We start from the raw sequence: 60,948 nt of genomic DNA on the forward strand, positions 1-60,948 counted from the left end.
ACCGTTATCAAGTGAAGGGATATTGACCAGAGAGGGTCTTTTCCATGTTCACCATTCTTTCAGGAGCTATTACAGCAGGACACAGGATAGAATCGGGGTCAGTGAGGAAGACGGGAAAACTCTCAGTCCACTCAACTGCCTTTGACTTACTAGTCTTACGTCTGTCCCCAAGCTTCCACACTTCCTCGTGCTGTCGCAAAGTTCCGGAAAGAAGGTGACTAGCCCTGGAAGAGTCAGACAGAAGCCAGGCTGCATGGTGCGAGGGCGACCGACCTGGAGTCCAGACACAGACGGAGGCCTCCACTGCCTCCCTCTGCAGGAGGCTCTGAAGAGCAAGAGTGCAAATGGGGACGGGGCGGGGGGTGGCGGGGAGGAGGGACAGTGAGCGCTCGGGCAGCAAGGGCCGCCCTCTGGAGTCTGGTGTGGCTGTCACGTTGCATCTTCATCACGAAGGGGCCAAATCTACAGTAAAACATGGAAAAGACTCAGAGAAAATAACTCATGCCGACTCCGGGACGACCTAATTAAAAAGCTACTCCGTCTGCTGCCATGTTCTATTTATAGCTGACACGTGAGCGTTACTGACAGGAAATCTAAACGACAGCAAACCGAGGGTTTTAAGGCCTTTAAGGCCGTCAGTGGGTTTGCCTAATAAATCATCTCTGTGCTCACGGGGTTGGGCATTTTTATTCATATGAAAATTCTTCTATTCTAACGAAATTGTTAGTTCAGTTCTCTTTTCTGCGTGAGATGGAATTCATGGGATGTATTGTCACCCAGGAATTGGGGGTAAAGTAGTAAAAGGATCCCTTTATAGAAAATCTTTTGCTAAATACACATGGACTTCATAACGCACCATCACCCTCCATGCGTCCTTCTGCTTGTTCATATCTTGTCTTTTTCAGGTCATGTCATAGCTGGTATTTTCAGCGATCATCGGAAATAACTTTATTATGTTTCACTGAAATCACAGAAACCAAACCGATAAGGAAAAAAAAACCTTTTAAGAAGAAAGATGTAGAGTCTTTTACCAGATGTTAAGAGAAAAAAGCAGATTATATATAGTGTAAGATTCAGACCCGCAGTTCTGAAACGCTGACGTCCACCTGGACGCAGCTGTCAGCAAGTTCCGTCACTGCGTTAGGGGCAGAGGTAGAATCCATCTTTCCAGGAAGCTTGCTTTTCAGTTTTGGGGGAAAAAGTCTTTAACAAGCCTTTCAGTTCTGGAAACGGCATTCTTTAGACTGAAGACAGTTCAGATACTTTTAAAAGAAAAAAGTATAGACATCCCCCGGTACTAAGTTAGTGTTTTTATCATAATACTTCAAAGATACGTATTTAAGACAAGATTCGAAGTCCCGATCCTTGTGGCTCTTGTACCAAAGCAAACTGCCATGTTGAATTTTCTGTGTCAGCTTGGCTGAGCCACGGTACCCAGCTGTTTGTTCAGACGCCAGTGTAGCTATCTCTGCGAGGGTGTTTCAGACGCGGTTAACACTCAGATCACTAGACTTTGAGTAAGGCAGATCGGCTTCCATAACGGGGGCGGGCCTCACCCAATCTGTAAAAGTCCTTAAGAGAAAAAAGACTGATCTCCCCCAAGCAAGAAGCAATTCTGCCTGCAGACGGCCTTCAGGCTGGAGCTGCACATCCGCTCTGCCGTCCTGCGCTGCAGCTTTGGGACTTGCCAACCTCCATAATCGTGTGAGCCAGTTTCTTAAAATCAATCAATCTCCCCTCTCTTACCTTTTTTCTCTCTTTCTCTTTCCACACATCCTATTGCTTCTATTTCTTTGGAATCCCTGACTAATACACAAATCTGCAAGTTAAATACCCTCAAACTACAAAACCAATAAAATTGCAATGCACAACTCTAATGTAACGTGACAGATACTGTTAGCTTTGTGGAGTCACTGATGTTAGGTTTCACAGTGGAAAGATGGCCTCTTAGAACTGTTTTCGACATTTCATCTGTTTCTACATTTGATTTTAAAGACTCCAATGCCAAGAAAGGTTGTTTATATAAATGCATTGTACAAAGCAATATAAATATAACTTTAAGCTTTTTCTTTGCCAGTCCTAGAAAATTAGAACTCACACTTAATTAAAATTTTACCAATATGCAATCTTCAAATAATAATTCTATTTTAGCTGTTTTACTCATTGGAGGATAAAATTAACATTGTAGCCTTACTTAAACTTACATTAAATATTATCTAACTCAATTATTGCTGGAATTGGGAAGAAAAACATTCTTCACTGCTAATAGACTGTTTTATTTGGTGCATACAAATACAGAACACTCAATACAACCAATTTTACATATGAATATGGTACTGACTGCCAGAGAACAGGATCTTTAGAATTCTGCATGCTCATAGTATCATATGTGACGTCTCATTCAATTCTTCTACCACTTTTTCAAGTAGTTACAAACCCTTTGTTTATACAGCGTGCCATGATACCATTTGGGCTTTAGTTCACAAACTTCACAAATGCAAATGCAGGCACTAAAACTTCTTGCCAGTAATCATTTATAAGCTGGTCCACCAGATAATCCAGAATGTGTTTTTAAACAAACATTTCATTTTGAAATGAAAACACAATATATTTAAAACAATCTTACATGTAAAGAGCTCTTAAATATTAGTAAAGAAAGATGAATAATCTTATCCATGGAGAAAGAACATGCATAGGTAAGTCACCAAAAAATGGAACATAAAATGGCATATAAACATCGAAAAAGACTTCTGCTTAAGTATGGCAAATGGAACACTCATATTTGCATTGCTGCCATCACTACCCGACTAAAACTGCAAAAAGGAGTAAAAAAATATAACACCACCGTATGAAAGGACGGCGGCCAATGGGGAATACGGACAGCGTTTTGGAAGCTGGAGAACGGGCAGACCAATGGCACTTGACTTAGAAGGCAGAGCGGAACCTAAGACCATAAGAGCAAGGAGTAGAAATGGTCACAGAAGCCAAGAAGCAAACCAAACCAATTCCCATGGCAACCCCAAAAAGGCACCGGGATTGGATGTTCCAATGGGTTATGAGGTCAGGGCAATAATGGGAGAATTCGTTGATGTGGTTACGAGGGGTAGCTACACTTCAGGATGGCCTCCGCTCCGCTGCACAGCTAGGCGGCTGCCTCTGCCCTGCTCCAGCAGAAAACCGAGGTCGCCTCTCCCTCCGAATGCAGGACACCAGGTGCAACTGAACATGAGGGTGCGAGTAACGTCCTCAGGCTGAATGGTGACACCCTCACCCCAGCTTCCTCCACATCTTGTGAGCGCAATGGTACTAGGCAGGCAGGGGGTTGGAGGATTTTTCTCTGGGGAAATTAAGGAGCCCAAGAGAAAAGAACCAGAGTTAATCACCTTTGGGAGTTTCCAAAGCATTTCCCACCTGTTCACCCTACAAGGAAGCCACAAAGTCAAAAATTCTTATTCATGTCCATAAAATTTCCAAGCAAAGATTTTGGAGTCTCACTTTTAAATGTGAATAAACAATTAGGGAGTATCAGACATCTCAGAAATGCCCATGACGTGGGAGACAGGAGGCACCGGACCGCTCAACAGCAAACCCAGAGGCTCAAAGACAACGGACTGATGCCGTCAGAGTGCGGGGAAGCTGTCCCCAAAACCAGAATTCCATGCGCTATGACCCAAAATGTAGATAGGACAAAGGCATTTTCAAATATCGTAAGGTCTCACAAATTTGAGTTTCATGTACCCTTTCACAAAAAACTACAGGATGCTGTTCTTTACCAAAACAAGTTAATAAACAAAGAAAGAGGAAGAGGGGTGTTCAGCAAATAGGGAATCCGGCAGGAGCGAGTGGAAGGAATTCCCGGGATCCCTGAGGGTCCTGGGGGGGCAGCAGCGCAGCAGACCCGGAGAGAACCCACCAAACCGGCGCGAGAGGACAGGGGATTCCAGAAAAGATGATTTTGGAGGTGGGGTGGGCCACCATACTACTATATTTGAACATGTTGGAGAAGATATTTTTAAATTCTGTCAGATATCTTGAAGATGCAACGTACGTAAAACACTAAGTAAATAAAAGTTAAGGCAATGAATAACTCCAGGAAAAATAAACGATACACGGAAATGTGTCATAGCATGCAACATAGCTTCCTTGTAACTAATATTTACACGGACACAATTTTTTTTTTTTTTTTGGGGACAGAGTCTCACTCTGTTGCCCAGGCTAGAGTGAGTGCCGTGGCGTCAGCCTAGCTCACAGCAACCTCAAACTCCTGGGCTCAAGCTATCCTCCTGCCTCAGCCTCCCAAGTAGCTGGGACTACAGGCATGTGCCACCATGCCCAGCTAATGTTTTCTATGTATATTTTTAGCTGTCCATATAATTTCTTTCTATTTTTAGTAGAGACGGGGTCTCACTCTTGCTCAGGCTGGTCTCGAACTCCTGACCTTGAGCGATCCACCCGCCTCGGCCTCCCAGAGTGCTAGGATTACAGGCGTGAGCCATCGCGCCCGGCCATACACGGACACAATTTTTAAAAACACTCTATATTGATTTAGCCCAAAAAGAGTTATCTAACTATATTGCAAAGAGGGAGGAAGTGTATGGTGAAGGGTGTAGCCAGAAGAACAACATAGGGGGTTTAACTCCGTATCTGCTGCAATAAAAAGTCAACTGATAATAAATAACACTGAAAAGCCAGGAATTAGGATAACAAACAGGTTATTTGGACATGTAGGTAAATGAAAGAATAGAATGCAGAAGTTAACAGCACGTGCAGGCAATCCTCGTCTTCCATTGTATGCTTGGCCACGACTTTGGGATTGTTAAGCCACGTTAGCTATCATTGATTCTTGCGTCTCAGCTTTCACGCCCCCGTGCAGTCTCCTCTCACGGGGAACAGGCTGTAAACCAGTAGCGTATGTGGCAACAGCGGAGTGTGGCTTCGGAGGCTGGGTCACAAAAGATATAGCAGGAGCAGGCTCCCTTGGGTCTCCGGCTCTGGAAGAAGCTGGCTCCGTGCTGTAGGGACACTGGGGCAGCCCGATGGAGAGCGGACGTGGCAGGGACGGAGCCAAGTCAGCCTTTCTGGCCCTACTGGTGAGCATTTGGGAAGCGGCTCCTCCAGCCACAGTCGAGCCCTCGGCAGACTGCAGCCCTGCCAACATCCCGACATCCCGACATCCTGGCATACCGGCTGCAGCCACACCAGAAACCCGGAGCCACAAACCCTCATCCAAGCTGCTCTTCAATTCCTGAGCCACAGGAACGGTGAGATAACAAAGGGTTATTTTTTTTAACTTTTTAGAAAACACTGTCAATGTTTGTGGTTTTAAGTTCTGAGGTAATTTGTTACATGGAAAAGGTAACGGCTGTAAGTGACGGTAGGCTGGAGAAGCTGGTTATGAAGGCGCAAGAGGTGACCGGACAGGGAACCTTACGGAACAGCGACAGTCCAGTGTGAGGGTGACTGGCCACCAGGACAGGTGACCCCAGGATGGATTTCAGAGACTTGTGAACTCCTCTTGGAGACTCCTGGAAATTCTATGGTATACAGAAACCAGAAGGTGGTGACGGGAAGGCTGGGTTCCCACCAACAGGAAATGTGAGGTTTGAGTTGTTCCACGGTGTGATGGTACTTACTGCACGGTGACTCCCAGGGTACTTACTGCAGGGTGACTCCCAGGGTACTTACTGTACTGTGACTCCCAGGGCACTTGCTGCACGGTGACTCCCAGGGCACTTGCTGCAGGGTGACTCCCATGGTACTTGCTGCAGGGTGACTCCCAGGGTACTTGCTGCAGGGTGACTCCCAGGGTACTTACTGCAGGGTGACTCCCAGGGTACTTATTGCAGGGTGACTCCCAGGGTACTTGCTGCACGGTGACTCCCAGGGTACTTGCTGCACCGTGACTCCCAGGGTACTTACTGCACCGTGACTCCCAGGGTACTTACTGCACCGTGACTCCCAGGGTACTTACTGCACCGTGACTCCCAGGGTACTTACGGCACGGTGACTCCCAGGGTACTTACTGCAGGGTGACTCCCAGGGTACTTACTGCAGGGTGACTCCCAGGGTACTTACTGCAGGGTGACTCCCAGGGTACTTGCTGCACCGTGACTCCCAGGGTACTTACTGCACCGTGACTCTGCTAGCAGGAAACTTCAGTAGAAGGTATCTGGGTGGTGGGATTATAAGTAAACATTCACCTGCCTTGCTATACTCTGCTAAATTTTCCATTTTCTGCAGTAAGCATGTGTTGGCTTTATAATCAAAGTAAATTCACAAAATTAAATTTAAATGTAGAAGCAGCTCAAATTAAGGTGAAAAATCATCCTGAAAAATTTATCTTTTAAAGTCGATCACCTAAACACATTTGAGCCACCAGTGGGGAGTTTGCCCCTGACGCCTCCTAGTGGCTTGGGTGGCTGGAGAGTGGGTGCGCGAGCCCTGGCTGCCGGGGGCGGGGGGGGGGGGGGGGGGGGGGGCAGGGGGAAACCGGAGGCTGATCCAGGCGGCTCTAATGCAGGGAAGCGCAACCCAAAAGGGGGACTTCCTGGGAGCAGGGTGGCTCATAGATTTGAGGGATGAATTGTTAAATAAGCCTCAGGAGGTAGAGACCAAGACCACCTGGAGTCTCGGGGACCGGAAACGGGGCCTCAGTCACCCGTGGGCCACCCCTCCCTCACTCTGCTTGGACTCATCCTCTCCTCTCACCTGCTATGACAGAACCCAGAATCTTCGTCTTCCAAATCCAGGGTCCGAGAGTACAGACTCTCCCCATCAGCTCTACCAGGAAAAAAAAAAAATGAATCCTAACTGGCTTGTTCCTGCCCATCACTGAGGCTGTGGCCAGGGGTAAGGACTACCGTGACAGAGCCACACGTCCGTCCCTGTGCTCAAGGGCTGGACCTGTCACCAGAATGCAGGGAAGAATGCAAGCAAAGACAAGAGACACGGTGACTTCAGTGAAATATAAAGTGCTATATAAACGTGACTTACTGTGAATATTAATGTTTAGCTCCTTTGATACTCAATTTCCTTATCTTTAATATAGGGGAATATTTCCTACCGATACTACAATATTATTGGGGAATTTAAGTGAGATAATGGATGTGGAGGTACTTTGTGGATCATGTAGTGTGTACAAACCTAGGAGATTATTATTGATAAGACTGTATTTTCTTCCCCTTTGGGGTGGAAACTAAGCACAAAGCAAGACTCGTCAGACCCCGAGTTTGCAGGTGGAGGTGAGAGCCTCTTCACTGGATGGCGACTTTCCAGGCTTTGCAGTCACTAGGTGGCTTTAATGTCCCCCTTGACTTTGTGTGAGCAGTGCTATTGGTCTCTCCCGCTGCCCTCGGCAGTACGCTGGGTGCCCGTCTCTCCCCGGAGGCGTTTCTGGCTGAAGAATAAGAGTGTTCTTCCGGCATCGGGACACGCTCCTCCTGGGTGGGACGCAGAAAACACACATCCGAACACTCTGCCTCCCTGTCCTTCTGGCCTCTGTATGCAAATCACCCCCACCCTCGCGTTAGTATCACACGTCTTGTATTCAGACATGCGGTTGCCAAAATTGGTTCAGGCGCATGTTTTAAGTTACACTCCAGTATTATGGTATGAGCTGTTCATCCCATTGGGTTCGGCATCCTCCAGGTCTCCTAGGTAACATAGAGAAACCCTCTCCTGGGGTGCGAGTAGCTCCTACTGTCATCAATATGCTAGTTTTTCACTTACTTATCTCTCAAATGGCGCCCCTTCCTCCAAATCCCAAGGGTTGGACTGTGTAGTCCCCATAAATGTCTTTTGAAATCTTGCACTGAGCAGTAGAGAGGAATGTCCTCAACTGAGAAAAATGCACTGAGCAAGCGAGGCCCCAAAATATAAAACAATGAAATGGATTTCTTAACTCAGGGGTTACTGGTGCCACGAACTAGAAAGACATGAGGAATTTTGTATCCTCGCATCTTTCTTACTCCAAAAGAAATGCCAAAGCTTGGTGTGAAACGAAATGATGACACCACTGAGAAGCCCCTGAAGTAATCCGCCTGATGTCCCGTGGCTGTGTGTCCAACGGCCGATCTGATCACTAACTGGATTGTACAGGTGCGAGCTCCATCGAGAGTCTTGTCACCTTGACTGTGGTTTAGACTGTGCAATCCGGAATCACCGGGTCTTATTTTCATGCATGGTTGGGGACAACTGCAGGGCTGGATTTTTTTGTCTAATGTCCTCTGGGGCAGAGCTACACTTTCTGTACTTCCCTGGAAGTGCAGGGCACAGCAGTGAACTCGTGGGATTGGAAACACCCTGGGGGCATCATGGAGGCTTGCTACACCTGCGCATTTTGAAGAGGTATTTCATCCAAGGTAAAAATATGAGTACCTTTACTGTGTTTTAGAAAAGGCCTGGCTCTCTCTTCTGTCAAGGGTCCGTGGATGGGATATTTATTTCGCTCCTTACCTTTAGAGACTCTTGAATTAAATTCAGTAGGAACAAATTGTGTAAAGATCATTCAGAATGGACAGGGTACACGCACATGAGCACGCGTGTGAGCGCGCGCGCGCGCGCACACACACACACACACACACAAGCAAACATATTCATGCAGCCAGAGTGATTTTCCGAGCTGCCTTTCCAAAAGAAACCAGGCTTTAAAAGGTCGCATCCGGACTCGGCATCAATCAAAATGCCACAGAGCAGCTGCAGCAATTCAGCCCAGCACAATACCTGCCAAGGGAGTCCTGTCTTCTGTGTGGAGCGCCTAATGGGAATTTCTGCCTGAATGCGAGCCCAGGGCAGAGGGCAGGACGGTCACCAGGCCCACGAAGGGAGCAGCCTGGGGAATACGCGCAGCAGCTCCATCTGCAGGGAGCCAGCGGAGCCTGGAAAATGAGAAAGGCAGGAGAGAAGAGTGGGGATTTGTGCAGCCAGCAGGCCCTAGTGAGTTGCTTGTGGGTTTTTTTTTTTTTTTTCAAGAATGAATTGCATCCTTTGTGTCCACATTCAAGGTGCCCTTAGGCAGGCTGATGAGGATGTTTGGTGCTCCAGTGTAAAATGTCCACCAATATTACCGTCCTGAATTGTCTTTTTTCCTAGATCTGGGACGTAAATCACCATTTAGAAGGCCGTAAGGCCAGAGAAGTAAAGGAAATAATATGATGCTTCTAGCAATTTCCTTCACGCAGCACTGCCCTTTGAGGATGAGGGAGGTGGTGAGCAGAGCAGAGTCCTTAGTATCTAGAAATTCTTCCACAAGGGAATGCATGTATCTGCTTTTATTTTATTTTATTTATTTGAATTTTATGTATGTGTGTGTGTGTGTGTATTTATTTTAGGCAGGGTCTTGCTCTGTTGCCCCGGCTAGAGTGCAGTGGTGTCATCATAGCTCACTGAAGCCTCAAACCCCTGGGCTCAAGCGATCCTCCTGCCTCAGCTGCCCTAGTAGCTGGGACTACAGGCGTGCATCCTCACACCCAGCTAATTTTAAAAAATTATTTTGTAAAGACAGAGTCTCACTATGTTGCCCAGGCTGGTCTTGAACTCCTGACCTCAGTGATCCTCCCACCTGGCCTCCCAAAGTGCCGGGATTCTGGGCATGAGCCGTGTGGCCTGTCCTTCTGCTTTTATTTTAAAGGTGCCCAGATAACTGGGCATTTAATTTCCAACCCTTTAGAAACACTCAGCTGCTAATCCACACATTGTCATCTAAATTAGTCTCTTTAAAAAAAAAAAAAAGAAAGAAAGAAAGAAACATGCTCAACAGATAAAATAATTTCCCTCAGACATTTACTTTCCTTTATTTTGGCAGCTACACTTGGAACTGTCAAACAATAGATAGCGCTGTTTCTGCCTCTCAATCATACTTGGATTTCACAAACGGTGCAATAGTGATGCCCGTCGCTAACAGCGACCGAGCAACCTTGGCTGCATCTGCTCAGGCAAATCTTCAGAACTGCGAATTAAGCACGACTAGTCCCATTTTACAGTTGGGGAAAACAAGGCAGTTAATTAATGGGGCAAGACAAGGCGCAGTTGTGATCAATAACTCACCAGGCCGCAGCGCTGGTGCACCAGGAAGCCGGGGTTTGACCCGGGCTCACCCTCCTCGCGTCTCCCGTCTCCCTTTCTGCCTGCGGCCTCCGCTGAGTTTGCAAGGTCCCTTGGCCGCATCTGGCTTCATTCTTACCCGACTCCCTCTCACATCAAATCCCTTCCTGATCCCAAATAGAGAGGGGGAGACGTGTGACTCGCAGGCCCAGCTCCCCAGCAGTCCCGGAGCAGAGTGGTCGTCGTCGTTCTTGGACTGTGGGCACAGTGACCGCGCGGAGCTGGCTGGGGGGGGGGCCACCCCGACACGCCCGCCTTGTTTAGCACCTGGCGGCCGGCAGGGGGCGCCGACGGGCACCGTCCCCGCGCTCCGGGAGGGCGGGCCTCGACACCCAGGGCGCAAACTGCAGCCGGGGCTGCCGCAGGGAAGCAGGGATTTCCTCCCTCCGTCCGATGAACCGCAACCAGGCCCCCAGCCGGGGCCCACGCGGGGCTCTGCGGAAACCCGTGGGCAGCGCAGAGACCACGTGCAGGGGCCTCTCCCGCAGGCGACTAGGACAGTTGCTCAGGGTGTGCACTAACAGATTCTGGCTCCGTCTCCTCCTGGGTATGTGAAATTTCTGCACATTATCCTGGTATTTCCCAGCCCAGCCTCCCGCGTCTGCACGGCCTCCCTCGCGCGCTGTCGTGAGGAATGACAGGGACGAAACAATGGCATGGTGGGCGCAGTGCCTGGGAGTCAGTAAGCGCTCTAACCAGTGAGTGTTATTCTCTAAAACGGGTTTTAAACGGCCCCAGAGGGCAAAAGAAGCGGATAATACCACAGCCTCGCAGTATCTACGGCAGCACTGAGCAGCCCGTGGCTCAGAAAACAGTTCTTGTCACCCTCGCCACTTCCTAAGCTCCACGTCACTGTCACAGTGACCAGTGACCAACCTCAGGGAGTTATGTCCACCTGGAAATGGTCTGAGAACAGACCCTTCTGTCCTTCTAAAGCCATGGAAGTCACTGTGCAAGATGTAAACAACATGCAGGTGAATTGTAGTCTCCCCGTAATTGTAGCCGTGGTCCCTTGGAAAAATCTTCCCCTAATGTAGTAAGTGTTTCAAATTAAGATAATACAGTTTCCTGGGACTAATCTTCACACCATAATAGAGGGCATTTTAAGAGCTCACGTTTTGGAAACTGACTGTCTGGACCTGAACCCTAGTCTACCTACCTATTCACTCACCTGTGTGACCTTGGGTAAGTTACTTAACCTCTCTGTTCCTCAGTTTGTAATTTAGTAAGTGGAAAATAAAAAAGTATGTACGTCATAGTTCTAAAGGTTAGATGAGACGACGTTCATAAACACCAACACAGTGCCTGGTACGTAATAATGTCTGATATTATTCAACAGTTGTTGAGGATCCACTATGAATATATTCTAGGCATTGAAAGAGATCAGTATCTCAAAAAATAATTATAATACTATGTGATAAGTGCTGCTTCTCACCTGGTATTGAAATGAGACAATAAAGATGGATTATATACAAAGCACTAGAAGGAACCAAATAAATCGCAAGTAAATGTGTCCGGGGCATTTGGGGAACATGTCACGGAAGCTGAAGTTTGAGCTTTGTCTTGAAGACAAGCGAGAATTCCTTGGCAAAGAAGGTGGTTATCTTAGGCAAATATTATCAGAACAGAAATTGATTTGAACAGGCTCAAATAAAAGAGCAAACTAAAACGGGAAGCAGGAAGGACGCGTAGGCAAACCTGCTTGGGGATTGAAGCCGGGGCCTGGGAAGCTGGGAGACAGTATCTCTGCCTCTTCACTCCTGGGTCTCTATCTCTTGACAGGTTAGCTGTCAAAGTTCCTCACCTCCCATTCGTCTTCAGCCCACTGTGGTCCCATTTCTGCTCCACCTCCCCGTGTGGCATTAAAACTGTTCTTGCTAGTCTCCTTGGTGTTTTCCAAGGAAAACTTCTCAGCTGGTGCAATGTAGGAACGGGGGTGGGAGGCATGTTCCCAGCTTGTCTGAAAGCAATGCCAGAGAATTCTTGCAGATGTAAGGAACTGGCTTATCAATGTAGCAAATTACATTAACCAGGTTCTCATTTTAAAACAATCTTGTATTCCTGGAAAAATAAATATATATACATATTTTTAACTCATTGCTAGGTTTTATTTGCTAATATTTATTTGTGCAACTAATTTCATGAGTAAGAACCATGTCTTTTCCTGTACAATTTTTGTCTAACTTCGGTATCAGAGTTTTACCAGTTTCATAAAATGATTTGTGGAATGTTCCATCCTTTTCTGCATAAGTTTGAAACGATCTGTTCTTTAAATGTCTCGTAGATTTTACCTGTAAAACATCTGGGTCTATAATTGATGTTTAACTATAGATTTTATTTCTTTACTGATTACAGAATGACTAAGATTTTCAGTTCTTGTTTGAGTCACTTTTGATAAACTGTATTTTTTTGGCGTCTGTCCATTTCAGTCTAAGTTTTCAAATGTATTGGCATGAAATTATTCATATTATATTTTAAATCTCTGCTGCATTTACAGTCATAGCCCCTTTTCATTACTAATGTTATTTATTTGTGCTTTCTTCCTTATCTCCTTGATTAATCTTGCCAGAGTTTGGTCTATTTTAATAATATTTTAAAGAACAAATATTGAGGTTTATTGATCCTGTCTATTGTATAATTGTTACATATTTTGTAAATTTCTGCCACCTTTACTATTTCTTTTTCAGTTTTACTGTACTATTATTTTTGTAACTTCTTAATTTGGATGTTTAGCTCATTAAACTTGAACTTTTCTTCTTTCCTTAGGTAAGCATTTAAGACTGTAAAATTCCTTCAAAGTCTGGTTTTTGATATTCTACAGTTTTTATATGTGTTATACTTCTTATTATTCAGTTCAAAGTTCTAAAATTTCAATTCTAATAGCTTTTTTGACCTTTGAGTTGTGTAGAAATATTTTTTTTATATCTTTTATGTACCAGAAATTTTTCTTGGTATCTTTTTTGTCACGTGTTTAATTGTACTGTTGCCAGATGTGATCTGTGTGATTCTGGTCATTTGAAATTTGTTGAAATTTGCTCTATGGCCTAGCCTGTGGCTAGTTTTTAAAATATTATATGTGCTTTAAAATAACATATATTATCTAATTGTTGGGGGTAATGTTCTTTATATATTCATCAATCAGGTATATTAATGTGCTTTGCAAATCATCTATTTCTATTGATATAAAGGTTTTTTTGTCTGCTTGTTTTATCAATTACTAAGAGAGATAATAGTATAATTTCTACTTTTTATGGTAGAGTTGAAATTTTCTCCTCATTCCTCTGTCAATTATTGATTAACATGTTGTAACGCTGTTTTATTAGTTTCATATAAGCATAGAATTGTCATATGATCCTGATGAGTTCACTCTTTCATCATTGTGTAGTATCCCGTTATACGACTATTTTGTCTTCACGTCTTTAAGTCAGTTTGACTAGAATTTTCCTGGTATGTACTTTTCTGTCTTTTTATTTTCAGGTTTTTCTTCAAAATCTTAAATGAGTTTCTTGAAAACAGCACACAGTAAATAGTTGGCTTTTTAAAATTTAATCAATCTTTGCCTTTTAATTTTACATTTTCATCCATTTACAATTATTGTGATTGTTGATGTATTTGAATTTATTTGTGCATTCTATTTTTCCTTATTTTTTTATTATTTTTGTCCTTTCTTGTCTCCTTTTATATTGATTGGTCTTTTCTTCCTTTTCTTTTCCTTATTGTCTACAAGACAGTATCTGAAAATATTTAAATTAAGTTACACTAGGACAAAAGGATTTTTTACACAAGACACAAAAAATACAAATTATAAAGGAAAGATTGATACATTCAACTACATTAAAAATAAGAACTTCTGTTCATCAGGAGGCATCGTAAAGAGAGTGAAAAGACAATTCATAAGCTGGTAGAAGAAGGAATTTGCAATACATATAATTGACAAAAGGTTAGTGATCAGAATATATCAAGAACTCCTGTATATCAATATGAAAAAGACTACCCAAAAGAAAAATGAACAAAATCTATCAATAGGTGCTTCACAATGAAGGACATCCAAGTGGTCAATAAACATGAAAAGATGCTCAACCTCAATAAGTAGGAAAATATAAATTAAAACCACAATGAGACACTTTGTCACATCCACAAAATTTTTTCAAATTATATTTTATCAAGTGTTGGCAGGTACTGAGGGCAAAATATCCTCTTGTGTTTTTCTGCAACTAATATGTATTGACTTTTATAACCAGAAAATTGTTAACTTTTCTTTAAAGCCAGTGAAACCTTGCAAGCATGCAAATTGTCCTTAGTAGATCTTTCCACAGGGCATCAAGTCCAAAGATAAGTTGCAACTAAAATCTGGTGGTTTCTTTGGTAAGATCCTGGAATAAGTGATCCAGACCTGCATTTTGTTTACTGGAAAGTGGGCAGCCAGTTTTGAGAAACTGCTCAGCAGACCAGTGGGCCTGAGTTATTCATCCAGCAAAAGTGCTGTAAGGCCCTGATGCTGACACCCCAGAGACAAGACCCTGCCTGAATGGAGTGCACGCTCCAGCGGGCTTTCGATGGAGACAGATTGTGCGATTTTAAAATGGGATCCACTATATCTGTTTCATCTAGAGACGGTTATAAGAAAGGAGGCCATTAAAATGAATGAAAGGTTTAAGATTTTGGTCTACCAGTAAGAAAAGATTTTGAACAGTTTGACAACCAAAAAAAAAAAAAAAAAAAGTTTTCCCATTGCCATCTTCTCTTTAGATAACTGATCCATTGAGTTGTGGGGAGAGAAATCACTGGATCTGAGCTAAAGAAACATAGACAGGTTATAGATTTTGAGGGAACTGTCGCAGGTTGTAGAGTTTGGGGAAGTCCGTGTCCCAGATGTCAGTGTGGACCTTGTGCCTCCTCACACAGACGTCGGTCATCCGAAGTCAACGGTCCCCATTTCCCATTGTCCTCCTGCTTGCTGTGATGCATACAAAAGAGTTCGCCCACCCTGCTGTGGGGAGAGTTAATGTGAACGGTTCCAGTTAATCTTCCTACGGTCACGTGCTGTTCATTTCCTACATGTGTAAGTGGTGGAATCCCAGATTCAATCCTACAGGGAGGACACGTGGTCCTTACCACTTCGTTTTCTTGTGGCATCTCCCTCGCAAAGGCCCACGCCACTCTCCCACCCAGGCTGAAGTCCTGAAGGGCAGAAGCACTTCGTGTTTCGTGTCCCCATCGCCCAGCAGAGCGGCTGGTCCAGGAGCGCCGCGCGGGGCTGTGCCTGCTTGGGAAGGAGGTGCGGGTCGCCGGCAGCGCCCGCTGGAGCCCCCGGGCGGTCCCCAGCCTGGGCAGCGTGGTGAGACAGCGAGACGCTTTCTCTTCTCTAGCTTTAGTTGATAGAGGCTTTAGAGACAGACATTAGAAAAAGGCAAACATCCTGAGGGCTTCTGAGTTTTTAAAAGCTTATTTATTAAGAAGGATTTGTGCAAAATAGTCGTTTTTAAAGGGACAGCCATTTTCTCTTCTTCAAAATGTTTATTGGGACCTAATGAATCACAGAAATGCTCTCTGAGTGCATCACCCCCAAAGGATGACGTGTGGACATCTGACGGGAATAAGATTGCCTGTCATTGACTGGGGGTGGGATAAAGTCCCAAGCCGATCGTGACCACTCAGCCGCTTTCCTACCCCTTGGGAATCGTAAACCATTCCAAGCTCCCAGGGGGCCGGAAGGCCCTGCAGTGGGAACAGAGTTCCCAGATTATACCCCATTTCTGACTCTTGTTTGGCTTCTCATCTCAGATCACTGAGAGTTAAAACTATAGAAACCCCAATTCCTCATGATGAGGAGTTAGGGGGTTCCAGGGAGGGGGACTGGTTGCAAACAGAACTCTAATCTGGGTTCCTAACTGTCAGTCTAGGATCATTTCCAGAACCTTCTATATCCCCCACCACCCAGTTCCCAGTCATTGCTTTAAAACCTTTCTGGAACAAGGTGGAATTTGGGTAAGTAAAAATTCAAGTATCCAATAGATAGAAAAATAGCTAAAATATTCCCAGTCGGTTGAGCGTTAGTCCTCTGGGTAGGCCAACCTGAGCTACGTGAGCAAGTGAAGCGTCCTTTGGACAATGACAAACTGCTGGCAGCACTGAGCCGCGTTAGTTAATGGGACAGTAGCGAGCATCTGTGTCCTCGCCTCATCTGATAACATCTTTGTCCTTAAATCTTTTTTATTAGCAGCTGCAGTTAATCTACCTAGTGTGGACATAAAGTGCACCTAAGTGTTTTGGCCCACGTCCAGGTTCAGAAAAGCTTTTAAGGAAGACTGCATCCGACCTCACCTGGAAAAATACAGTGAAACCCCCTTCGCCACACTCTATCCAGCCGGTTTACAAGGCGGATGAACTTGAACGACCCTGAGCAGCACTTTTTCTGGTATCTCAGGCCTGCATCGAGATAATCGTGTGTGGAAAACACAACGTTGTGATTCCCCTCAAATGTTCCACCAGCAGCTCCCCGGGTGCCCCCTGGAGAGCGGCAGGTACAGGGGCTGCTTTCCCAACCTTGGGGTCTGGTGCAGAAGTGGAAGTGGACCCCACCTCACCCCGTACAGTCTGCGCAGGGCTAGACTGACCTCAGCCACATTTGCCCAGCACAGCCCAAAATAACCAGGAGCCAAAGCATCTGCTTGTGAGAGATGTTATTCTCCTACTGAAAATGACTTAGGGTCATTAACAGAATCCCGTAGACCGGGTGGCTGATAAACAACCGAGACTTACTGCTTACGGGCCTGGAGGCTGGGAGGTCCACAATCAAGGTGCCAGCAGAGTCGGTGTCTGGTGAGGGCCTGTTCCTCACAGATGTCACCTTCTCACCATGCCCTCACGTGGCGGAAGGGATGAGGGAGCTCCCTGAGGTCTCTTTCATAAGGGCAGTAATCCTATTCATGGGGGCCCCACCCTCATGACCTAGTCACCTCCCAAAGGCCCCATCTCCTCATGCCATCCCTGGGGGTTAGAATCCAACATATGAATTTTAGGGGGTGTAAACATTCAAACCAGAGCAGACGTGGCCTGTAGTTTCTCTGGCCTGATCTGGATTGACTGTTTATGTCCCCAAATGTGTTCAGAACACTTTATTTCTGTGGGATGTGTCTCCGTTTGTCTGCCATGGAGTGAGGTTTCTCAATATGTTCTCCCATGGGTCACGAGGTTTGGTGATCGCTACCATCAGGGTTTCTAAACAAACCTGGATGGACCAGCAGGAGTGCCCAAGTGAGTCTACAAATCAGGGGGCACCTGGAGTGGAATCACAGGGCAATTCCTCGTGTTCTCGGAGGGATCCAGAAACACCATCCTTCTGTTTCCTGCCCAGCAACTGAGCTTCTGTACCAAAGTTCAACGACTCTTGTAAGTCCACAGGAAGGAGGTAAGAGTGCCAACAAAGGAAAATGAGGCGGATTCTGCTGAGCCCTACATGCGTGGAGACCCCGTCTCTTGCTGGTCCTGGGCAGGATGTGACTGGGGCACAGTCCCTCCCGTCACAGGCCTACGGTGCTCGCACTTCAAACGCACCTGGTCGTCCCAGGCGTTCTTGCTACAGCTGCCTCAGTCTCAACAGGGTTCTGGATCCTTCTTGCCCTCTGTGGGGTGTTGGGACACCTTCGGGGCGCCAGGGGCTCACTTCTGCCTTTCGTGGTGACACTCTGTGCCTCGGGCGGCGACTTGACGTATTTCCTTTCTCCACCATGTCTTCCTTGCCCTCTCACCAGCTTTGTGCTCCCAGCCCGTTTCTCTTGCTCGGTCCTGCGACGGGAGGGACTCACGAGTGCCGACGTGTGGCGCAGGCGCGGGGTCAGCAGGGTGTGCGTAGCAGAGTAGGAAGGGCAGGAGTAACCGGCGGTGCCCCCAGGCAAGGCCTGGAAGAGCCGAGAGGGACCGACTTGCCTGTCCGAGGTGCCACCGTCCTAACGCATCAGGGAAGAGCACGTTGGGCGTGTCAGTTCAGCGCACGGGGCCAGCCGTCTTACCGCATCTTGAGGGGGCGGGAGGCGTGAACACCTGTTGGCTCCTGATGGCGGATATGTGACCATTGTTTCCTAGTCAAGGTAATTTCCAAAATGTTTGTAATAGGCACTTGTCATTTTTGCCACCCGGCTTCTCTTCCCTTGGCGGCGTGTGCAGGATTGGTGTGTTCTGGTGGCCTCTGTCTGGCACACGTCAGAGAGACGGATACCTCGGTGAGATACAGCCAGGTGGCCCTCTGCCCCCACGGAGGCTGAGGGCCCCTGCAGGGGACCTGGCACGGCCTGCCTCTCGCCCCCGCAGCCTCAGGCCCCCGAGAAGGGCTACGTGCCGGTGGAGACAGCCTGAGGTCCTCTCTCCAGCGGCAGAGCCAGGACGGGCCGGCCTTCCCGCGAACACCTGCTTCCTCAGCCTCCCTGGGATCCCGTGAGACCCACCGTGGTATAGTAAGAAATATATCTGGTCTTTGCTCAGAGTGCCTGGCACAGAGCTCCTAAAGCCCTTGGAAGTCCCTGAGCAATAGGGGTGTCTTTTGTCATTCACAAGGAGTCCCCCCCTTTTAACTGATTCCCAATAATTGTAACCTATCTGTGGGGTACGTGTGATATTGTGAGACATGCATACAGTGTGTCATGATCAAAGCAGGCAATTAGCACATCCATCACCCCAAATATTTATCATGCCTTTGTGTTCGGAACACCCAAGCCTTCTCCACTAGCTATTTTGACATATATAATAAATTATTGTTAATTTTAGTCACGCTAAAGTGCTATCAAAGACTGGCATTTATTCCTTCTAACTGTGTTTTTGTACCCATTAACCAACCTACCTTTCCCAGCCTCTGGTAAACATCGTTCCACTCTCTGCCCTCATGAGATCATCTTTCTTTTTAGCTCCCACATGTGAGTGAGGACATGTGATATTTGTCTCCCTGTGTCTGGCTTATTTCACTTCATGACCTCCATTCCAGCCACGTTGCTGCAAATGACAGTTTCGTTCTTTTTCACTGCTGAGTAATATTCCATTGTGTGTATGAGCCGCATTTTGTTTATCCTTTCACCCACTGATGGACACTCAGGCTATCGTGGACGGTGCTACAATACCCACAGGAGGGCAGATGCCTCTTTGATAGCCTGAATTCGTCTTTCGGATGCACACCCAGCAGGGGGCTTGCCGGATCGCATGGTGGTTCTATTTGTAGTTTTCCACTGTGGCTGTACTAATTTACGATAAGGAGCCCCCTTTGATGATACCTGAGTTTATATAATGAAGGGACTTAGGGTGGGGCCCCTCGCTAGCCTCAGAGTGGACTGGTCACCAGGAAGATCAAGTGAGTAGAAGGCTGGAACTTTTAGCTCCATTCACTGACCTCTTGGAAGGGGTGGTGGGTAGAGATGAATCACTATTTAAAAACTCTTGAACGAGGCTCCCTGAGCTGCTGTGTTGGTGAACACCTCAAAGTGCTGGGAGGGCGGCACCCCTGGAGAGGGCGTGGGAGCTCTGTACGCGCACACACACACACACACACACGCACACACACACACACACACACACACTCTTTGCCCTGTGCACCTCTTCCATTTGGCTGTTCCTGCGTTGTGTCCTTCAAAATAAACGGGTAATAATAAGAGCCTTTCTGAGTTATGCGAGGTGTTCTAGGAAATGACTGAATCCAAGCAGGGGGCCGTGGGAGCCCCCGAGGTGTGGCTGGTGCATCAGAAATACAGGAGGGCGGGGGTTGCAGCTGGCCTCGTCTGAGACGGGCTGTAGCGTCGGGCACTGAGCCCTTAGGCTGCGAGGTCCCAGCCGATTCGGAGTTGAGTTGAATTGCAGGACACCCAGCTAGTGCCCAGAGAATCAGAAAATCGTTGCTGGTGTTGGAAAACACCCCAGACCTGCACACTTCCAGCAAATCCTCTCTTTGCTTATTCGTCAGAGTTGATTTCTACAGCTTTCAATTGAAGAACCTTAAATAATGAGCCTTTACTGAAATAAATCTTACCCAGAAGCCCCATAAACACAGAAATTAGATAATCGTGGCTGCTCCGTGGAAGCAGCAGAAAGCGTGTGAGCCCCGAGCTTGGCTCGCGCCAGCTCTGTGCTTCCTCTGCTCGGCGCCCTTGAGGGGCTCTTTGGAACCACTGGGGCTGCAAACACAGTTTAAAAACCACTGCAGTAGAAATCACACTTTCATAATGAGGATGTTGGGTCCCAGAGAGCCACTGTGCCCCCTCCTCTCAGGACGTTAATCTGCAGGGAGCAGACACAAGGGTACAAGTGAGGGTTATGACATCAGCTTTGCTAAGGGGTTCGCAAAGCAAAGGTCTTTCTGGGGCCTTCAAATCTTGTCACGAGCCTACCAGCCCACCCCAGTAATGAAGGATCACAGCGGTCAACCCACAAGCCCTGAACTCCCCTGGTCGGGTTCAACAGCAAGCCAGATGAAACACACACGCGAAGTTGGTGTTCTCGCTCTGTTCGTGTAACCTCCCCGTGGGTCGGGTCTGCCATCAAGGGTCCCAGCTTTGCACCAGGTAGAGGAATCACATTTGGCTGCAGCTCCCTCCTGAATTACCCGAGTAAGTCCTTACTGGACATTCTGGCATTCTCCCCCGCAAGCCCTCCTGCCGCTGCTCCCCAGCTCTAGCTGGATGTTGAGTGCACACATAGCTGTACACGCCAGCTGTGCACATGTGACACGGACTTGCAAAGCCCCGGGCTCTACAGTGATAAGGAAGGTGTGGGAGTCTCCCTGGGCCCCGCCCTGAGAGTGGTTGTGCCCTTTGACCCAGCTCTTTGGGGTCAGGCCCAGAATCCTGTGGAGATTGGGAGGGTGGGTGTAAAGGGTTAACTTACCTCTATGCGGTACCGTGGCTTTCACTTTGGGATGCAATGTCTATACTCCGGCAGGTAAGGATTCAAACCCAGGTGAGTCTGATTGCAAACGGCTGCTTTTCAAGCCTGTGCCTACACCCACCCCCCTCCAGCGTGCAGCCCCAGCTTCTCCCAGAAAAAAACAGCTCCTCTAGAAGAGCTAATAACAACCACCCTCCCCTCCCAGCTGTTTCCTTTGTTCTTAGGCACAATGGTTGACCAACACCCTTTCCTCCTGGGTTCCCTCCCCATCTCTTGGGGGGTTCTCGGTTCCCGACCAGCTTCACCTGGCATGCCTATTCCTCCAGGAGCTCAGAGTGGGGCCATGGCTGGGGGCTTCTCCACATCCGGCCCTTTGCCGGTTATGGGGCGGATTGTCAGAGGAACAGAAACTCCCCAATAATCCCTGAGGGGGGTTCAGGGGAGACCCAGAAAGGCCGACATAACTGGGCCCCCAGCAGGAGAACAGTTTGGCCTCAGAACTCAGTCGAGGGCGGTCCTAGCACAGACGGGCGGTCCTAGCACAGACGGGAACACAGCTCTGCCCCAGTGTGGGCTGGTGCAGGGTGTGGAGAGGGGATGGGCCGAGCAGGAGAACTGGGGTGCGTGGCAGACATTCTTGGCAGCCTCCAACTCCCCTGCTGAGTGATTGCTGTGACTTCGGGCGGGCCAAGGGCGATGTGCCAGGAGTCCTCCATGTCACAGCTCAGCCCTGCTGCAGGGGACCCCTCACCTCTGCACAGAGTCTATGGGCAAGGTTGGGGTTAACAGGTAACAGGCAGATGCCCAGCAAAGCAGTGGGTCTTGTATCTCTGGATAGGGATGTTAAAGATCGTCCCTTTTCCAAAAGAAATGAGAGAAGGGAGGGAGGAAGGAAGGAAGGAGAAAGGAAGGAAGGAAGGAAGGAGAAAAAGAATAAAAAGAAAGCAGTCCAAAATTAGAGACCACATAGAGGAGAAAACATGTTGCAATCCAGAGAAGCGCATCCTATGGGTCCTTTTTCAAAATCAACTCACCAGATTTCCCTGCAGGAAACAAATTCAAAGGGAAGAGAGAGCGAGCAAATTAAATTTCCTTCCTGCTTACTGCTCAAAGGGCCTATAATCTCACCACTCAGAGAATGAGCAGACTTGTCTTCCTGCAAACACTGATTGGAGAAATTGCATTTTTTTCCAAACAGGCCTGTGGACAGGGCCGGTGGTGAGCGCCCTGGACGCCTCCCCGCCGTCCCGCCTCCCCGTTCCCCTCACCTGCCTCGGATGTCTGCCTTTCCCCGTCGCCAGCGATTGCTTGTTAACGGCACGCTGCGATTGAGGTGCCAGGTCGCCCAGTTTTGCAGGCAGAAGGCAAGGCACACAGCAAACACATCTGCTTTGGTCCGGCTTCCGCAGACGGAGTTTCGGGTTACTGTTTCCTGCCCCCCGCTTGAAAGCGGCTTTGTCTTTCTCCCGGACTGAGGCATTGCGTTTATTGTCATCGCCAAGGATTTGCCCTTTCTAAGGTGGCCTCGCTTTTGTGGCCCACAGCATGGAAGCGCTGCGGGCAGTCCTGCGCCGGGCCGGCCACGCATTGGTTTACAGTCCCGCAGACGTGAAACGCTGGTACCCAGCGCACTAGTCCGCTCAGGCTGCCACGACTGAGTACCCTGACCCGGTGGCTTAAACCACAGAAATTTATCGTCTCACGGAGGCTGGAACGACCCAGATGGAGGTGTCGGCAGGGTTGGTTCCTCCCGGGGCCCCTCTCCCTGGCTTGCGGAGGAACGTCTTCTCCCTGTGTCCTCACCTGGCCTTCCCTCTGTCGCTGCGTCCAAATTTCCTCTTCTTGCAAGGACATCCGTCGTGGTTGATTAGAGCCTACCCTAACGACCTCATTTTAACTTCATCACCTCTTTAAAGACACTATCTCCAAATAAGGTCACATGCGGAGGTACTGGGGGGTTAGGACTTCAACATATTAATTTGGGGGGGATAGAGTTCAGCATATACATTTGGGAAAAAAAAAATCTTACTATTTTGACTTTAGCCCTTTCTGGTATAAAGAACAGTCTAGAATGCTAAAAAAAAAAAAACAAAAAAAAAAACCCTTTTTGACCACCTCTGCATACGCCAGTTGAGGATTCTTTGGCCTATTCAATGGGAACTGGCTACCCTCAGTACTAGATTACGGGAAACTGTCTACGATAAACCAGGAGGTGCATTTTCTCATCTGATGCTTATTTAATGGCCTCATGGGACTTCCTATATTAATGCACAGAGGCGGTGGAGAAAGGACAGATGATCTCCTGAGCACGTAAGACTTCTGCTAACAGAAACAGAGGAAGAAGATCATTTAATGGGTTCTGGGCTCAGAAGTTGCCACTTTTGGGTCTGAATTGAATGTCTTTCTTTAAGCAGCACGTTCTCCCATGTCAGGGCTGTTTGTTCTTTTTTTTTTTTTTTTTTTCTTTCTTCTTGATAAGACTGTTCATTTAGGTTTATTAGACCTCACACACAAAGGCTTTAAGTTAGGGTCTTACAAGGAAGTGTTCTGACTGCTCATTATGATATAGAAATTTCCTGTTTGACCCACTCTGTGAAGTAAGAAATCCCTAAGCTTAGTGAAGACGACACTCCCGATTCACCCCGCACGTGCTAGTGGAGGATCAGCTCCTCGGTCCGTTGTCCAGGGAATCAATAACCCAAAACAGCTCTGCCTCAGTGACCAGCCACGTCCCCTGGTGAATCAGTACTGGCCTTCTCTTGTCAACCCACACGTTCCACCTGTCTTTACTTCCCACAGCTGAGCTCGTGTCTTCCGCATCTGGCTCTCAAGATGCTCTCTCTCTTCTGAGCTTAGATCCTAGAAATTTCTGAATATAACATTTTCTACTTAATTTTCTCACAGGTAACCAGAGCTCAACACGACCCAAATATTTAACAGAGACCATTATCTTGCTCCACAACTTGCTCCTCCTCTGTGTGTTTGGTCAAATTGTACCATCCTCCATCATCCCTCCCATTCAAGTGACCAATTTCCACAGATGTTACTTCATTGGGGCCTCCTGAATACACACTAGTCTCTCTGCCCTGGACTCCGGCCTCAACAGTTCTCCCTTGGAGTATGAGAAACGGACCAGTGTGAGGGAAATACCAGGGTGTCTTAGCCCATTTTCTGTTGTTCATAACAGAACACCTGACTGGGTAATTTATAAAGAAAATGAATCTATTTCTTACAGTTCTGGAGGCCGAGAAGTCCAAGGTTGAGCAGATGCACCTGGTGAGAGATATTTTGCGGCCGGGGACTCTCTACTGAGTGCTAAGGCGGCACAAGGATCACGAGGCGGGGGCTGAGTGTGCTCGCTTGGGTCTTCCTTCCTCTCTTAGAAAGCCCCCAGTTGCCCTCCCATGGTAATCCGTTAGTCCATTAACCCCTTAATGATCCAGGCACCTCTCAATACTGCCGCACTGGGAATTAAGTCTGGACACGACTTTTGGAGAGGACATTCAAACCATAGCACAGGGTTGAGAGCTTTGGAAGGTCTGAATTCAACTTCCAGTTCTGCCACTCAATAACTGTATGACTTTGGTGAAAGTATTTAACCTTCATAAACTTTCACTTCCTCATCTATAAACAGAAAAAACAATGTCTACTTCATGGAGGTATTAAGAAATTGAAATAAGATAAATATGTAAAGTACTTAGTACAGTGCCAGAACGTAGTATGCACAGATCTGATGATCTAATTGCTTTGTTATATTTCAGCGACCCTCAAATTCCTTGGCATGGCACACAGGGCCAGCCCCAATCCCTCTCTGTTCCCATCCCTTGACCCTATTCCCCCAACCTTCTTCATGTCCACCATGCTGATTCTGAAGTCCCCAAAGTGAGCCATCTTCCTCCCCTTGCTGAACCTTTACGTGAGCAAGATGCTCCCGCTACCTAACTGCCTGCTTCCTCCTCCCCGCTTTCTCCTTCTTCAAGATCCAGCTAAGGAGTCACTCTTCTAATAAACCTTTTCTGGTCCCTACAGATTGGGTCTCCTACCTCTCCTCCTCATTCTAGTACCTTCCTTCTATCATAGCACTGATGGCATTGGGTTGTATTTATTTGTGGATGTATCTGTCTCCCCGCCTTACTAAATCAAGTTTCACGCTTTGTGTCACTAATTCCTAGCATTATAAATTGCAGGCATTTAATACATGTTGAATGAATGACTATTATAATAGCCAACATTGATTTAGCACTTACTATGTGTCAGATAATATTGACTCTGATTTCTTTTTGTTGAACTCCACAAATGCAGAGTTTATTTTGTTTTCTGAGAGTAAAACACTCCTTTTAAGAGTCTTTTGGCCATCTGATCAGATATGACGAAAACTTTAACATTGGTGGAAATCTGCTTCTCACTAATCATGCTGCCATTTGACCCTGCCTTTCACGCCTGTTTCATGTCTAAGAAGAAAGTTTATAGGGAGGGGGACAGGTGAGGCTCCAACTAGTCTATTCCTCAAGCTGGCCCTGAGGACTGAGAAGTTCTAAAGGTTTCTTCTTAGACTAGTGTCCTTTGGACAACTTTGTCCTCAGTCACTCATCAAAACTTTATGAGATGAATTTTGAAAACATAATGCTAAGCGAAAGAAGTCAGACGCAAAAGATTATACGCTGTAGGATTCAATGTGTACGAAATGCGCGGAACAGGCAAATGCACTAAGTAACTTAGCGGTTGCCTGGGGCTGGAAATGGGAGCAGGAATTGACTGCAAAGGGACAAAAGGGACCTTTCTGGGGTGAATGAGATGTTCTAAAATTGGATTGTAATGATGGTTGCGTAACTCTGCAAATTTACTAAAAACTATGGAATTGTACACTGAAAATGGTATGTCATTTATACTTCAGTGTCTTTGTTCGGGCCACTATAACAGATTACCATAGACTGGTGGCTTACACACAATTCTAGAGGCCGGTGCCGGCGTGGTCAGGTTCTGGTGAGAGCCCTCTTCCAGCTGCAGACATGCAGCTTCTCACTGTGTCCTCACAAGGACACTGTGTCACTCTCTTGTAAGGGCACCGATCCTATTCGAGAGAGATCTGCCTTCATGACCTAATGACCTCCCAAAGACGACTCCTCCAAATGCCATCCCACTGGGGATTAGATTTCAACATATGAATTTTGGGGTGGGGGGGATACAAGCATTCAGCCCATAATATTCAAAAAAACTTTTTTTTTAATGTTTATGAGAACTCTCTTCAGTCTTACCTTGTCGTCTCCATGAGCGTCTGGTTCTGGGCAAGATCTCCCCAAATCCTCCACCCTCCGGAGCGACACACAGGTGGAGTCTGTGGCTGGACAGCTCGGCCAGTGGGTTGGGAAACCTGAGACGCAGACGCATAAGCAACACTTAGGACCGACCGGCCGAGTGAGTGAAAGAGTGAAAGCTTTTCCTCTAAGATCGGGGACAAGGTGAGGATGCTGCTGTCACCACGCCTGTGCAACACAGTCATGGAAATTCCAGCAAGAGAAATTAAGCAAGAAAAACAAAAAGCATCCAAACTGGAAAGGAAGTAGTAAAATTATCTCAGTTCACAGGTGATATGATCTTATAATATAGGAACTCCTAAATGTTCCACAAAATAAACTGTTAAAACTAATAAGCAAATTCATCAAAGTAGCAGGATACAAAGTCAACACTTTCTTCTCACTTTTCGTAAATGACCCTAATTCAGAAATAGGGGACTTAATATACAAGGAAACACTAGGGAAAGAAGCTCATTGCCAGACCTCTGGTTCCTCACTCACCGAACACTTTAAAGGACTAAATAAGGCTCAAAATAAATTGATGATCTTACAAAGGGTTTTGGCAAACTTTTGGCCCATGGTACAAAAAAAAAAAACCCTTTGCCTGATTTGCAAATAAAATTTTGTTGGAATACAGGCCCCCCCAGCCGCTGTTCAAGTACATATTATCCATGGCTGCTCTTACAACTGCAGGTAGTTTTGACAGAGACGTTATGGCCTTCAAAGTCTAAAATGTTTAGTATTAGCCCCTTTGCAAAAAACGTTGGCCAACCCTTAGTATTATGTATACAATAGCGAGATGGTGTCCCAGTCATTAATTCTCAAAGGAAGGAATCTTGGCAAAGACACTTCTAGAAAGAACATTAAAGAAGCGATTAAGGACCAGTGTGATGACTCACACCTGTCATCCCAGCACTTTGAGAGGCTGAGGCAGGAGGGTTGTTTGAGGTCAGGAGTTCAGGGGAAGACTGGGCAACATAGTGAGACCCCCGTCTCTACAAAAAAAATTAAAAATTAGCTGGGCCTCGTGGCATGTGCCTGTAGTCCTAGCTACTCAGGAGGCTGAGACAGGAGGGTTGCTTGTGCCCAGGATTTCCAGCCTGGGCAACAGAGCAAAACCCTGTCTCTAAAAAAAGAAAAAACAAAAAGTAAAAAACAATTGTTCTGCATTAGCTAAGAAACTAAAGGGGAAAAAAAAATGAAGTGAGTGAGATCAACTAAAATGTTCCAAAAGGGAAGTAAGCACCTTATTGGCTGTTTCACTCTTAAATTCGTAAGGAGAAAGTTCTCTAAATATTAAAGGCAACTTGCAAAGTTCTAACTAATTCGGGTGCTATAAATCAGCCTTAAACCCTAACAGTGTTATAAACCTCTCCCTTGGCATTAACAAACTACAGTTCATCCTTGAACAACACAGGTTTGCACTATGTGGGTCCACTTATCCATGGATTCTCTTCCCCCCTTCACCCCCAGACAGCAAGACCAACCCCTGCTCTTCCTCCTCTTCAGCCTATTCATACGCATTTCAGCAGTATGCTTGGGGCCATGTTAAACAGCAAAATCACCAAAAAAAAAAAAAAAAAAAAAAGCACAAAAGGGGAAAACGTGGCATTAAATAGACAGGAAAAAGTTTACGGTATGAGCGCTGAAACAAGAGCACAGAGCGTCACCCACCCAGCCGGGAACATGCGCATCAGGCGACTCAAAATTTTCACTATTCTCTAAATGTCCACAAAAGACCCCAAAAGTGCTACAAGTACTGATCTTGAGGTTGCAAATACCTTTTAGCAAGAAGGTGGATTTGCAAGTACAGAATCTGCAAATTCAGAGCCGTGAATACTGAGGATGAACGGTGCGACTGGACGCTGACATCCCTCCGCCGTCGCACCCAGGCAGCTGGGCTTGTTCTGCCTCCACTTCCATCACAGGACCAGTTATGCATGTTTAACCTGGGAGGCCACACGCTGGTCTCCCGTGCGTCTCGAGGGGATGAACTGCTGGTTTATTTTTATCCTTGCACATGGCGGATGTTTAATAAATAGTAAGTGGGAAAAAAAAATAGTAACTGCATGGACCAATTAAGTGAAACAAAAATTAATAATGGTAGATCTCTGAGTCTCTAGGATAGACGACAGGTAGACCATCACTTTAAAAGTTATTTTCAATTTATAATGAATTTGCCCGGTGTAAGTGCATAAATCTATTTCAGTGGTTAATTAAAGCTTGGTACCAAGCTTTCCACCAGAAGAACAGAAAAGGCTGTTTCTATCTGCTGGCCCATACCACTCTGTGTCGCGTGGGCTTCGTTGTAGAGTTCAGTCTGTGTCATCCGTAGAGCTGATGGCAGCACAACTCGCTTTCACTTCGCTGCATGCAACACTGATGACTTTGTCTGCATTAATTCTGTCTGGTGCTCCCGAGCTATTTACAGTCCGATTCCCCTTTGCTCTCTGTGCAGATTCCCGGCCAACATGTGCCGAGAGCTTTCGGTCTTCCTGCACTTTCTATTCAGTGAATTTTAACCCCATCACTGGATGTTCATTTAAACAGTGAGCTGTGCCAAGTGGGGAAACTCCACGATTGTGAGTCTCGGTGAAGCTGTTATCTGAACAGGGTTTGCAAACAGTGTCCTAACTAAAGGAATCCTGGAAACTTGGCTACGGTGAAGGGGTGCTCTTGAATGGCTTGTTTCGGTTTGAATTTTGTCAACTGAATGACTTTTATTTTGTGTGACAGTCTCAGTGCCCATTAGGGTCATTCTCTCAACTCGCATTCATTAGGATAAAAAAGGGAACATGAATAGATAGTGTTTGAGGATAAATCTCAAATCATTACATACAACCAGTCATCAAGCACTACAAGTTCTTTTTGCAAAACCTCTTTCTATGTCTCCCCTCCTCTCCATCCTCACAGCCAGGCCCTTGGTCTAGGGGCAGCTTTAACTCCAGCATGGACTAAACATTAGCTTCCTGATTGTTCTTTCCTTCTTCCAATGTGGCAGCTCCTCCCCCTCCCCCATTGTCGCCGTTCTGTGCCTCTGCCGTGTAAATCCTCTAGAACACAGATTTCATCACGCCTGCACTAAAAAGTACCACACCTGTGCTCAATGCTTCCTCGCTGCGTAAAAGCAAGTCCAGGAGCGTTAGCCTGGGAGTCCAGCCCTGGTCCCAGCAGGGTCCCTCAGCTGCAGTCAGGCTGGTGTCACTGGACACCCACATGCCCACTCTTCGTTTCCACGACATCACTCGTGTTGGCCCCTGTCCTGTCCTGTCTCCTCCACCTCTTAGAGGCCCAGAGAAGTCCTCCTTCCTCTCCGGGGCCTTTCTGTATAGATGGTCCCCATTTGTGAACTCCTGGAGTTTTACTCTATTTTGGTACTTACAGTACTCACTAAGGCTTTGTACTGATTTTTGAAACCCTTTTGTATGTGGACACCTGAATGTGAAGCTCCTCTGGGTCCAGGACTTGTTTTGGGCCAGCACCGTCCAATGGAAATATAATGTAAGCCACAAATACAAGGCTTTTATGTAATTATAAACTTTTTAGTAGCCAAATTAAAAAAATAAACAGGTGAAATTAAAAATATATTCTATTTAACTGAATATATTGCCAATTTTTTTTTTTTTTTTTTTGAGACAGAGTTTCACTCTGTCACCTGGGCTAGAGTGCCGTGGCACCAGCCTAGCTCACAGCAATCTCCAACTCCTGGGCTCTAGCGATCCTACTGCCTCAGCCTCCCGAGTAGCTGGGAATACAGGAATGAGCCACCATGCCCAGTTAATTTTTTCTGTTTTCAGTAGAGACAGGTTCCTGCTCTTGCTCAGGCTGATCTCGAACCCCTGAGCTCAACTGATCCTCCCTCCTTGGCCTCCCAGAGTGCTAGGATTATTGGCGTGAGCCACCGCACCCAGCCTATCCTGCTGGTATCCCATAGTTCAACAACAGCATAATGTACACAAAGAATGTGAGTCAACAGATTGTTGTCACACTGGGTGAGGGTCTCTGGCACAAGATTCTGTTCCTGACCCTGTCCTGTTTATTGTTTTCATTGATAATTGGGATGGTACCCACTCTGCAAGTTGCGTAGAGTTAATAATATTGTGTTGTACAACTAAACAGTGGTTAAGAGGGTAGATTTCATGTTATGTGTTTTTTTTACCATAATTAACAAAAAAGAAAAAGTACTCACTCTGAGTCAGAGAGACCTGACTTTCACATCTCACCTCTGCCACTGACTACATGCGTGAACATGGGCAAGTTAATGTTCTTCTCTTAACTTTGGTTTCATCATCTATAAATGGGGATAATTATACAGACCTCAAAGGAGTGTTATGAAGAATAAATGAGCTACGGCCTGTAAAATGCTTCCCACAGTGCACAGAACACATTCAGCCCTTAAAAATACTGGGTATTACCACTATTATTGTCACCGCATATGGTATATTTATTAATTTGGCAGCTGAGATAATTCTGGGAAAGAAAGATATTGAGTTAAAGAATCAAGATTCAAAAAGCTTTTCCCAGAGAGGATTTAATAGGTTGAATAAAATAGGGTAAAATTTAGTATGGACAAGTTAAAGTATTGCATTTAGATTAAAAAATCCAACTACACAAAAGTAAGCTTTTAGATTAACTGCAGCTCATAGGAAAAGAGGCATTTACTTATTTATTTGACTAAATATAGTTAGGAACAAAATTATTTTTCAAAAAAAGTTTTTATTTCATTACACGTTTAATGTAAAAATGCAAATACAGTCATCCACCCCATAACGACGTTTCAATTGATAACAGGCCATGTTTATGACGGTGGTCCCACAAGATTATAATGAAGCTGAAAAATTCCTACTGCCTTAGTGACAGAGCCATCACAATGTCATCGCACAAGGCATTAGTCACGTGCTTGTGATGATGCTGGTGTAAACACACCTAGTGTGCTGCCGGTTGTATAAAAGTATAGGACATACGATTATATGCAGTCCTTAATACTTGATAATAAACTGTTACTGGTTTATGTATTTACTATACTATACCTATTATTATTATTTTAGAGTGTATTCCTTTTACTTACAAAAATAGTAAACTGCAAAACAGCCTCAGGCAGGTCCTTCGGGAGGCATCCAGAAGGCATTGCTAGCACAGGGGATGACAGCCCCAGGCCTGCTGTCGCCCCTGAGGACCTTCCAGTGGGACAAGACCTGGAGGTGGAAGACAGTGATATTGATGATCCTGACCCCGTGTAGGCCTAGGCTAACGTGTGCATTCATATCTTAGTTTTTAACACAAAAGTTTAAAAACTAAAAAGAAAAATTGTAATAGGAAAAATCTTACAGGATAACAATAGGAAGTAAGAAAGTATCTTTGTACAGCTGTACTATGTGTGTTTTAAGCTAAGTGCTATTACAAAAAAGTCAAAAAGTTTACAAGTTTAAAAAGTAAAATAGTACAGTAAGCTAAGGGTAATTTAATACTGAAGAAAAATATTTCTTTTTTTTATAAATTTAGTGTAGCCTAAGTCCACAGTGTTATAAAGTCCACAGTAGTGCACAGCAGTGGCCTAGGCCTGCATGGTCCTCTCCACTCATTCAGATTCAACAAATCAACAATTAAAAAACTATATAAAAGAGTCTATGATTAAATGCTAAGTTCTTAGTCCCATTTATATGTATATATATTGCATAAAAAGATCTTTAAGCGGACTTGTGTATGCTTTCTAAATTTACAACTTGTTTTAGAAATGATAGAAATATAAGAAATTATATCTTGAAATAAATACATCTGCTAAAATTCAGTGCAAATGTATAGCACAATTGCTCTCCAAGTAACCTAATTCTAGGTCCTGCAACAAGTGAAGAATGACTGTCATGGACAAGATGATGAACTTCTCTAAGTTAGCAGCTTCTAAAGTCACCAGGTGTAAAAAGAAAGCTCAATCAGACTTTCAGTGTGTTTTTCAGGTTCTTTCTATTCTATCAACAACCCAAATTATTAAACTTTAAGAATGATAAAAAGCACAGAAAGATTCTGTGGAGTTCCAGAAAGCTCACACCACATGGGCAGGAATTAGAGGTGTGGATAAAATCGTGTCTCCCTAGAGGGAGACAAGAACCCTCTAGGTGCACCCTTGGAAGTTCACAGTGCGCTCCTGGATAACTAGGCTGAGAAACCTAAATTTAAATCCACCCAGTGTTATTGGATATTGGTGACTTTGAGGTCTGTGCTCCGAGGCCCGGTTCCCCAACCTTGATCTACAAAGTCTACAAAGAGGTGTGAGTTAGTGAACAGAACACTGGATTAGAAGTCTGTAGTTTTCTGATTTCCAAGAGTCTGTGAACAACAACAAAACAAAACAGGAAAGAAAAGACTGATTTAGCTGCATGGGAAATAGCTGGCCTCATTCTGATTTGAGGTCAGATTATTGGCGCTTGCTGTATGAATTTGTTTCAACAGATTCATATGTTGAAACCTAACCCCTAGGGTGATGGTATTAAGAGGTGGGGCCTTTGGGTGGTGACTAGGTTATGAGGGAAAGCCCTGGTAAGTGGAATTCGTGTCCTTATAAAAGAGGCTCGAGAGCTCCCCAGCCCCTTCTGATACGCGAGAACACTCAGAAGGAGCTGTCTGGGGAACAGGCTCTCGCCAGATGCCTCATCGTTGGCACCTTGATCGTAGACTTCTAGCCTCCAGAACTATGAGCAATAAATTTCTGTTGCTTCTAAATTACCCAGTCCAGGCTATTTTGTTATAGCAGTCCGAATGAACTAAGACAGTGTTTCAGTGGATTAAAGCAAAAACCACATATTTTCAGAAGTTATTTCTTACTCCTTTCCCATTATGAGCATGAACTTTAAAAGGTACTTTCTTTGGCATTTGAATAAGTAGGCTCTGACGGACACTCCCCAGAGATATCAAAATATTTGTTGCATAATTGCTTCAAGTTCTTACAAACAAAGTCTTCCGTACCACAGAACTTCTGTTGCAATTTCTGTTCACCCTGGGTTGGTATTTGTTGATACTGATTTCACTATGCTCATCACATTGAGTTCTATACCAGAATACAGAGCCTGCCTTTAAAATTGTGAGGCTGGCATCATCTAAGTGGTACCTCTTTTCTCGTGTCCCGATACCAGGGACCTCATGTTACCGTCTAGCTGTCCCTAAGTCTCTTTCCTTCTGCCGTCCACAGTCCTCTGAAGTATGTGCTTTATAATGATTTCAGCGCCCTGATGCTTTGAAATGATTTCTTTCCTCATTGCACCATTGCATAATGGAACCTCCTAACACCTAACTTGAGCGATTCCTGCTAGGTGCTGCAGGAGAGACGGCAAGATGACAAATGAAATCAAAGGAATTCATGCCAAGGTGTGGACCAAAGGTTAAAATGCTTCCCGTCTCTCCCTCTCCCTAATCCCACACGGGCAGATAGATGGCAACTCCCCTCCAGACACCCACTGTTCCAGCGGAGGAATGAACGAACACTTGACATCCAGAAACGTGACTAAGTCGTGAAAGGTGAGGCACCGTGAGGAGGTGGAAAATTCCGGGCAGTAGGTGGGGTGGGAAGCCTCCCGGGTGCCATCGAATTGCACGGCCGGCACTAAAGCTTCCCATCAGTCTCACCCATGTCAGTCACTCACTGTCCCCCGCCCCCGAGCACATCACGGCCACTTTCAAAGACATTGCTTCTGCGGTGGGCTCTATGGGGAGGTAGATTAAAGGGGGAAAAGCTACCCAAAATGTAGGGCTCTTTTACCTTTGGTGTCTGAGGCGCTCAGAACACTTTATAATTACGATCCTATTGAATGTGTTTAGCACAATTAAATCCCTTTATAATTAAAACCACTGATCGGCGGGCGTTAAAGCTACCCCCTCTCTACATGCTGCCGTGGCTTTAGTCTGCAGTTGGGCTGTGGTTCCTTCCCTGTCTCTTGCGTCCCTAACCTGGTTATAACTGTCATTTTTACTCTTCCTGGAGGGGCATAGCATATTTCTCTGTCTTTTCTCTCTTTTTCTGAGGTGTGAATCGTGTTAATTTTTGCCTGAGTTGAAAATAGTGTCCGAGATTTAATTCCTTTCTCTAATTCCTTGACATTTCCACTTAGAATTACCGTTGTGTGTCCGTGGCCAGGTTGAAAGACATGTTTTGAAGTTCCAAAGGTGGGCCTGGCGCTCTTCGTGACTGCCACGCTGCCGGGCATTGCCATTTGCTGAGAAGGCTGGGGGCCACGGCTGCATGAGGGGCCTGCCCACACCGGGTGTCCCCAGCCCTCCCCGCGTGGCGTTAGACGTAACAGAGGCGGTCTAGATTCCGTCCTAGGGGAGCGGGGTCCTGTGGCTGGGACCGGGCCTCCTCCCCGACGACGTGCGGTAGCAAGCCAGATCCTCTGCACCCCACCCCCGCAGCAGCCAGCCTCCTGGGGGATCGGAAGCTGAGCCCCCCGACCTCGGTAATTACTAGTAGCTTTGGGGGCTGGTCGGGGGGGGGTGGGGAATCACCTGATCGGGAGTGGAGCGGGCCTGGGCAAGACTCGGGGGGGCCAGGAGCGCGGGCACGTGAGGGGGGCGTCGGGAGCCGGGCTGGAGGGGAGCCGGGCGTCGTGGGGTGGCCCAGAGGAGGTGGGGACGGGGCTGGAGATGAATCCATGGGGGCTGAGGGGGCACATAGTGGGTGGAGACCTGCTTGCGGGCGAGCCCGGCTGCGGGGCGGGGACGCTGCTGGAGCCCCGAGCCCGCGGGTCGCGGGAGGGGCGGGCCCAAGGGGGCGTGGCCTCTGGAGGGGCGGGCCCGGCAGGGGAAGTGGGCGGGGCGCCGCCGGGAAGGGGGCGGGCCGGGGGAGCCGCGGGCCGGGGACTCGGTGGCGGGCGCATGGCCGCTGCGGCGCGATGAGTGGGGCGCGGGCGGCGCCGGGGGCAGCGGGCGAGGGCGCGGCCCGGGGGCTGCGGGTGGACGGGCTGCCCCCGCTGCCCAAGAGCCTGAGCGGGCTGCTGCACTCGGCGTCGGGCGGCGGCGCGGCAGGGGGCTGGCGGCACCTGGAGCGGCTGTACGCGCAGAAGTCGCGCATCCAGGACGAGCTGAGCCGCGGGGGCGCGGGCGGCGGCGGGGGCCGGGCTGCGGCGGGGCCCGCCAAGCCCCCCAACCTGGACGCCGCGCTGGCGCTGCTCCGCAAGGAGATGGTGAGCAGGCTCGGCGGGCGGGAGGCGGGGTTCTCGCAGTCCCGGCTCGCGGTCCCGGGGAAGTTCGGGGACCCGTGCTCTGCTCCGGAAGTCCGCGCGTCCCCCTCCTCCCCGGCCCTTGGTCCCCGGTGCTGGCACCGTCCTCCCAGCCGCCCCTGTCCTTGCCCTCTCTGTGCCCACGATTGGACCCTCACCTGGGGGAGTCTCCGCTCTTGGAGGGCAACTTTCCGTACCCCCGCGCCCTCGGTCGGGCCCCCGCTGGCTCGGAAGCCCGGGCGCATCCGCAGGCGCGGTGCGGGGTTCGCGCTTGGCGGGGGCGGTTTTGTCACCCCTCCCCGGGGTGGAACAGACCTCCCGGGTGCAGGAAAGGCTTTCGCTGCGCCCAGGGGTCACGAGTTGTGAGCGATTGTGTTTTCCGGCCCTGAAGAAGACAGCTTTTTGTCCGCCGCGAGTGTAGACAGCAGATTGGAACGGCCCGGGCCCCTCCCCCCGCGCCCCAGTCCGCGCGTCCAGCATCCGATTACGGCGGGCGGCCCCGGCGCGCAGATGGCGAGAGAGCGGACGCGCCCCCGTACGCGGGAGGCGTCTTGGCCCCCCGCAGCCCGGTAAAGCCGATCGCCCAACCCGCTTCAGGAAAATGGGGGGTGGCTGTCCTCCCCGTCTGGGTGAAGTCCATGTGAGTTCTTCGGGTTCTGTCTGAGCTCCGAACAATGGGGCTTAGTTTTTCTCAGTCCTCGGTAAGCACCTTAGGCGTTGGTTGACTGGGACACACGATTTAGGGGGACGCTAAAAGTAGGACAAGAGCAGGGATTTAGGCGACGGCAGCTTTTCCCCTCGCTTTCTCTGCCAAGCATAGGCCGGGCCAGAAGAACACAGAAAAACTTGTTCCTTTCTAGCCCTCTTGCTGGCCCCTGATCACAGCTAAATCTAGTGCATTTAAGATATTGTTTAGAAAAAAATCAATGTATACATACTTTTTTCAGGAGCATATCTGTTCTGAAAACTAAGACTTAATTGAATCCAGAAAGCAGCCTTAACACTTTTTAATCAATGAGATATTGTCTTCCCACTCTGTAGCTGTCATTGAAGTGATTTCCAATTCTCCCTGAAAAGATTTTCTAAAGCTTTTTACAGAACCACTTGCATTCCAAGCCAACCCTTTGTATTTATTAATGAGCATTCATTGACATGAACATGGCATAGCTGCTCTAAATTAAATTAAAATTTAAATCTACACCAAGTGTGTTTACAGTCTAAACTTGGACACAACATAAACCTGAGAGTGAAAAGGAAGACTATCTCTGCTATTGAACGTCTGTACTTGAACTAGAGACAGGAAAACCTCAGGGCCACTCCTGTTGTGAAGCTCTGGTTTATAAACATGCTCTGGAGTCTTGCTGGGTGGCTTGGGAGTCAACGTGCTGTTCCCAGAAGTATTTTTCCAGGTCCCTCCTGGTGTGACGGAAGTACAGCCACAGTCTTCTTTATAATTATGCCTTGGGCCAGAGCTCTCTCTAAGCCTATTTGAAGCACAAGGGAAATAAATAGCCATCTTTGGTCTGCCTGGTGTTTAGCTGAGATAAAGATAAGATGTGGCTACAGGCCTTGACAAGTCCCTTTCAAGAAATGTCACAAGGTCTTTGAAAGTACTCTGGTCTTTTGGCCTTTTAAGTGATTTACTAATGGGGCATTGGGGTCTGAATGGGCAACTCCAGCCGAGGCAGAGTAAGAGCTGGGAGTTCATTCCTCAGTTATCTGCAGATAGTTTGTGTTGATCTGTTTAATTGGAAGGCCTGGGGTCAAATCTGTGATAAGGGACATAACTAGATGTCATGGCAGAATGTGATAAATGCTGTTTTAAGAAAAGGCCCTTGCAGGCACAGAAAGAGGGACGACTTGCAGGAGGAAAGAGGTGGGCCTCTCACGGAGCAGAAGACCTCAGAAGGTGACAGGATGTTTCAGCAAGGGGAAAGGGCACTGGAAGGGTAGCTGCAAAGCTGGCTGCAGTTTGAAGTGTGAGCGAGAGGGAGCTGGGCAGGTAGGCCAGGTGGGCTGCAGAATGCCTAGGTAGCAAAGGAGTGGCTTTCAGCAGGAGGTTGTTATGGTCCCAGCTGGACTTGGAGGAAATGGATATGATAGCAGGATGCGAGAGGGAGAGCTGGACTTCAGAGGGTGATCAGGAAGATGCTAGAGGGTGTGCATGGGAATGGTGACGGAGCCCTCAGTGGGGTGGGGTCCTGCCAGTATGAAACAGGATACACATGGGAGACGCTTTGCTGAAGCAGAAGCTGCAGGGATTGCTGATTAAATATTAGGGTCAGGGAAGATGGTGAAAAAGGAATCAAAGATGACTTAAGCTTTTTTATGAAAAATGCAACTAAACAAAACAATTATCACAATCCTAACACCTAGAAATAATTACTGTTAATGTTCTGGGATATTAACCTGGCATGGTGGCACACACCTGTAGTCCCAGCTACTCAGGAGGCTGAGACAGGAGGATCATTTGTGCCCAGGAGTTTGAGGTTACAGTGAGCTATGGTCACACCACTGCACTGTAGCCTGGGTGACACAGCAAGACCCTGTCTCAGAAACAACAACAAAAAAAATTCTGGGATATCTCCTGTGTAGGTCCAATGTAAATACTTTCCATACAGTGTCTTATTTAAACCTTATAAATTTTCCGTCAGATAGGTACCCAAAGTCTATTTTATATTTTAAAAAAGCAGATGCTCAGAGTTTAACTATAAGGTCACAGACTCACCCAGGTCTGTGTGGCTCCAAAACCCTATTTAACCATTGCACTCAACCGTCTGTGTGCACACACACATGTGCACACACACACACGCACACACACACACACACACACACACGGATCACATTATGCCTTCTTGTTTGCTTTTTGGGAGCACCCATTTCAAACATTTTCCCAGTCAATATATATTACGATGTCTTTAATGACTGCACGGTGTGCCGTAGTGTGGCAGTATTCAGTGGCATTTTGAAGCTTGATAATCACTGGCAAAGTGGGGTTCATCGCAGCACATGGGGAGTCAGGAGTCGCGGCTGCTGTCGGGAGGAAGGTGGTTTGCTGTTACATCAGTGGAAGAGTATGTTAAACATTTCAGAATGTGGAGCTAGAGGCTGGAAGAGAGATTTTGGCCTGGAGATAAGGATGGCAGAGGTGGTTGGAGCTGAGGGAGCCGTGCAGTCTCTAGGGGAGGAGACACCATAGGGACTTCCGGGGTGCAGCCTGGGGCTCAGGGGACAGGGGGAGCCCTTGTGGGCAGAGGGTTCTGTCCCGTGATTGGTGATGCCCTGCTCTGCCAGAGAGCTGTGGTTTCAACTCCCAAGTTTCAACACCTGTTCCAGTAACCCCTGTCTGTGAAATCTGTACCACTATGAGTCCTTGTCCCCTCCCCAGAGGGTCCATTTGGTAAACTGCAAGGGTCACACTGATGGCTATTGCTCTATAGACCGAAAAGGCCTTTTAACAAAGTAGTTGATGATGATTATTATTTTTACATCAGAGAATATTTTCAGATCACACTTAACAGATGTTTACTGGGTGTATGTTAGGTATGAAGTGCTGGGGAGGATGGAAGGACAAATAGGGAACACCTAGATGTTATGGAGCCAGGAAATGCAGTCTCGTTGCAACATGTGATTGTTTTAGTTTAGACTAGTCCTCGATTTTTCAAGACCAAAGTCTCCGTATTAGTGATAGAAACTCAATCTGAACTAGCTTTTGCAAAAGTAGACTCTTGTTAAAGGGCTAGATGTAGATGGAGACAGACTAGAACCAGGGCATGTGGGGAACCCAGGAAGTCCACTGAGGTCTTCTCTCCTCATCTACCATTTTGGATTTCTTTTGTCCATTTTGGAACCTGGGCACTAACAGTGTCCACACTCAGTTTTGGCCACACTTCTTAGTTGCAGTTGGCAAATTCTGTGGAAGGATGCCAGTTGGCCCAGCTCGGGTAGCCTGGCCAGCCTGGGTCAGCTAATAGTGATGAGAACAGGATTGCATTTTATTAATATGAAGATGGCTTGGGGGCCTGGGTATCCCCCAAAGAAAGGACAGTTTGCAGAAATGGAGCAGGTGTCCGCTGGACAGCTAAAATACTAGATGTCTATCGCAGAACCTTTTCTATTTAAAAATACTTTGCACTCAAGGCAATAGTCTGGAAGATTTTCATCTGCTAAGCTGATGGTTAGCTTTGCTAAGAAGATCTCGCTTTGCTAAGAAGATCTCCGGTTCACCGGTCTTTGTTTAATGCACTATTCCATAGAGAATTGGTCACCCCCCCCCCCCCAGCAGAATCCCCCAGGCTGCTTGCTAAAATGCAAATTCCCAGCCCCATCCTGTACCTGTGGAATCAGAATCTGGGAGAAGGCAGAATCTGCATTTCTAACAAGCTCTTGCAGACTTCAGAAGCACATGAATCAGGCGTCAGGAGCTCGAACTCTGTGTTATCATATTGAGCTGTGAGATACAATTCTGGCAGACAAACCACTTACTCTTTTGGGCTGTAGATTCCCCCACTGGAAAAATGAGATTAAATGCATAAAGGATCCTTTGGGCTGAGCAGCCTTTCCCCCTCGCACCACTGTGGGTCTTTCTGGTGCCTGCAGAAGAAGTTGGCTCTGTCATAAGGTGACTTTCGGGCACAGGTGCGGGGCCTGTCTATTGCAATGTGCTTGGTGTCCCCAAAGACACTTGCACAGCTGTACCTGACTGTTGTATAATAAATTCCTTTAATGCAAAGAACCAGGAGAGAAAAGAAAGAAAGGTACAAGTTTGCCATCCTGGGCTAAGTTCCTCGCAGATTAGGCTGCCTGCAACAGCTCTTCAGGTTTTTAGGCCATAATTACCCTGTGCTGGCTCCCAGCTCCGTGTCCTCCTGATAAAAGCACACCTGCGTCTGTGGGGTGGCGGACAGTGAGGGCAGGCTGGGGGTCACTGGCCTGGCTTCATTCACTTGATGTTATCTGCAGGTGAGGTTAGAGTTCTGGTCCCCCAAGATTTGAAAATAAAAAGGATTTAAAGATATTTTTCATACCACTTTGAATTTTGATCTATTATGGGTTCAGTGTAAATGTACAGGTGCCCCAGTCGTGGGCAGGTGAGCGACAGCCAGGCACGTCTGACATCGGTGCCCTCCCCTGCTCCGCCCAGGTCTCGCTGTAGCTCCCTGAGGCAAGGTGGGCAAGGGTATTGGGGGGGGGCTTGAGAAGAGGACCCGCTCCCCATGCAGTTCCCTCCCACCAGCAGCAGTTGAAGTTGTGCGGTTTTGCTCCTGGAATGCCCACGGAAACTCCGCGGAGACTTCATGCTCCCCTTTGAAAAGCCGACTTTTTCATGATCTGTGAATCAGGAAACCGGACAGACCCCAGACTACACGAGCAGGAAACGAGCCCCCATGCTGGCTGGTCAGATATTTGCCCCTCCTGCCAGCATCGTTCTCCAGACGGAGCCCCAGCCTCCAGCCACCTCAGTCCTTGCCCCCGTGGTCCCGATGTTTCCAAGCGATGATGAGCAGGTTGCTCATTGTTCCCTGTGGCTCATGCCCTGCAGACACTTAGAGACTGGTCCCTCTCCCCCAGGAACGCTGGAGACAGGAAAGCCCTCAGCCTGCCTTACGAGTCTGCAGAAATTTGTTAAGACATGTGGCCTGTTCTGTTGTTGTGAGCACTCTCAGTTCACTTCCTTGATCAGCCCTGACAGCTGGAGCTGGCCTAGTTTTGCAGGTGTGCACGTTCTGCATCTCAGGGATTGGGGAAAGAGCCACTGTCCTTGACCAGAGGAGGAGGAGGGCCCTCTGTCCTCTGACCAGAGCTCCCTAGTCGAGGGGTGATCTCTGGGGACCACCAGGCTTGTCCCAGACAGGAGGGGCTGGGCTGAGGAAGAGGATGACTGAAATACACATGAAAGAGGGTGTTTGGTATATTCTTAGGTGGTGGACCAGATTAATCCAAATGGATTAATAAAGTTTCTCAGCTTTAATTTCTAATAAGAAAGACATTGATAGGTGTAACCTCTGTAAACAAACTCTTTGGGACCCTCGACTGTACTTACAATTGGAGATAAAATATCCAAGTTAAACATGGTTAAAAGAAAAATGGCAAGGCAATTAACATCCCCTATAACCACAGATATGCAAATTAAAACAATAAGGTATCATGTCGTACCTAAAAGACCAAAAAAGATTTTAAAAAATGATCATGGTCACAGTGAAGGTTTGGAGCAGTAACCGTCTCATGCATTGCTGGTGGGAGTGTAAACTGGTACAGTTTTTTTGGAGAGCAGTTTGGTAGTACCTGTGAAATTGAATTTGTGCTTGTCTTTTGACCCTGTAATTGCATTTTTTTAAATGTGAATTTTCATTTTATTTATTTTTTTATTTTCTTTTTTCTTTGTATTTATTTATTTATTTTTATTTCAGCTTATATGGGGGTACAAAAGTTCAGGTTATATATATTGCCCATGCCCCCCCATCCCCCCAAGTCTGAGCTTCAAGTGTGTCCATTCCCCAGACAGTGCACATCGCACTCATCGTGTAGGTATACACCCATCCCCTCCCCCCACCCCCTGTAATTGCATTTTTAAAAAAACTCTAAAATGGCTTTTTACTAAATAGCAAAGCAGAATTGATAGGCAGTTTTCAAATACGTGTAACTTGGGTCACGAAAGGGACGTAAAGTGTTTGCAGTACGTCTGTTGCATCTTCATTCAGCAGAAGCCACTTACTGAATCTTTTACACTAACACAGACATAAGATTATTCCATCATGAAGAGTGGTCCAGATCTAATGACCTTATTAGTGAAGCTCTTTCTTCCCATTACATTTTCTCATTGCTTTGGATTTGAGGCCCCAGGACTGGGGAGGATTGGAAGACTTGGGCATCATTTCCTCTTCTTCTTCCTACAATTTCATTTTCACAAGTCTGTCTTACAGAAATAGTTGCACAAGTGGATAACAACATTTCTACATGGATATGTATGGCAGAATTTTTTCTAATAGTGATGGAATACTGTACCATTGGTGGAAAGAATGTGATAACGATGTGTAGGGACATAGGAAGATGTTCACCGTGGAAAGTAAGTTACAAAACAGTATGTATGTAAATTTGTATGTGTGATAGTGGTAGCTAAGAACCAAAATGAACATGCACAGCGCCCTGAGGGACATGTGCTCCATTGCTACTAGTGGGTGTCTTTAGAGCAGTGGTTATTAAAGTGTGGTCTGGGGACGCCTGGGAGTTCCTCCAGTCCTTTCCAGGGTCCATAACTATGTGCTGGTGATATTGACAAATGTGACTTTTTTGTTATTATCTAAAGAAATGTGCTAACATTTGGAAGATCTGCATAATTCATTGAATCAATTGTCTACATTGACTAGTGCTTGATATTAAAAGCCATTCAGGCCGGGCGAGGTGGCTCACGCCTATAATCCTAGCACTCTGGGAGGCCGAGGTGGGCGGATCGGTTGAGCTCAGGAGTTCGAGACCAGCCTGAGCAAGAGCGAGACCCCATCTCTACTAAAAAAATAGAAAGAAATGATATGGACAGCTAAAAATATATATATAGAAAAAATTAGCCGGGCATGGTGGTGCATGCCTGTAGTCCCAGCTACTCGGGAGGCTGAGGCAGGAGGATCGCTTGAGCTCAGGAGTTTGAGGTTGCTGTGAGCTAGGCTGACGCCACGGCACTCATTCTAGCCTGGGCAACAGAGTGAGACTCTGTCTCAAAAAAAAAAAAAAAAAAAAAAAGCCATTCAAAGTGCAAGACTGATGGGTTTTAATGTAACAGTGTGAAAATTTCACTGGTGTAGTTTCAGATTCCACACTGCAGCTAACGAAAGGGTGGTTAGTCCGAAAGTGCTGTTGAAATACTCCTTTCTTTCCCAATGACACATCTACGTGAAGCCAGATTTTCTTCGTTTAATTCAACTAAAACAGCATGTCACAAAAGACCAAATGCAGAAGCAGATAAGGTAGACGTTAAAAAAGATTTACAAAAATTGTTATTGTTTACAAAAATGTTACTTATGTTAACATGTAGTAGGTTTATTATTTTTAATGGATTAAATATTTTATAATTTCTGTTTTAATTTCTAATATGGCAAATATTGATAGGTAGAATCCAATATAAACAAAAGTTCTTTGGGACCCTCAATAATTTTTTTTTTAGCAACTATTCACAGAGCAATTTGTTATTGTTGAGATGAGGCCTAGCTATGTTACCCAGGCCGGTATTGAACTCCTGGCCTCAAGTGATACTCCCACCTCGGCCTCCCAGAGTGCTGGGATTACAAAACCGTGCTAGGCTACCCCTCAATAATTTTTAAGGATGTAAAAGGGTCCCAAGACCAAAACATTTGAAGTTTGCTGTTTTGCAGTGTGAAATTGTAGAAGTCTGGTTCATGTAATTAGGAACCATTTGAATTTTCAGTACAATTAGAATGTTTTATTTTTATAATCAGAAACAAATGAAAGAATGAAAGACATTTCTTAAAGAAAATGGTCAATTGCTTTTCTTCGTCTATGCCTGAGACAGAACAAGAGGACATGGGCTTCATTTGTACTCAATGTGAGTTTAGGCTGGAGATAAACAGGAATGTTTTTATGAGAATTGTTAATTTATAGGATGGGCTGTGAATTGGTGTGGATGTCCCCGATTTTAAGTTAGCAGGAAACCCAACTCAAACTGCCTTACCTCGCAGGTGAATTTAAAGGACCCTGTAGGGGCGGGAGGAGCTTTGGGTTTGGCTTAATCTAGAGGATCAGTTGTGTGGCTTGGTTTATCTTCTGTGGCTCTTCAGAGGCTGGTCCTCAGCTTGGCAGGTGTAAGACATTAACAGGAGACGAAGGGGACCAAGTAATACAAGTGTGTTTCTGCCCAGGGGAGGAGAACGTCCCATAGGAGACCTTGGCATCCAAGCTGCTCAGTGAGCACAGATTCAGAGCCCACCGGGGAGCGAAGAGTGATCCCTGCAGGGGGTTTCTGTCGCGCTTGGGTGGCCCCTTTCCAGCTATGGCAACACTGATGAAATCTTCCTCTTTGAGTTTCCTTTTCTGAACATATCCAGGACACCGTCCTTCCGTCAACACGTTATTAGAAATCAGATTACAGTTGATTAGGTCTCTGCTTTCTTCAATTACGGTCCAGTGCTGCGGATACCGACCAGACACCTTGATTAGATTTGGGGCCTTTACCAAGTCTTTTCTGAAATAAATTTATAAGCCATCTGCGTAGTATACTTATTCATTATGTTTTTAAAAGGTAACTGTTTTCTCATTGTAAGTTAATGCATGTGCGTAATAAAAAACTTAAGACAATTCAGCAAAGCTAAAGCTAAAGATCTCCTGATCCCAGCAGTGGGCTACGGCGTCTCCCGTCCAGGCCACCCTGCGTGGGCTGCTGGTGAGAGCTCCATGTCGCAGTCCTGGCGTGGGCTCCCTGCTCTGCCACCAGCAGCTGTGCGGTCTAGGCTGGAGCTGTTGTCATTCGGTGCTTGAGTTTCTTCATCTAACAGAATCAGTAGCTGCCTCACACAACAAAGACGAGGAGGAGATATGTGTGTATAGCTGAGTTTCTGTTTTTTCCTCTGCAGTGAATCCCTAGGAGTGAACTAGCCGGGTTTGATAGATATTTCCAGTTGCTTCCCTGAGGGGTTGTACAAGTGTGCAGTCCTGCTAGCAGTGTGGATCTGTTATGTATTTTCTTCATTATTATGAGTTTTTAACATTAAGAGAAACATGTTTGTTGGGGAAAAAGTTAAGCAGTGCACAAGGCTGTAAATTGAATGAGTAGCGCTCTCTTCCCTCCTCCACCCATTCCCACTTTCCAGAAAGTTCTGCTGACAGACATTTCCTCTTGCAGTCGAAAGCTTGCACATGCGTGTACTTACACACATGCACAGTGAGACCCTGCTAAGCAAGCTCTTCTGTGACGTGAACTTTGTGCTTGACAGTGTCCCTTCGTCGCTGTTCTATTCTAATCCAGACACGGCCGCCGCCTCCCTGTAAGTGACTGTCTAGTTTTGATTGTACGGCTAGACCATAATTTTTAAAAACTAGCACTTATCCGCTGGTACTTATCAATTACAGTCTAGGACTGGATTGTAATTGGGGGAAGCAGAGGCCTCAGGAATGACGGTGGTGAGAGGAGACAGTGGGCGGGCGAGGGGCATCGCTGCGGAGGGGGTCTCCGTGTGGCTGACCCTGCCCGCAGCCCCCTCACCTGCTGTGCCCACAGACCCTGCCCCGGTGGAGCCAAGCAGAAATTAGACCCTTTCCTTGTTTTCGACTCTTGCATTTGGGGAGAGTCGCTTTTGTTGATGTCTCTTCAACACACTAGTGAATTACCCCAACTTTTATTTTTTAGTTTCTTACATAAAACAGAGTAAGTGTTTTATTTCTAAAAAAAAAAAAAAATCTTAACGTTTTTCATGATGTTTTGTTTTGAATCAACAAAAATTTCGTTTTAAAGGTTCCCCCTCATGTTCTAGTACGTGCTTCCCAGGGGGCGTGTTTCTGCTGTCGTTTTGGGGAAGTTAGGAGGAGCTGTCTCCCCGCTGCAGCCTCCGGAGCTGTTCGGAGACCAAGTGACCTGAAGACCAAGTGACCTCAACCGGGCTGGGAACCGCCACCCGGTGTGAGTGTGGAGTCTGTTGTTAAGCTGTGAGAATCGCAAGTGAACGGGAACGGTTTCAGGAGTGGCTGGGAGGGCCGGGGCTTGCTGGGCCGCCTGCGGGTGCTGCCCCGGGGTGAGGGGAGCCCTGGGCCCGGGAGAGGAGAAGAGAAGGAGCCAGAAGGAAGCAGGAAGCCTGAACAGGCAGCGGAAGGACTCAGTGGCGGGCTGCAGCGCTGGGAGCCAGCTGATTGTTCCCGACTGTGGGACTGCTGGCTCCGCCCGAGACGAGCAGTCCCCGCGGGGACCTGGTGGGGTGTCTCCCGCTTCTGGACCTGGTGGGGGCCACGCGGGCACTCTGGGCCGCCTGTTCAGCCCCGCACGTCTGTGGCTACCTGAGAGATACAGTGGGGGGCGGGGTGGGGGGGTCTGTGGGTCCCAGCGTGACCCCACGCCTGGCGGCTCCTGCAGCCCCATGTGCTCCGGGAGGGTGTTTTCACGGAGTCACCAAATATCTGGGCCGGACGCTGAGGGACCCAGAGGGGAAGCAGGGTTGCTGCCTTCGGGAGCTTGTCCTGCGGAGGAGCAGGAAGAGCCGTGTGTATACCTGTGGCGTATACCTGTGGCGTATACCTGTGGCGCAAGGTAGAGAACAGTAAACGCATCAGACAGAGAAGCGAGGGCAAGGACAGACGCGGTGAGCGAGGAGACAGTGCCGCGGTGCAGGGTAGGCAGGGAGGCCTCGCAGGTGCCCCGGGCCGGGGTGGCCACCGCACGTGGTGTCGGGAGGGCAGTGAGGGACGTGAACTTGAAGAATAGAGTCCGACCAGATCACGGAAGGCTGCCCAAGGATTCTCCGCCTCCGTGCAGAAAATGTCAGTGGAAGTGTTTAAACAACTGCAGCCCAGGAGGGAGCACCCTGGCCGGGGAGTCACAATTTGCCCTATGTCCTCCTAGCTAGTTGTGAGGGTTCTGGCGAGCCAGAGGAAGTCTAGTGCCTACGGAGGTGGCGTTGAGGAGCTGGGACGCGTGCAGGCGTGCGTGTGACGTGCATGTGTGTGTGGGTGCGTGCGAACACTTGGCATGTGCTCGGTTGCGTGGTAGGTGTGTGCGGCCCAAGCTGTGCTCCTGGGCGGGTCAGACTGACTTTCTAGGCCAGCGTTCCGCCCGATGACAAGGCGGCTTCGTGAGTCACCGGGTGCTGCAGTGCAGAGGGTGCCGGCCTCCTCGCCGCCGCTCCCTGCCTGGTGCACATCCGCGGTGGCCTCGGAGTACCTTGGAAATGACACCTTCAGGAGAAAAGCCTGGAACCTTTCTGTGGCTGGCGTGGGGTCATGAGAAGTCACAGCCTTTGAAACCTAGAAGGGTTTCAGGCTCCTGCTTTTAGCTGAGCTGACTTCACCTGGCCCAGGAAGGTGAAAATCACACGTGTGCCAATGCACCTTTCCATCATTCGCTCCTGAGGGGGGAAGTAGAGTCATGAGATCACCCAACCCTACCGGTGTCAGGGACGGAGTAGAATTATATCCAAGATTCCAGATGAACCTTTTCCGTGATTTCTGAGCAGACATTGGTGTGACTCTGGGAGGCTGTGACTTTCTTTATTAAAGTTAATATTCTTTTTATTAAATCCTAGGAAGGATAGGTACATCGGAGTGGACTGAGTCAGAATCTTGTGGTGTGCGCACTGTACTCGCTTCCCATGCTTGGAAAATGGGAGAGAGTCTGGAACACAGGACTCAGCGGACCAGAACGTCACAGTGAAAATAGTGCAAGGACCTGAGATGTTTAGCTTGGAGAAAAGACAAGTTTCTTTTCTATTTTTGGTTTTAAGGCATAGGGGTGGTGGAATGTAGATTATGTTAAAATATTGCAAGGGTGGTTAGCGAAGTGTGAGATGAGATCTGTTTGCTGGATGGTCACAGCTAGTAGCATCAGGGGCACTGTGGCACCTGCAGGCTGGGAGACTTTGACTTCGTGTGACATGATCACATCGGTTTGAAAAAGAATGAACGGGTTTGGAAGGTCGTAGTTCGTGGGGTTGGAGGTGAGACATGCGAGGTCCTTTCTTTGAGAGTCTCCAGGTCGCACTGTTCCCATCCTGCCCGACTCTGCTGGCTGTCTTCTGACCGAAGGTGACCAGGTGGCTCTTTCTCGAGTAACTTGGCTACTTTTCCGTCTCGGTGTTGGATGCGGAGAGGAGAGGGAGGACGGGGAGAGGAGAGGGAGGACGGGCGAGGACACGGGCCGCGCCTGCCGCTTCCTCCCGAGGACAGAGCGTGCGGGGTGGCGAGGTGGGAAAGAAACCGTGGAAACGAGAACGACCAGAGCGGCGGCTGGCGCCGTTTTTGAGGAGCTGAGCACTTTGTCCACCGTCTTGGAGCTGGGCAGTGGCAGAGCCCGGATCTGAACCCGGGCAGCCGGAGCCTGCGCTGCGCGTCGTGCCCTCCCGCTGGGCTGGCCTGGAACCCGCGCGTCCAGGGGAACGGAGAGAAGTGGCCCAGGAAAGGCAGATGCTTGTGGCAAGGGTGTTGGGTCTTCGCTGGAAATGGGCCTCAGAATCATTGGGTAGCTCTTTTTTTTTTTTTTTTTTTTTTTTTTTTTTTTTTGAGACAGAGTCTCACTCTGTTGCCCAGGCTAGAGTGAGTGCCATGGCGTTAGCCTAGCTCACAGCAACCTCAAACTCCTGAGCTCAAGCGATCCTCCTGTCTCAGCCTCCCGAGTAGCTGGGACTACAGGCATGTGCCACCATGCCCGGCTAATTTTTTCTATATATATTTTTAGCTATCCATATAATTTCTTTCTATTTTTAGTAGAGGTGGGGTCTCGCTCTTGCTCAGGCTGGTCTCGAACTCCTGAGCTCAAACGATCCGCCCACCTCGGCCTCCCAGAGTGCTAGGATTACAGGCGTGAGCCACCGCGCCCGGCCTATTGGGTAGCTCTTTAAACCCGAATGCCAGACCCCTCCCTCCTCCTCCTCTACCTCTCTCCTGACACGCGCACACACACTCACACACACTCTCACAGACACACAGTCACACACACACACACACTCAGTCACACACTCACACTCACACAGATACACACACAGATACACACACACTCATAGTCACACACACACACAGACACAGTCTCTCACACACACAGTCACACACTCTCACACACTCACAGATACACACACACACTCATAGTCTCACACACACACACTCTCACACTCAGTCTCTCACACACACACACACACTCTCATAGTCTCACACACACACACACACACACCCCCAGACACAGTCTCACATACACACACATATAGTCACACACACAGACACACAGTCTCACATACACACAGTCACACACACACAGACACACAGTCTCACACTCACACACTCATAGTCACACACACTCACCCACAGACACACAGTCACACACACTCGCACACACTCACAGATACACACAGTCACACACTCACACACACACACACAATCTCACACACACAGACATACAAACACACACACAAACTGTCACACACATTCACACACACAGATACATACACAGTCACGGACACACACAGACACACAGACACACACAGATATACTCAGTCACATTCTCATACACTCACAGACACACACACAGACACACAGACACATACTCTGACACACTCACAGACACTCTGACACACAGACACACTCTCACAGTCACAGACACACACCCACACACACTCACACCCAGACACACACCCACAGACACACACAGTCACACACACACAGATACACACACTCAAACACACACACTCATACACTCACACAGTCACAGACACACACACTCAGACACACTCATACCCACACGCACTCACACACACACACACTCTCACAGATACACACTCTCCCACACTCAGTCTCACACACACCCACAGACACACTCAGACACACTCACAGACACACACACACACACACAAACTGTCACACACACATTCACACACACCCACAGATACAGACACACACTCACAGACACACACATACACACTCATACACACACCCACACGCACTCACATACACACCCACAGACACACACTCTCCCACACTCAGTCTCACACACACCCACACTCAGTCTCACACACACCCACAGACACACACAGACACACACTCACACACACACACTAACTCAGACTCCCATCAGGAAAGTGCGAGCAGTGGGGTCTAACCTAAGACGTGTCCTGGGCATCTCGGGTTGCCCGCGGCCGACCTGTTCAGGCCGTGCTTTTGACGGAGGCCCGCGAACCATGTCTGCCCTCGTGGAACAGCCCCGGAAACTGTCTCTCTAGCTGCTTGCAGTTTATGGAGGACAAAGAAGCAACAGCCTAGTACACAGAGTCACGGAGTGTTTGAGCCGCAGATGACCCAGCCTAAATCCCTCGCTGTGTAGGCTGGTTGAGGGTGAGGACCTCAGCAAAGCCCTTGAGGGTGGCAGAGCTGGGCCTGGAGACCATGTCCCCAACTTGTGGCCAAGGTCTCTTTCTAAGGAAGTCTTCTTCTAGAAATTCTAGAGTTAGGAGGAGTCGCAGTGGTAACAGCAGAGTCCTCCTATCTGCAGGTCTTCCCTGGAGTGTCAAACTCTGCCATGTGAGCGTAACGTGGTTCTGTTCAGGCTGTGGTGGAGGCAGCCAGTGTTCACTTGGTGATTCAGAGCAGTCGTCCTGGGCATGGTGGCGCCCACCTGTAGTCCCGGTCACTCAGGAGGTTGAGGCAGGAGGACCCTTGAGCCCAGGAGTTTGAATCTAGCCTGGGCAACATAGTGAGACCCTGTCTCTAAACAAGAAAAAAATAAAATAAAACAAAACAAAAGATCCCCGGTGTGGTTGGAGAGTAAGCAGAATAGCCTGGCCCTTAATCCCCAGTTTTCCAGATGAGCAATTCTTCCTCAGTCCCGGCTTCCCTTTGTGAAAGCCCAGCAGTCTACGTGGAATATCTCGTTGCTCGGTAAATGAGTCATGTCGGTAATTATAAAAACTGTGCATCCTCTAACGCCGTCTGTATTTGTATGTGCACGGACCTGTTTAGTGCTTTAGCCCAGGAGGCATTCGAACACTGTTTATTCGAATGGGTTGATATTTCATTTGATCCTCCCGATAGTCTGTAAGAGAAGTTATTGTTCTGCTTTGCCGTCAGCCAGGGCACAGGGATGACAAGTAACGTGTTTAGGGGCCAAAAAGCAGCGGGCGGGTGTCCCGGATCCTGGCCAGTGTGTCTTCTCCTGGCAGCTCAGAGTGGGGTCTGTGACCGGCAGCATTGCTCAGTGTCGCCCAGGGGCTGTGCCCCAGACCCGCCAGACAGAATCTGCACGTTGAACGAGATCCATGGGTGGTTCTCACGCGCTGCGTTTCCAAGTGTATTAACCCTTCTTTCTTCGGGATTGATGTAAAGGATGGGTTTCCTGTTCTTTTTTTTTTTAGACAGAGTCTCACTCTCTTGCCCTGGTTAGAGTGCCGTGGCCTCAGCCTAGCTCACAGCAACCTCAAACTCCTGGGCTCAAGTGATCCTCCTGCCTCAGCCTCCCGAGTAGCTGGGACTACAGGCATGTGCCACCATGCCCGGCTGATTTTTTTTCTGTATATATTTTTAGCTGTCCAGCTAATTTCTTTCTATTTTTAGTAGAGACGGGGGTCTCACTCTTGCTCAGGCTGGTCTCGAACTCCTGACCTCGAGCGATCCGCCCGCCTCGGCCTCCCAGAGTGCTAGGATTACAGGGGTGGGCCACCGCGCCCGGCCTGTTTCCTGTTCTTAATGGTGCTCTTTTCCCTGGGATGGGTGGCGAGGAACTTGGAGATAAACAAATTTGTGACTTTCTATAGATGCTCTTTGTTCTGTCACCCTTTGCTTCTGTGGAAGCAGTTTCCAGGAGGAACCGTGGAGGCCCTGCCTCTAAGGGGCTTCCTGTGCAGCCAGGTGCTCTGGGGAGGGACCCCACAGCCACCGGGACCCGAGCTGGTCAGAGGTGGGAGCTCCAGGGGGTGGCGCGTCACACTGGCTGGTGAGCTGCTGTCACCTGCAAGGGGCAATCCATTGCCCCTGGGCGTTTAGAATGACTGCACCACTCAGATCCCAGCACAGTGGCAGGGGAGGCACTTGTGGGTCTTCTCTGAGTCCCTTCGTAGGGAGACGAAATGACGCGCTGGTGTCTCAGCGCCCCGAGTGAAGCCAGCTGGGCCAGCAGACTGTGCAGTGCTGTGCTTCCCTGGGCGTGCACGGGAGTGCGGGGCCGAGTCTGCAGGCTGGGCTGGCTGCCCCGCAGGTGTGTCCCTCCCCATGCACTGAGTCACGTCTGAGGTGTGGGCGTGACGCAGTCCGGCAAATCCAAAGCATCCGAGCGATGCCCTGCGGAGCGCGTGCCGGCAGCGCAGCTTGCTGGCTGCGTGCTCAGCTGAATGAAACTCGGTGCTGACGCCTGTTTTTACCTCCCCACCCTTTCCCTCAAGGTCGGCCTCCGCCAGCTGGACATGTCCCTGCTCTGCCAACTGTACAGCCTCTACGAGTCGATTCAGGAGTACAAGGGCGCGTGCCAGGCGGCCTCCAGCCCGGACTGCACCTACGCTCTGGGGAACGGCTTCTTCGACGAGGACGAGGAGTATTTCCAGGATCAGAACTCCCTCCGCGACGGGAGGGACCCTCCTCGGGACTTGTCACTGCCTGTCTCCCCGCTCTCCAGCAGCGACTGGATTCTCGAGTCCATCTAGGGGGCCTCGGGAGGGACGCGAGGGTGGGGCGGGCGCTTCCCACCGGACACGCTGCCAGGCTTTGCTTCTCCTCTCGGGCAGGCGGCGCGAACACGGCCAGTCGAATTTGTAGGAGGGAGTCCTCCGTTGGCACATGGTGGCAGTTGGCTTTGATGGCCACAGTTTCTGCTTAGGTGACCTGGCGGCGCTCAGCAATGTCCTTGACACTCTTAGGCTGGGATGCAGCTGCTGGGGGTTCATAACGAAAGGCAGCCGGAGGACCTCCGCGAAGGACCTTAGTGGCTGTTCTGTACGAGGCGACTCGTGGCCAGTGACTTCCGCATAGGTGGTGGATCATTCTCACCCCTCCGTTTTAGGGTTCCTGCTTCCGGTTTGCAATGTAGTGAAAGCAACGTCTCACTGCCTCCCTTCCTCGAGGTGGTCGCAGCTTTTCTTCTATTTAATGAGCTTTTAAATTTTAAGCCCCTGGGCTCAGCTTTATTTATTTATAAGCTGCATTATTAACTGTGCGGGCGACGTGGTGAAAGGTTTTTACTGAAAAAGTCAACGTTTCTGGTCACACCAATCAACTGCTTTGTCTCAACGTACCAAAAATTTGTATCATTCTTTGTGCATCAGATATAGGAGGAAGGAAGATCATACAAACCCATGTGGAGTGGTAAAAAAAAAAAAAAAAAACTGGGGCAAGCTCATGTTTTGTGTCCTCACTATAAGATGGCAAATGTTTTTGGTTTTTTCTGAATGTAAACTAGTATGTTAGAAAGCAAACCACCCTCCACTCAAAGCGATTACCTTAAGCCTTAATATATTTATTAAAGTACTCTATGAAAACCTTACACTCTATGGGTTAAAAATGAAGATAAAATGCTAAACTGTCTGTGGCTGTGTGTTATTTTGTTCTGAATTCAGTATCATCAATTCCATAACTTGAGTGCATTGAGTCCAATCAAACAAATACTGAAAGAAGATGGCAGTTTGTTTTCCTGCCATTGAGTGCATTTGAAAGGACCTTTACTGTTGAGCTTCAGGAATTGTTTAGCAGGGGGAGGTCACCGTTTGCAGCTGGATCTCAGCGCTGTGCTGCCTTTGAACGCTCCACACCTGTTCCGCCTGTTCTTTCTCTCGGTGCATTAGACTTGCTCATAGAGGCTCAGAACTGGGTGGATCCAGAGAAGGCAGAGCGTTCCTGCCTATTTCCTCTGTTGAAAGTGGTTACAATGAGGGTGGCAGTCAATTGCCTTCAGCCTGTGACAGTTCAGCAGGCACAAGAGAATTGAAAGCAATGAAACCAACAGAGGTCAAAGTGCTGTTCCTTTGAGGCTGGGCCCTGCTTGACAATGAGTTGAGGCCTTAGGCCAGTGGTTCTTGACCCTGACTCCATTAAGAATCGCTTGGGGAGTGTTAAGAAAAATATTGCTGCCTGGACTCTAGCAGTCCCTCTGCCATCCAGATTTAATCAGTAAGGAGTGTGGCCTGGGCATCTATCTGCACGATTCTAGAAGGCTGCCCTCGGGTGATTCTGCAGTGCAGCAGTGTCGAGATACAGTCCTGCGGCTACTTCGTGTCCAAAGTCTGTTCCGCAGATCAGCCATGTGGAATCTCACACCCCCCAGCCCCGCTGAACCAGGCCCTGAATCTTAAGGTCCCGCAAGGATTGGTTCTTTTGCACAAAGGTTGGGAAGTTGCTGTATGTTAGCCAGTGCCCGACGCGTGAAGGCCACGACTGCGCTAGAGGCCTCCCGGATCTCCTTGCAGCATTGAGCAAGAGCCTGGCTGGCCCAGGCCATGGTGGGGAGACCCCAGTCCTCTCAGAATCGGTCAACAACAGCCGGGGACTGACGCTGGGAGGGCCAGCTCCGGCTCGGGGACGCTGGCTGGGTCAGAGCGTCTTCCTTCCCTGGGCTGCTGCCTCTGCGCCATGCGGGCACCGCAGTGATTCCCTGTGCTTGTGAGCTTGGCGCTCTTGTCTCACCGCTGCTGGATGATCAGGGCTGGAAGTGGGATGGGTGGGGGCAGGCACGTCCCGCTGCTGCTGGGAAGGGCTGACACCCTCCCTGCTCCTCCGGGGAAGCGGCACGTGCCCGCGCGTACATGAACCACCACGCTCTGCAACACTCGCTTGAAACATAAAAATCACCCCAAACTTTCACTCCTAGTGGGGGGTAAATACAGCTTGGCAAGGAACATTAAAATTTCCCAAACTATAAAATGTTTTCTAATATACCCTCTTTATAACAGTGCCACAGATGATGAGAAAATAAATCCAACTGTTGTTCTTGATTGCCATCTGGTGTAAATTACCACCTTTAAGCTCAGGGCGGGACTTTCTTGCCCGTGGGGGGAGAGGGAGTCCAGCGTGAGCTGATGGAGGCGGGAGGAGCCGTGGTTTACGCTGAGGCACAAAGCGCGGAGCAGCCAAAGAAAAGAGCCCTGAGCCTCCTAAGGCACATGTGCCGGGAACCAAGGATTGTTAGTAATTCAAGCCTTGCAATTCACAAATGATAAAGCTTCTCTTAGGCCCGGAGTACGATTCACAGCCAACTAACCAAGCTGATCTGTTGCTTTCACTTGTCCCTAACCCAGGCCGATGTCATTCACTCAGCTGGCATTAATTAGCACTTCTGGTCACACTGAGCCCCGGCGATGTGATGTTACCGACGGCCTAACTGCGTGGTCAGGTATTGTCATCGTGGAACGAGACGGGCTTAGGAGGAGGCTCGGTGAGGACTCGGGGATGTTGGCAAAGGTAACAACTGAGCTGGCTTTGAAGGGTGAATAAGTTTTTTAGGAGGAAAAGAGTAAAAAGGCTGATGGAGTGGCATAGACAAAGTCCCCAGAACTGTTGTGTATAGTGTTGTGTGTCTTTGTAGAACATTTTTATTTCAGTAATGAAATAAAAGTGATTTGCCCGAGGTGGTGGCTCACTGGAGGCAGAGCTGGAGTCCCCCTCAGATGCAGTTTCTGCTCCGTCTGTGTTCAAGGCACAGGCAAGTGCTGCGACAGAACCCGAAATCTAGGGATATCGGGCACAGCCCTTTAATCTTGGATGACAGTGCTTTCTTATTTAATAATTTGTCATGGAATGTTTTTCTAACCAATATTGGTCTGACCTCTACGTGGAGGGGCCCAGTTTCCATGAGAGCCTGCTGTTGTAAACATGTGCCAAGTGCATGGGTGATGCAAAGGCTCTGTGGCAGCTCCTGTCACCTCACTGTAGGTGAGCCGGCCATCTGGTGTCATCTGGCTGCGTAAAGAAAAATCTTACTGCTTGTAAAAGTCCAAGCATGTCCAGTCCTTTTGGCTTCTTGAACAAGTGTACTTTCAGTTCAGAGAGAAATACAAGATATATCACAGAGACATCTGGAAGTTGCACCTGACGAACAGCTGGCAGCTGCTGGATGGTATTAATAGTTTCGTGGGTGAAAATGCTACAAGAGCGCAGGCCTTCTGGCCACCTCTTGTGGGCTTTGGAACCAGTGTCAGCAGCCTGGCCCCTGCCTCTGTTCTAGCCAGTTGTGACAGGCGCACGCTACTCTCTCACCTTTTCCCAACCCTCCCCACTGCTCTGGCCACTGGTCAACCAAGGTTGAGTTCCTAAAACCCAGCTTTCTACCAGGTTCTCTGATTAATCCCCTGGAGAGCTTACACAAACGAGCTTGGCATCTATAGGATGTTGAGCAAAACCAGCAAAGCGATACTAGCAAAATCGAAGCATGAAGCAATGGTAAGGAAGACGTTATATCCCACGAGGCAGATGCCTGAGGAGAGGAAAGGACAGCGGTGAGTGCTCCCTGGAGAATTACACGTCCTCATCTCCAGTGCAAGCTCCATGGCCCCGACTTCCTGTTTCCCATTCTGTCTCCAAGACACAGAAGCTCTAGTGAAAGTTAGGGATGAGTGGAGCCCCAGGGACGCCAGTCGTTACAGTGGGAAGGTGGGTTTCGGTGGGAGGAGCGCTTACGTTAGAAATAGACGTGGTTAAAGTAACGGTCACCACATGGCCAGACAGCACTTCCCAATTCTCTTCGTAGGGCACAGCCTAAGAGAAGGGAAGTTAGGACTGGACAAATCAGATCAGCTCTGTTCTAGGACTTCAGGAAGAAGAGACTGGCTGTGGTGACTCACGCCTGTAATCCTAGCACTTTGGGAGGCCGAGGTGGGAGGATTGCTTGAGGCCAGGAGTTAGAGACCAGCCTGAGCAAGAGCGAGCTGACCTCATCTCCACAAAGAATAGAAAAATTAGCCAGGTGTGGTGGCGTGCAGCTGTAGTACCAGCTACTCGGGAGGCTGAGGCAGGAGGATCGCTGGAGCCCAGGAGTTTGAGGTTGCAGTGAGCTATGATGGCACCACTGCACTCTAGCCTGGGCAACAGAGTGACACCCTGTCTCAAAAACAAACAAACAAACAAGGAAGAAGAGCACCTTACTTTTCATTCTCTTCCCTTCTCCTGCCCTTAGGATGAAAGATGCCAGAGTGGGGCCCAGGGAGAAAGGGTGAAAGAGGAGACCATTTAAGATGATACTAGAACATCATTTGTGTTAAAGAGGCCAGAAAGCTCCTTTGAAATTCCTAAGTTCAGCACGAGGTTCGGAGAGCCATGGGGATTTGAGGTGGAAGGGCAAGCCAGTGATCCTGCCCACTTGTCTGGTGGGTCGCCATGCGCATATGCTCGGGAATCTAGGTGGAGGTGCCTGGGGCATGCGAGTGGGCTCTTGCCGTCCAAACCCAACTCGCGGTTACTATAGCGACAAGTGTGTCATGGTCAGAAACTCTCCACTGGGCACTGGTCCTCTATGGATCATTCCCATAGAGGACCAAAGTTCTTGTCCTGTTTTCCTTTTCTGGCAAAAACGAGAGGGAAGGCAGGCTCAACTCCATCCCCTTCAGTCACACACCAAGTGCCTTCTCTTGGCAAGCTTCTAGCAGACACACCCTGAATGACTGTCTCAATGATCAATAACCTACACAGGCTCAGCCACCGTTACGAAATCAGTTCCCCCGTGCTGGGAGCTCCAGTTGAAAGGAGCCCAATGTAGGACCCGTAGGACCCATCAGTTGTGCTTGTCTCCTGCTGCTGGAGGAGGAGCCCAAGCATGCCCTATAGGGCAGGGGACATAGTCTAGCACCAGGGCTATGTCTGATCGTATATTTTATTTATTTTAAATGGACTGATACTTATATACCACCTTTGTTCCAAAATTATTCAAGGATGCTGTATGAAAATTCATACAACACAATAAAATGCAATTTTTAAAAATCAGGACAAAGGAAATAGAAGGGCGGGGCAGCTACGGTGAAGCCAGGTGTAAAACCAGCACAAGCAGCACCTGCTGTGCGAAGGACAAGCAGTCCTGTTTGTTTGCAGACCACTAAGGAGGCGGTTCTGACCTTGAACGCAAATTGAGGCCCAGAGATAGATGGTAAATGCTCAGCTCTAGAGCAGGTGTTTGCTTGCTGCTTCCCTGCCAAATGTGTACCAGGTGACTTCTGGAAAACACGGGGAAGCATTAGAATGGCCTTCTTTAAATATTGCAAGGGAATCGTCAGCTTCGTATCAAATCCACCTCTCGACCATCGTGGGACTCTCCGTCACGCATCCGGCCGTGGAGTTTCCGCTCCCACAGCTCTGAAAATGGGGGGCTCACAGCACTGTGAGAACTTGTGTTGCCCTGAAGTCTGCCTTCGTGAGACTTGAGGATGTTACGGATAAAGGGTTCTCTCCCCTGGAGAGTCCGGCTCAATCCTGGGAGGGGGCGGGGAGGCAGGGCTGCTCTGTTGGCCAGATGACTCCGTGGCAGCTGAAAAATGCCCCCTGGAGGTAACTGGTCCAAAGATAGAATCTCTGGAACTTGTAAATATGACCTTGTTTGGAAAAGTGAGTGAGGATCTTGGGATGGAGAGATTATTCTGATTATCCAGGTGGGTCCCAAATGCCATCACGAGTGTCCTTATGAGAGGTGGAGGGAGATTTGACAGACACAGAGGAGGGCGCAACGTGAAGACGGAAGAGAGACGGGAGCGAGGTGGCCACGAGCCACGGAATGGCGGTGGCCACCAGGAGCTGGAGGAGGCAGGGAATGGATTCTCCCCAGAGCTGCTGATTTTGGCCCAGTGAAACTGATTTTGGACTTCTCGCCTCCAGAATTTGTGGGATTGAATGTGTTGTTTTAAGCCACCCAGCGTGTGGTCAATTGTCACATGAACCTCGGGGACCCCAGCTCTTCATCCGCCACATCGTCACCCGGTGTGCTGCCCGGCACCGTCATAGAGCCCTTGACATAGTGCCTGGCACAAAGTAAATAGTATATATTAATACAAATATTGTTAAATAGGAACAAGTAGAATCCTGTTTAGGGTACTGAAATTCTTGCTTTTCTAACGCGCTTTCTCTGTTGGCTCTTCAGGAGTCAGAGAATATTTCAGATTTAGTCTTGGGTGAAAAACTTTTCCCTTCAGAGTATGTTCCTATGGAGTTCGAACTAGCACCTCTTGTATCATCCTGGACGGAGCTGGAGCCCATTCTACTAAGTGACGCACCACACGAATGGAAAAACAAGCACCACGTGGACCCACCATCACACTGGTACTAATTGGTCACAGGCACATGCACATAGGTAGTGACATGCACTGGGTGTCGGGCATGTCGGGGGGAGGGGATGGGTATACACGCCTAATGGGCGCGTGCGCACCGTCTGGGGGATGGACACTCTTGTAGCTCGGGCTCGGGCAGGGCAAAGGCCATATATGTAACCTAAACATTTGTACCCCTGTGATATTCTGAAATTAAAAAAACAGAGAAAAATATATATAAGAAAATGAAACTCACCCATTAAAAAAAAAAAGAGTATGTTCCCAGTTCTATAATGAAAGGTTCTGGTTGGATGTGTTAGATGTCAACGTTACAACGCTGAAGGCTCACAGGTGTCCCGCTAAGGAAAGAATACAGGGAAATGCTCGTCTTCTTCCACAGCTTCTTCCCTTGGAGACAAAGGTTTATTATTTAAATCTGGATCTGGTCATTTGAGTTCCCTATTCACTTAAAGCCGCTTGTTCTCTGTTCCCTGTATTTGAAGAACAGTAAATTACCCTCCTCTCAATAAAGGAAAACAGACCCCCAAGCAGCTAATAGACTACAGCCAGAGGCCGAGATGGACCCTGGACCCTCAGTAGACTAGGAGTGTCACGAGACAGACCCAACTGTGTGTGACCGCAGGCAAATCCCCTAACCATTCTGAGACTGTGATGTTTTAAAATGTCTTTAACTTTTCGTCTTGGAAATATCTAAAAATACCTTTTTGTGGCTTATACATACAACCATGATATTTTCTTCCCAATTTGGTTCCAACACTGTTAGAAAATCTTTTAACCATAGGCCACTTGTCTATTTTCCATATGTTTTATTAGTCTATATCGTGCTTTCAGAAAATGTGTACTTTTTCTCCTCTAGTTCTTGGCTGTGTTGAAAACTCAAGAGCAACCGTGGTGTCAACATAACTGATCTACAGTTGTGATTCTGAGATAGGTTTTCCAGGGTGGCCGGAGTGCATGAGCTTTTCAGTAAAGACAGGGCTCCTATAAATGTTCTAATGTTTATACCTTCAAGTGCGTTTTCTTATAAATACACTTTTGGTTGTAATCTTCATCTCAATCCTTTGAGGGGAGGGGTGGTTTGGAAAACACAGACATCATTCTAAGTCACCAAACATCACCACCACCTTGTAACTTCCCAACATAACTTCTACGGGCAATTATGCTTAGTCTCAGAAATACTTAAAACAAACTTTAGCCAGGTGCGGTGGCTCGTGCCTGTAATCTTAGCACTTTGGGAGGCCGAGGCGGGAGGATTGCTTGAGGCCAGGAGTTAGAGACCAGTCTGAGCAAGAGCGAGATGAAAAATAAGAAAAATAAGTGGGGCGTGGTGATGGGTGCTTGTAGTCCCAGCTATTGGGAGGCTGAGGCAGGAGGATCACTTGAGCCCAGGAGTTCTAGGTTGCAGTGAGCAATGACGATGCCACTGCACCCTAGCCTGGGCCATGGAGACCCTGTCTCAAAAATAGAATCCAGGTGGTACATGTTTTTTCACTATATGAAAACACTTTTCTACATCTTTGAAATTTTTCATTAAATTTTCCTGTGTCTTTGAAATTTTTCATTAAAAAT

At 48.0% G+C, this 60,948-nt stretch overlaps 1 protein-coding gene across 1 annotated transcript; it reads left to right on the plus strand.

Moving 5' to 3' along the window:
- The first annotated feature begins 35,137 nt into the window (after positions 1–35,137).
- FAM89A (family with sequence similarity 89 member A) lies at positions 35,138–52,843 on the plus strand. Its single transcript, XM_069484754.1, has 2 exons — positions 35,138–35,428; positions 52,531–52,843. The coding sequence occupies exons 1-2, from the start codon at positions 35,138–35,140 to the stop codon at positions 52,786–52,788; spliced, it is 549 nt and encodes a 182-aa protein (XP_069340855.1). The 3' UTR covers positions 52,789–52,843.
- Positions 52,844–60,948: the final 8,105 nt, after the last annotated feature.

The sequence above is a fragment of the Eulemur rufifrons genome, chromosome 11, assembly GCF_041146395.1.
Source record: "Eulemur rufifrons isolate Redbay chromosome 11, OSU_ERuf_1, whole genome shotgun sequence".
Lineage (NCBI taxonomy): Eukaryota > Metazoa > Chordata > Mammalia > Primates > Lemuridae > Eulemur > Eulemur rufifrons.

Bases quoted from the DNA above. Each gene is read 5' to 3' on its own strand.
- FAM89A (XM_069484754.1), top strand. From the start codon at position 35,138: ATGAGTGGGGCGCGGGCGGCGCCGGGGGCAGCGGGCGAGGGCGCGGCC. The intron at 35,429-52,530 runs GTGAGCAGGCTC...CTTTCCCTCAAG, and splicing joins CGCTGCTCCGCAAGGAGATG to GTCGGCCTCCGCCAGCTGGA.